Source organism: Zingiber officinale, chromosome 5A (genome assembly GCF_018446385.1).
Source record: "Zingiber officinale cultivar Zhangliang chromosome 5A, Zo_v1.1, whole genome shotgun sequence".
Lineage (NCBI taxonomy): Eukaryota > Viridiplantae > Streptophyta > Magnoliopsida > Zingiberales > Zingiberaceae > Zingiber > Zingiber officinale.
In genome coordinates, this window is record NC_055994.1 from 76,255,431 (window position 1) to 76,327,519 (window position 72,089).

Genomic DNA, 72,089 nt, shown 5'->3' on the forward strand with positions numbered 1-72,089 from the left:
GTCCTGGTCCAGAGCAGGCACTCAGGCCTCTGCAGCTCGAGTCCGAGAATGAGCACCGAGTTCTCCTGACCTTCTCGGGCTAGGGGCCTACCGAGGCCTCCTCTCGTCCGTCCGGAGCCCCGAGAACCGAGCCACCGAGCCCTCTCCGACCTTCGTCCGCAGGTCAGCAGAGACCAGTCCGAGAGCACTGCTACCGAGCCCTCTCCGACTTTACATGCCAGGTATCCATACTTGGACTTTTCTTCTCCACATGATCAATCTTGATCATTAATCAGTCTGAGTTTAATTAATATCTGATACAAATTTAAATCAGTGTCAACATCAAAACAACAGCCAGGTCAGACTGTATCAACAATCTCCCCCTTTTTGTTGTTTGACAACACGATTTAAGTTTAGATCAGAAATGTTCATATTTCCATAATTTTAGGGGAATCAAGATCCTCCCCCTAAGACAGATACAACACCATGTAAGGATAGGAGAATCAAGGTCCTCCCCCTTTCCCTAATTTTAGGGGAATCAAGATCCTCCCCTAAGACAGATACAACACCATGTAAGGATAGGAGAATCAAGGTCCTCCCCCTAAAACCAAACTTTCATTTATCTCTAAACTTAGTTATCTTCTCCCTCTTTGTCAAACACCGAAAAGGTACGAAATAGGTAAGAAAACGTTAAAGGACTCCCCCTTAATCCATACTGTCTTTTTCTTAATCCTCCTAGAATGCCCTCTAAGTGTATTATAAGACAGTAATAAAGAAATAAGAGACATACAAGACATGACATATGAACAGCATGTTAATAATAGATAAGAAGTGAAACATAAAGAAAAATAAGAAAATGAGCAACATAAATATATGAAGTCGACAAATATCCAGGTCAGACATAAATATCCAACAAACAACATAGACAGTCAAAATGACATCAAAGAACAATGTGTATCAATCAGCCTCCTCATCATGAGGAGCATCAGCATCATCAATGGGAGGAATGGGTCCCTGAGGTGGCATGCCGCTGCTCGAGGATGGATAACCCGGGAAATCCTGCGGAGGTGGGTATCTAGCCATCCAATCCATAATCGCCTGATGTGTCGCCAGCTGCTGACTGCGTAAATCATCGTAGCACTGGTCAATCCGGACGCGCAGCCCGTGAAGCTCAGCAACCAGCAGCTCATCGTGCCGATCAAAGCGACTTTCCAGCTCGGCGATATGCCAGCGCAGATCAGGATCGGCCTCTCCATCGTCAGCAGCAGGAGGAGCAGCAACAGGAGCAGCTGCAACCTGTCGTGGAGGTCCCCGTGGTAACTCACCTAGAGCTCTCCCATCCTTCCACCGAACATCCCCATTTTGTCCTATGATGCCAGACTTGGAAAATGCCCGTTTCCCAAGTCTGCAATCCTGTCTGACCATCTTGACTATTCTACCCTTGGAGACATCAATCTGAAGGGTTTCGAGCCAATCTGTAATTATATGCCCATAAGGCATATAAACAGTGAAGCTGCTTGGCTCACTATAGGAAATGATCGAAGAGTAGATGCTAGACATGATGTCAAAGTCGAGACGCCGACGCAATCCATAAAGCATCAGGCAATGATATGGTCGGATCTCAGACAATGGTTTAGATGTGATAGGCAGAAGGCAGTTCGTGACAATTTTAAAAAGAATGTAATCTTGAGGAGATAATCTCAAGGCTGCAAAAGTAAGAAAATCAACATCTAATTCATCTAGCCCACCCGGTCTAGGATGTCTGAAGAAGTACTCATAAATAGAGTCAGGTGTGACATCAAAAGGTGAAGGTAAGGGATCTGGTAAGTCATGATATATTGAAAAGACATTTCCGGAACATCTCCGGCAACCTAGATAGTCAAAGAAAGCTGAGAAACTGAAATCAATAGTCTGCTTAGCAACTTTTGTTTTATAACTTACATCATTAGTTTGATGAAGATTGTTATAAAACTCAGATACTAAGTCATAGTTGATATCTCGTTCTAAATAAACAAGTGAATCAAGTTTGTAGTAGGCAATGATTTCTGACACGGTTGGACAAAATTCGTCCATGAATTTACGATCCACAGACCTACAAGGGAGTAATTTAAAAGTTCTTTGTTTAAAGGCTTCCTCGAAATGATGGTTTGGAAATCTCCCGGAGACAGATGGTTGAGGTCGGGAGGGAGCCTTAGACTTAGACTTCTCAGGTGTCTTAGAGGTCCCCTCACCCACTTATTTCTTCCTAAGGTGTAACAATGTGATATAATGGGGCAAGTAAGTGAGCACCGGAGCCACCAACCCCCGAAACAAAAAGCACACATATATGGTGAGAAATGAAACCGAAATGCCAAGTTCTAGAGAAGTATGGAGTTACCTTGGTGCCATTGAAGTGTCTTTTGGCTAGGGCTTTGGCTAGGGTTCCGGCGTGCAAAGAGAAGAGAAGAGGTGAGGTGTAGGAAAGAGTCGGCTAGGGCTTCCGCGTGAAAGAAGAAAAGAAAGGATCGGGAAGCTTTAAGCGAGATGGGTGTACAGATGATGAAATGATCGGACGGCTGTCCGATCAGGAGGTATCAGGAATCTCCTGATTGGTCCCTGGACCGATCCAGGGACACCCTGATCGGTCTGTAGACCGATCAGGAGACGATCAGCAGTCGCTGATCGGTCCCTAGACCGATCAGGGAACCTTCTGATCGGTCTGTAGACCGATCAGAAGGCGATCAGTAGCCCTCTGCGCACCAGATTGACCTGATCGGTCCCTGGACCGATCAGGGAACTTCCTGATCAGTCTGCAGACCGATCAGGAAATGATCAGTAGCGGGCTCTGCGTGCCAGGCTGACCTGATCGGTCCCCGGACCGATCAGATAACTCTTCCTAGCGTACAAAACGAACCTGACCAGTCGCTGGACCGATCAGATTATACACAGAGGGGTGGAGAGATCGGTCCGTAGACCGATTAGTGTCTGATACTTAAATTTCCAGGAGTTTCAGTAAATGAGATTCATAGAAGTTTTTCAGTAAAACTTCCAAGTCCAATACCTAGACCCTGAAGAATCTATAAGCATAATTGTTTCCTAAAGATTATGGTCTGAGATTGTTTATAGCCCGAGAGTTTCATACATTTTGAAAAACAGACAACTCAAGGCTTGAGAATTGAAATTTTCCAACCTTGTTATGTACAGTTTCAAATTTGTCAAAATATATTCAAATTGCTATTATTACTTCAATAGCTTGTCTTATTTTTCATTCAAAATCATGAACGATATCGAACAACTATATCAAACAACACATTAACCAAAATTAAATAAGATCTAGGTAAAGGCCCAACCAAGTTTCCTTGGTTGGAATATATGAGTAAGATCTAGGAACCAAATACACATGAATTATGTATTGGTCTTCCCTATACTCAATTTATGTCTCTTCAACCTAATTATTCAAGGGATGCATGATACATTTTGAATAATTCGGCTGATCCTAGCATCTCACCCCATTTCTAGCAAACAAAAATAATTTGTTAATCCTATAGTTTGTGTGAGATGTTCCCAAGTTGCCCAAATTAATTTCCCTATTTCTCTTGTTGTTTTAATTATCCTTATTGATCATGATGAGGTCCTAATGACCTATTGAGCCAAACACATTCCCAATTCTCTCCTCAAATGACTAAATTCATTTTTCAGAAGAGGTTTGGTGAAAATATCGGCTAGGTTTGACTTTGACTCAACATATGTGAGTGCAATATCTCCCCTAGCTACGTGATCTCTAATGAAGTGATGACGCACTTCAATGTGTTTGGTCCTTGAATGATGGACTGGGTTTTTCGTTAGGTTTATTGTGCTGATGTTATCACACAACACTTGCACTCCCTTATACGAAAGTCCATAATCTTCTAGGGTGTGGATCATCTACAACAATTGTGATACACTCTCTCCCATGGCAATGTATTCAGCCTCGGTTGTGGAGACAGCAACGCAATGTTGCTTTCGACTTGACCAACTAACCAACGATGAACCTAAAAATTGGCAACCCCCACTAGTGCTTTTCCGATCTAATTTGCACCCAGCATAATCGGAGTCGGTATAACCTATCAAATCAAAAGACTTAGTACGAGGGTACCAGAGACCTACACTAATTGTGCCCTTAAGATATCTCAGAATCCTCTTAACTGCAATTAAATGAGATTCCTTGGCACATACTTGATATCTAGCGCACATGCCCACAGCAAAAAGTATGTCCGATCGACTAGCTGTGAGATATAGAAGACTACCAATCATGCTTCTATATTGCGTTAGATCAACTGGTTTTCCATTCTCATCATTGTCAAGGCGAGTGTTAGTCGCCATTGGAGTGGATACTTCCTTAGAGCCACTTATTTTGAATTTCTTGAGCATCTCTTGAGTGTATTTTGTTTGATGGACATAAATGTCATCTCGAGTTTGTTTGATTTCAAGTTCAAGGAAGAATGTCAATTCTCCCACTAGACTCATCTCAAACTCACTTTCCATGTGAGTGATAAATTCATTCAAATAGCCCTTGTTATTTGAACCACAAATTATGTCATCGACATACACCTGAGCTACAAATATGTTTTCACCATCTCTACGCAGAAATAGTGTTGGGTCTATTTGACCTCTTACAAAACCCTTTTCTAATAAGTAAGTTGACAACCTTTCGTACCATGCTCGAGGTGCTTGTTTAAGCCCATAAAGAGCTTTCTTGAGCTTATACACGTGGTTTGGAGCTTCGGTATTCACAAACCCCGGTGGTTGTTCAACATATACCTCTTCTTTAATGAAACCATTTAAGAAGGCTGATTTGACGTCCATTTGATAGAGCTTGAAGCCTCTATGTGCTGCAAAAGCTAGCATTAAACGAATGGACTCTAATCGTGCCACGGGAGTATAAGTCTCATCATAATCGAGGCCTTCGACTTGACTATAGCCCTTGGCTACAAGTCTCTCCTTGTTTCTTACTACTTCTCCCTTTTGGTTTAACTTATTTTTGAAGACCCATTTGGTTCAATAATGGTGGTCTTCTTAGGTCTAGGAACTAAGTCCCACACTTGGCTCCTTTCAAATTGACCTAACTCATCTTGCATAGCTATGATCCAATCAGGATCGTGCAATGCCTCATCAACTAATTTTGGTTCGATTTCTGAGATCAAAGCGACCTCATTAGACTCATTTCTAAAGAATGATCTAGTCTTAACCCCTTGTTGAATGTCTCCCACAATCTGGTCTTGGGGATGACTAGAGGCTATCCTAGATTATCTTGGTGTTGGCGGTGCCTCATGAGTGATCTCACTAGACACATGCAAGGGCTCAGTATCAGGTAAAGGATCAGACTGAGCCCTCTCTTGCCTTTGCTCATCGTCATCGGAGTCAACTTCGACTCTTTCTATGTTCTGATCATTTAAACTTAGATTTCTAAGTTCAAATTGAATTTCTCCTACATCCCTTGATTGATCATTTGATTTAGGGATTTCTTCAAAAGCTACATCTGAGGACTCTTCAATCAATTTAGTCCTATTGTTGTAGACTCGATAGGCTTTGTTGGTGAGAGAATACCCGACTAGTATCCCTTCGTCAGCCTTAGCCGTGAACTTTCCAAGATGATCCTTGGTATTCAAGATAAACACCTTACAACCAAACACCCTAAGATGTTTAATTGTAGGGGGTTTCCCAAACCAAAGTTCATGGGGAGTCTTTCCTAAAAACCTATATATCAAGACTCGATTTTGCACATAGCAAGCGGTATTTACCGCTTCAACCCATAAGTAGCTTGGTAGTGAGTACTCATTGAGCATGCTTCGTGCAGCCTCTTGCAAGACTCGGTTCTTTCTCTCCACAACCCCATTTTGTTGTGGGGTCCTTCGAGTAGAGAACTCATGCCTATATCCTTTTTCTTGACAAAATTCTAAAAATCTATGGTTTTGAAATTCTCCATCATGATCACTTCTAATTGTTTTAATTGTTGTTGATTTTTCATTTTCAGTTCTTCTACAAAAGGAAACAAAAACATCTATGCTTTGATCATTATTTTTCAAAAAGAAAGTCCATGTATATCTAGTAAAATCATCAATGATCACTAAGCAGTATCTACTTCCATTCAATGAAATAACATTACTGCAATCAAACAAATCCATATGCAATAAATCTAAAGCAGTAGATGTACTTACAGCGCTTTTACCTTTATGGGCCGCTTTTGTTTGCTTACCCTTTTGACATGCATCACATAATTTTGTCTTTTGGTACTTGATGCTTGGTAAGTCACGCACTAATCCTTTGTTGGCCAGCTTTCGAATATTCTTCATGTTTACGTGGGCCAATCTTCTATGCCACAGCCATGATTCTTCTTCTTTTGACATGAAACACTTAGCAGAGGCATTAGTAGCACTTTTAAAGGATACTTGGTAAATGTTATCTACCCTTGTGCCTACTAGTACCGTGTCAAGTGTGTCAATGTGTTTGACCAGACATTGACTTGAATGAAACTCAATTGTGTAACCCGTATCACACAATTGGCTGACACTTAGGAGATTAAAAGTCATCCCCTTGACTAGAAGGACATTTTTGATTTGGAGACATTCAGATATTTGAATATCTCCAACTCCTATAACCTTAAGGCTACCATTATTACCAAAGGACACATTACCTCTATTTTTGTTTTGAAGGGTAGTAAAGAGTGACTTGTCCCCGGTCATGTACTTGGAGCATCCACTATCAACAAACCAAGTTGATAGATGCCCCCCCTTGACAAATGCCTACAAGACACGAAAGATAGATGTTTTAGGTACCCAAATCTTGGGACCTAATGCATCTACAATGAAAGACCTAGGAACTCATGCCTTGGTCACACCCTTCCTAGTCTCATGAACCCTAGAAGCATGTGATCTATGAAATTGGGTTCTAGACACTAAGGAAATGAAACTAGACTCCTTAGGTTGATATCCTAATCCAGCCTTGTTGTAGACCGCCCTTTGGGCATTTAGAATCATATCTAAGGTCTTAGAGCTAGTTGAGAATTTCTCAAGCATTTTCTTGAGTTTATCAACTTCACTCTTTAGAGCTTTGTTTTCATCCTCAAGAAGCTCTTGATGTAGGTCATCAACCTCATCTTCCCTAAGAGTTTTCAAGTGTTCTACTTCATCTTTTAATAATTTGATTTCAGTTTTTGACTTCTTAAGCAAAGTAGATAAATGTGCAATAGTTTTATAGCATTTTTCTAAGTGAGGGGAAGTTACCTCTTCATCATCCGAAGATGATGAAGTCGTGGTTGATGTATCACTTCCGGACTCCGATTCCTCCCTTGCCATGAGTGCTAATTGACGAGTGGTTTTCTCCTTCTCTTCCTCCGATGAGCTTGAGGAGGATTCATCCCAAGAAGCTTTGAGAGCTTTCTTCTTCTTGGCCCTTTCTTCCTTCTTCTTGAGTTTTGGACACTCGCTCCGATAGTGTCCTTTCTTGCTACACTCATAACACGTAACGTTAGCCTTATCAATATTTTGATCAATAGACTTACCTTTCCCTTTGTATCTTCGGCTCCTTCTCATGATTCTTCTCACGAAGTTGGCCATCTCGCTTGATGATGATCCACCTTCATCATCGGACTCGGAAGAGGATGAGGATGTAGAAATCTCTTTCTCCTTCTTCTTTTCTTTCTTCCTTCTTCCATCCTTGCTCTTTTCTCCTGCAACTAAAGCAATACCTTTCTCTTTTTGACCCTTGTTAGCGAGTTCATGAAGTTCCATTTCACAAAAGAATTCATCTAACTTAACAATTGAAAGGTCCTTGGAGACCTTGTAGGCATCTACCATAGATGACCACAAGGCATTCCTTGGAAAGGCTTTGAGAGCGTACCTTACGAGATCGTGATTTTCTACGCGTTCATCTACGGAATGAAGACCATTGATGATCTCTTTGAACCTTCCGTGTAGTTCACTTACCGTTTCGCTCTCCTTCATGGTGAGATTTTGTAGTTGGTTTAGGAACAAGTCTCTCTTGGCGATCCGAGAGTCTCGAGTTCCTTCTTGGAGCTCGATGAGCATATTCCACAAATCCTTTGCACTCACAAATGGACCTACCTTGACAAGTTGATCTTTGGCTATTTCACATTGTAGTGTGACCACCGCCTTGGCATCGGCTTGTCCTTTGCGAGTTTGCTCGGCGGACCACCTTGACGATTCTAGTTCCTTACCTTCTTCATCCTTCGGAGGTGTGAAACCTTCCTTGACCGAGAACCACATGGAGATGTCGGTGTTGAGATAATACTCCATACGGCTCTTCCAATATTGGAAGTCCGCTCCGTCGAAGTAGGGTGGGCGATTGGTACTAAAACCTTCCTTCATAGCCATCTTCTTGCTCTTTAGGGTGTTAATCCGGATGAAGAGCGCCTTGCTCTGATACCACTTGTTAGGACCTTCGGATGGCTAGAGAGGGGGGGTGTGAATAGCCTCCACTAAAAACTCAATCAATTTCCTCACAAAACTTTGTTAGCACAGCGGAAATAAACAAAACAAAAACTGATGCAAGGAAAGAAAACCAATCCACAGCTTACACAAGTATATACGAGGTTCGGGGATAACTTGCCCCTACTCCTCGGCGTGTCCGTAAGGTGGACGATCCCTTGATCTTTCGGTAGATCACACCCCGGACAAATTCCGGCTAAGTATTTCTCCTTCTCGGTGGAGTAACCTCTCCACAAAAGTCACAGAATAGATTTGAAAATAAAGCACAATGACTTACAGAGTTTAGTGGCTAAAGGATTGAGCAAATGAACTTATAGCCACGAAGTGAAAAATGCAAAGACAGAAGGAAGCTTCAGCCAAGAGCTCAACAACACAGCCTCTTGCTTGATCGACAGAGAGTTTTTCCAGAACCCTTGGCAAACCTCTCTTCTTCCTTCTTCTTATTCTGCTTTCTCACTGTCTTCAGCCAGAGCCGAATCACTGTCACCTGTATTGAATCACTGCAACCAACTCAAGCGTCGCCAATCACTCTTCCTCCTCATCTGGTTCTCTGAACTCACACCAATACCATCCATGGTCTTCACTGGTGTCTCTGAGCTCGAACCAATGAGCAAGAGTCAAGTTGTAGCCACTGATCGCCGCTAGTGAACGTTGATGCTCCAAATGCACCATTCGCAGCGGAACACAGCAGAAAGATCACTTGATCTTATTCTTCTGATGGAGCTTAATTTGAAATCAACCATTGGCACGACACCTGCAACCTGTAACTTAAAAATCTCACAGCAGATGATTTGATCAGGTGAATCAGAAGTGAATCAGAAATATCAGAAAAGCAGCAGAAACAAACGACATTGTGGTGGATCGGTCATCAGATCGATCCATATCCTTCCGGACCGATCAGGACACACCCTGATCGGTCTGGAATGATGTTGATCGGTCTGTGGACCGATCAGCCTATGGGTGGATCGGTCCACAGACCGATCCCCCCCTTCGCTTTGAGTCCCAGCGCATATCCCATCTCTTCTTACTGATCGGTCTGTAGACCGATCAGATAACCCACAGAATGCTTCTGTGTGGTTACTGATCGGTTACGAGACCGATCAGTTCACTTAAGGTATCACTGGATCGATCTGTCAACCGATCCAGTCAACCAAAGTATCACTGGATCGGTCAACAGACCGATCCAATGTCCTTGTGTTAGTTTTAGAGTCTCCCAGCCCTAAACCCTAACGTCTTCCTGGTCCAGAGAACGAGCTACCAAGCCCTCTCTAACCTAGTCCGGAGAACGAGCTACCGAGCCCTCTCCGACTTTGTTCGGTCAAGAGAACGAGCTACCGAGCCCTCTCTGACCTAGTCCGGAGAACGAGCTACCGAGCCCTCTCCGACTTTGTCCGGTCAGGAGAACGAGCTACCGAGCCCTCTCTGACCTAGTCCGGAGAACGAGCTACCGAGCCCTCTCCGACTTCGTCCGGTCCAGAGAACGAGCTACCGAGCCCTCTCTGACCTAGTCCGGAGAACGAGCTACCGAGCCCTCTCCGACTTCGTCCGGTCCAGAGAACGAGCTACCGAGCCTCTCTGACCTAGTCCGGAGAACGAGCTACCGAGCCCTCTCCGACTTTACGTGCCAGATATCCGTACTTGGACTTTTCTTCTCCACATGATCAACCTTGATCATTAATCAGTCTGAGTTTAATTAATATCTGATACAAACTTAAATCAGTGTCAACATCAAAACAACAGCCAGGTCAGACTGTATCAACAGGTTATGTCAAGTTGTATCTAAAGACATGATGTTCTCTCTTTAATAAAAGGTAGATCCGCTACCTTAATAGCCCCCTAGTGAATGTACGTACACAAACGTTAAGTGCATGGTAGGGTAAACTCAAAGTTGTCAGTTTTTAAGAATCGATCTCTAACCATTACGCTAGAGATATCATGCGTCCATTGTCTACATTACATATTAGGAAATAATTATTATAAGTAAATAATTATTTATTTTCTAGTTATTAGGGAATAATTATTATTAGAAAATAGTTATTTGTTTCCTAGTTATTAAAGAATAATTATTATTAGGAAATACTTAGGGAGCGTTTGGTTCAAATTTATCAATCGGAATGGTAATGGGTTTGATTATGGGGTCAATGGGAATGGGAATCAGGATTGCACTATTAGCGTTTGGTTCAAAATCTGGAATGGATATGATTATAATTGATAGTGTTTGTTTTGAATCAACATTAGTAATGAGAATCAAATAAATTTCCAGTTTTACCCTTATTAGTTAATGCATTAAAAATCATTAAAAAAATAATATCTCTATTTTTTTAAATAACATACATGTTATAATTATCACAAAAACATTTTAATTTTTTCATTTTAATTATTTATGTATTTAAATTTGATTCATTTTAATTTGAAATAGAAACACCCAATTTTAAAATGTAAAATATTGAACACCAACACGTAGTTGCTCAGGTTCTCATCTTCACAATTAGATGAAGAAAAATCTTTGAAAATAAATATGTGAGATTAGACCTAAGCAACATGGTTCAAATCAACTTCACCTCAAACCGAGTCTCTCTGCATGAGCATGAAATTGGCACCATTAAGGGACAAGGAGCACAAACACCCCTAGGAGAATATGCAGATCAGGATTAGATACAAAAGAGTATTTTTTTGGCAAGGCTAGGTACTTGGAATTGTAAACCATTAGCCATTTTTACACGACTTTGAGTCCAAGTTTTTTGAATAGACTAGTAATTTGTTACCAACTCTGAATAGACTAGTAATTTGTTACCAAAGAGTTGGCACAACTAGTTCATAGAAGTGTTTCACAGTCACAAGAAAGGATCATTTCTTGAAGGAAAAAACATCACAAGGTCTCTCTTTATTCAAAGAGTTGACTCCAGAAATATGAAATACTCCAGACTGAATTAAATTCCAGAACGAGCTCTAAGTTCATGCATACATCATCTATCCATTTTTCAAGTAACATATTCAAAATATCACCAAACCATTTTAAACAATTATCAAGTAACATATTCAAAATATCACCAAAAACAATATCAGTAATAATACTGCCCATAACCATTTTAAACATCATCTACTTGTTTAATACAAAATGAAATGTCTCAATGCAAAACCAACTATGAGAAGCAAAATATAAACCTATCCATAAACATTAACCTCAATAGTTGAGGATAACAATGCCAAAATCAGGATCTTAACCGACTTTAGTTATATTAAAGTGAGCACATATTCCCTCACTTCAGTGGAATCTAAACTGAATAACAAGTCAATATCTAAAGGATCTTGACAAATTATTTTAGAAGCCTTGTACTTATCTGAACCACTGAACCCATGCTTTTCTAGCAGTTCAAGAACTTGTGGCATTCTTGAGTTTGTACCTTGCATCCAAGTTGACATTGTGCTAAGGTGACCATCAAGACTCTTCATAAAACCCCGAATTTCATCATTAAATTTCTTATACTCAGTTTCAGCATTCTTCACAGGTGCAAACTTGGTCTTCTTTGAAGCTTTATGAACTTGATGAGGGCATTTTTTCTTGGCAGCACATGAACTGGAAGAATTAGATGGCAGTGACTCCATGGTAGATAAAAATTCAATTTCAGTGTTGGAATCACTCTCATCTGTCACAGTCAAAGTAACAGCAACATTTCCTAAATTCTGCTCAGCAGCAAGTGGATCTTCAGCTACATCTCCCGTTGCTCGATCCTTGCCATACACAATATCCAAATCTGTAAAGTAAGGGAATGAGACATTATATAAGCCCTTAACATCTTTGTGAATCTGTAAAAAAAATACAAAGCTAAAATTGTAATTAGATTCTACATAGAAAAACAACATAGCCTTTTAATTACAGATTCATGAAGGGTTCAAAAAGCATGGTAAAAAAAAGCATGATTCAAATACTTGTGAATTTGTGTAAAAAAAAAAAGGTACAACATCAAAGTAACATCAACATATTCCTCTAACAGACAATATTATAAAATTACAAATTAAAACACATGAATTGACATACCTTAATCCATTCGGTATACCATGAAAATGTTGGTTGCTACTAGGAAAACCTAGAGGTTCCACTGTACAAAAATTTTGTACAAAGGTCTGAATCTTTTCCTAGCTACCATGTGTTCTTTTAAATTAAATTTTGGATCGCCTGCGGAACATAACACGTTCGACCCAAATCACCTTAAGTTATTAATTCCATTAAATATTAATTTCCATAATCGGTTCCCAGTACTGACGTGGCGAGGCACACGACCTTCTTGGATATGGGAGCAACCACCACCGACTAGACAAAACCTTTTATAGAAATCTAATATTTAATTTCCTAAAATAACTTTAGGTTAACCGAAAAGAACAATCAAATCACAAGGAAAAGAAAAACAAAAGAACACAACATCGAAAAATATATTCGAAATTCTAGAATCATAAGCCTCTTGTATTTGGTATTATTTCCATAAATAACTAGTATGATGCGGAAAGAAAAATTACTAGTTATACCTTGTAGAAAAACCTCTTGATCTTCTACCGTATTCCTCTTCTAACCTCAGACGTTGTGTGGGTAACGATCTTCCGAGATGAGAAACCACCAAGCACCTTCTTCTCCTCCTAGCTAGGTTCGGCCAACACAAAGAAGCTTCACCAAGGACGAAGAACAAAACACCAACCAAGCTCCAAGGGATACAAGCTTTCTCTCCTTCTTCTTCTTCTTCTCCAAGTAGTATCCGGCCACCACAAGAGCTCCAAGCCAATAGAGAAAGGTTCGGCCACCACCAAGAGGAAGAGAGGAAGAGAGGTTGGCCGGCCACAACACCAAGGAAAAGAGGGAGAGAAATAATAGAGGTTGTTCTTTTTGAAGCCTTCTCTACCCCCTCTTTTATAATCCTTGGTCTTGGCAAATAAGGAAATTTAATTAAAAACTTCCTTAATTATTTTGCCATGAAAAAGAAAATTTTATTTAATTAAAAATAATTTCCTTTTTACAAATACAATGGCCGGCCACACCATTCCACAAATCAAGGAAATTTTAATTCACACAAGAATTAAAACTTCCTAATTTGCTTTCAGAAATTTATAAAAATTTCTCAAATAATTTTTCCCTTCATGGTGGTTAATTAAAAGGAAATTTTATAAATTAAAATATTTCTTTTAAACATGTGGATAAAAAGAAAGTTATCTCTAAAAATTAAAATCTCTTTTAATCTACAAATAAGGAAAGATATCAAATCTTTTCTTAATCTTTTGTAGAAACTTATAAAAGAGAATATTTAATTTTAAACTCTCTTTTAAATCATGAACATGATTAAAATTGAAAGTTTTCTTAAAATTTAAAATCCTCCTTTAATCAACAAATAAGGAAAGATTTCAAATTTTAAACTCTCTTTTAAACATGTAGATGATTTACAAATAAGGAAAATTTACCAAAAATTAAAACCATCCTTTAATCTACAAATAAGGAAAGAGATTAATCTCTTCTCTTAATCTTTTGTAGAAAGTTATAAAAGGAAATTTTTAATTTTTTAAACTCTCTTTTAAAATCATGATATCCACATAAGAAATAATTTTAATAAAATCCTTTTAATATTCTAGTGGTCGGCCACCTAAGCTTGGGACCCAAGCTTTGGCCGACCACCAACTGGCTCATCCACTTGGACTTGGCCGGCCCTAGCTTGGGTTCCAAGCTAGCTTGGCCGGCCCCATTGGATGGGTAAGAAGGTGGGTATGCGGTGGGTATAAATCTCTATATACTAGAGGCTACGATAGGGACCGAGAGGAGGAATTTGTTTTGGTCTCCCGATGAAATTAAGCATCCCGTGTTCGCCCCGAACACACAACTTAATTTCATCAATAATAATTCATTCCACTAAAGAACTATTATTGAACTACCGCACCAATCCCAAATTACATTTTGGGCTCCTTCTTATTATGAGTGTGTTAGTCTCCCTGTGTTTAAGATAACAAATGTCCACTAATTAAGTAAGTTACTGACAACTCACTTAATTAATATCTAGCTCCAAGAGTAGTACCACTCAACTTCATCGTCATGTCGGACTATGTCCACCTGCAGGGTTTAACATGACAATCCTTATGAGCTCCTCTTGGGGACATTCTCAACCTAGATCACTAGGACACAGTTTTCTTCTATAATCAACAACACACACTATAAGTGATATCATTTCCCAACTTATCGGGCTTATTGATTCATCGAACTAAATCTCACCCATTGATAAATTAAAGAAATAAATATCAAATATATGTGCTTATTATTATATTAGAATTAAGAGCACACACTTCCATAATAACTGAGGTCTTTGTTTCTTTATAAAGTCAGTATAAAAGAAACGACCTCTAATGGTCCTACTCAATACACTCCAAGTGTACTAGTGTAATTATATAGTTAAGATAAACTAATACCTAATTACACTACGACCTTCCAATGGTTTGTTCCTTTCCATTATGGTCGTGAGCTACTGTTTATAATTTATAAGGTACTGATAACATGATCCTCTGTGTGTGACACCACACACCATGTTATCTACAATATAAATTAATTGAACAACTTCATTTATCATAAATGTAGACATTTGACCAATGTGATTCTTATTTCTAGATAAATGTTTATACCAAAAGCTAGGCTTTTAGTATACACTCTAACAATCTCCCACTTATACTAAAAGACTAAGCTGCCATATCTGCTGCCATACATCTGATTCCCAACCCTTCAACATGTCCATCAAAAGCTCTCGCCTTAAGGACCTTAGTGAAAAGATCTATAGGTCATCATCTGATGCATTCTAGGCAGCAACAACTTCTCCTCGTTTATACAATTTCTCGTATTGGGTGGTACTTGCGCTCTATTGTGTTTACTTGCCTTTATAGACTTATGGTTTCTTCGAGTTTGCTACTGCACCAATATTATTACAATAAATTGTAATAATCTTTGGACAAACCAGAAATCATATCTAAGTCTATCTTGAGGTTATTGAGTCATTCAGCTTTTATGGCTACCTCAGAGGCTTGCCATATACTAAACTTCTATGGTGGAGTCTAAAAAAATACCTATGCTTATCACTCTTCCATAGTTATGACTTTACCTCCTAAAGTAAACACAAAACCCCGAGGTTGACTTATTATTGTCCCTATCCGATTGGAAGTCAAAATCCATGCAACCCACAAGGACCAAATTAACTGCCTTGTAAGCTAGCATATATTCTCTAGTGCTTCTAAGGTACTTCAATATATGCTTTACTGCAATCCACTGTCCTTGTCCAGGGTTACTTTGATATCTGCTAACTATGCCCTTGGCAAAACAGATTTCTGATCTCGTGCATAGCATACATTAGGCTTCCGACAGCCGAAGCATAAAGAACTGCCTTTATTTCCTTTATCTCCTTTGATGTCTATAGAGACATATCTTTAGATAAAGTTACTCCATCCTGAAAAGTAAGAAACCTTTCGAGGAGTTTTGCATGCTTAAAATGAGCAAGGATTTTTCGATGTATCAAGCTTGGGATAAGTAAAATATATTTTTCTTTCGATCTCTTATTATTTTGATCTCAAAAATATATACATTCTCCCAAGTCCTTTATATCGAATTATTTGGACAACCATACCCTTACTTCTGACAACATTTTGATATTGTTTCCAACTACCAAAAATGTTATCTACGTATAGTACAAGAAATACCACCACGCTTCCATCACACCTTTTGTATACACAAGACTTATCCAGTTACTAAATAAATCCATAGGTCTGGATTACTTTGATAAACCGGATGTTCCAAGACCTTGAAGCTTTGCCTCAGTCCATAGACTGATTGAGCTTACATAAGATGCTCTTAGCCCTTTGCAATGAACCCTTCTGGTTGCTTTATATGGATGCTTTCTTCAAGACTTCCATTAAAGAATGTTGTCTTGATATCCTCTTGCCAAATAGATAAAAGAATCCGGATAGACTTAAGCATGACTACCAGTGAAAAAGTTTCCTTTTTCATCAAGCCTTTCTTTGAAAGTTACTACCTTCCTGTCTATCCCTCTTTTCCTATTATAGACCTTTTTACACCCAACGGCTTTTACACCATTTGGTGATTCTACAAGCTTCTAGATTTTATTAGAATACATATATTCTAATTCTTTTATTCATTACTCTTTGCCAAAATGTTGCATCTTTATCTTGGAGTACTTCATCATATGACCGGAGATCAGGTTCATGCCCTCCAGGGATCGAGTCCAAAAACTCTCCCAAAACATGAACCTATTTAGGTTGCATAACAACCCTCCCACTACAACAAGACACTTTCTGTAATTGTGTATCAATTTGTGATACGTGTTGCAGTTTTCTTGTGGTATCTCATCTTGTACAGTTGGTACTAGGTTAGACATGTCCTTTATTATTTCCTTAAGAACAAATTTACTTATGAGCACGTGGTTCATTATATAGTCCTTTTCTAAAAAATCAGTCATTGATGCTAACAATGACCTTCTGATTTTTAAGACTATAAACCTACTTTTATTTATCTAGGATAACTTACAAACAAGTGAACTCCTATCCAACTTATCATTATCTCTCTTTAACATATGTGCTGGATTACCCGAATCCGAATATGCTTCAAAATAGGTTTTCACCTATTCAACAATTCTATATGAGTAGAGAGTTCTAACTTGGAAGGTACTATGTTCACTTTCGTTATCAGAGTTTATCCTTAAAACAAATTTGGTAATTTTCTAAATAACTCATCATCTATCTAATTATTTCATAAGAGTCCTTTACCTTCTTTCTACTACACCATTCTGTTGGGGTGTACCAGGTGAAATTAGTTGGGATTGAATCCCTACTTTTGATAAGTGACTCCTAAATTCTCCCAAGAGGTACTTGCCACTACGATCTTACCATAGTGACATTTACTTTAACATTTCTCCGCATCAGCCTTGTACTCTTTGAACTAATCAAAGTACTTAGTCTTGCGGTACATTAAGTAAATTTATTTGTATCTTGAATAGTTGTCTATAAAATAGATGAAATATTCAATACTACCTCTTGTTTGGATAGTCATAGGATCACACAAATCAGAATGAACCGATTTCAACATATCTTTGACTCCATACCCCTTGGACTTAAAAGCTTCTTGGTTATTTTCCTTCCAAGTAAGACTCGCAGGTTGGAAAGATTTCCACTACTAATGAACCCAAAAGTTCATCAGCTACCAATGAATCCTACTTAAGTTAATATAACCTAGCCTTAGATGTCAAAGATATAATTGGTTCATTTTTGAAGGTTGCTTTCTCTTAAGTTAGAAGATGTGTTATTAATTTCCATTTGTTGCATCATGGGAGTTATTGGATTATAAATTGTCAACCAATCATACCAGAATAGATAACTTGCCTATTTTTCTTGATAACAACTTTGTTATCAAAATAGACACAATATCTATTCTATAATAGTTTAGAAACTGAAATCAGGTTCTTTCTAAACTTAGTATGTAAAGACAATTCCTAATAATCCAAATTTTATTCCTATTAGAGAATAAACCTCTCCCACTGCAACAGCTGCTACTTTTGCAGTAGTGCCCATGTGGACGGTGTTTTTTATTTTCATTTAGTTGTCGGGTATCCTGGAACCCTGCAATGAATTGCAGACATGATCAGTGGCTCCCATATCTACACACCAGGTACCGGTAGATAACTCCACTAAACATGTATCAACTAATGAATAAAATACACCTATATTGTTCTTAGTTCTAAGAGGACAGTCTACCTTAATGTCCAAATCCTATTTCCAATCAATTATAATTGGGACCACTAAGTCTATCCTAAAGTATATCAGCTAGGGATTGACCATCTTCCTAAGAATCACAAAAATATTTGGTTAAGACCAACTCCTTAAAAATCCCCATGAATTTTGTATGCCACGTTAGTGTGGACGTATACAAATTCAAAGAGGAAATTTTATTTAATTTTATTATCTCGTCAACCTTACTTTATGACGAATAAAATTAATAGTTGGTCTATTTTTAATCAAATATTTGGTCAAGACTCTAAATTTAAAATAATATTGATTCCTCTAACAATACTATTTAAATTTACCAACACCTCAAAACACCGTGAATTTTGCATGTCACGTTAGTGTGGACGTATACAAAATCAACATTTGTAAGAGGAGGGTTTTACCCATTAACTATCTTGTCAACGTAACTTTATGACAAATAAAATTATCTCAAACACCGTTAATTTTGTATGCACGTTAGTGTGGACGTATACAAAATCAATCATTTGTAAGAGGGGTTTTAACCCTTTAATTTTATTATCTTGTCAACCTAGTTTTATGACAAATTAATAGTTGGTTTCATTTGGTCACACAAATAATAGCAGTGACTCCGATGGGGAGGATACTATTAGATGTATCTAAGTGTATACCATTACTTGACACTAAGTCCATTAATAAGATTATGCCCCTTCCGTTGGGGAAGATCACACGCTCTTAATTAACTTCCTATAGTCATCCAAAAATGGAAGTCTGTTCTAGTGATCCGCAAACAAGCTCATCCGTTATGGAGGAAGGCACTCAGAGCCAACGCGCAAGCTTGTTTGCATCACTTACAAACCAGTAATGGAGACCATGGGATTTACTTAAAAATACCTCTCCCACTTAGTTATTTATTAATGAGGAATTTTAACTATGCTAACCTACTAAACTTGTAAACTAACATGCACACACAGCACAATATAAAAGCAATAAATAGAAAATCTAATTTTCAACTATTATGGCTTTTATCTCTAGTTGTCCTCCGTGTGTTGTCATCCCAAGCTGCTGCCATATTTGGCCAACGCCACCGGGTCCATCTTGCTCCTTGTTCCGCTGCGCCTCTGGTCCTTAGAAGGTTTCACGCTTTGCAAGATTCGATCCGCGACATAAATAGAATTTTACAATTTTGATCCTATATTCCATAAAAGGAATGTACATGTATCTAGATCAAAAATAAAATCCTAATAAAACTAAATACAGCTCCTGCTGTATTTTATAATACAATCATGCACACACATATAAATGCCCTTGACATGTCCAAGGGTCCAATCACACACATAAAACTATAAGCCATAATAGTTGGATCCTGCATCCACAAAGTTAGCACATCCTATTATTATCCTGCCTAAATTATGTATGACATGTGCATAATTAAACTAATACCAAATACACAGAGGCAAAACCCTAGCTCTGATACCAATTGTTGGTTGCTACTCGGAAAACCTAGAGGTTCCACTGTACAAAAATTTTGTACAAAGGTCTGAACCTTTTCCTAGCTACCATGTGTTTTTTTAAATTAAATTTTGGATCGTCTGCGGAACTTAACACGTTCGACCCAAATCACCTTAAGTTATTAATTTCATTAAATATTAATTTCCATAATCGGTTCCCAGTACTGACGTGGCGAGGCACACGGCCTTCTTGGATATGGGAGCAACCACCACCGACTAGACAAAACCTTTTATAGAAATCTAATATTTAATTTCCTAAAATAACTTTAGGTTAACCGAAAAGAACAATCAAATCACAAGGAAAAGAAAAACAAAAGAACACAACATCGAAAAACATATTCGAAATTCTAGAATCATAAGCCTCTTGTATTTGGTATTATTTCCATAAATAACTAGTATGATGCGGAAAGAAAAATTACTAGTTATACCTTGTAGAAAAACCTCTTGATCTTCTACCGTATTCCTCTTCTAACCTCGGACGTTGTGTGGGCAACGATCTTCCGAGATGAGAAACCACCAAGCACTCTCCTCCTAGCTAGGTTCGCCAACACAAAGAAGCTTCTCACACGGAGGACAACAAAACACCAACCAAGCTCAAGGGGATCAAGCTTTCTCTTCTTCTTCTTCTTATCCAAGTAGTATCGGCCACCACAAGAGCTCCAAGCCAATAGAGAAAGGTTCGGCCACCACCAAGAGGAAGAGAGGAAGAGGTCGGCCACAACACCAAGGAAAAGAAGGAGAGAAATAATAGAGGTTGTTCTTTTTGAAGCCTTCTCTACCCCTCTTTTATAATCCTTGGTCTTGGCAAATAAGGAAATTTAATTAAAACTTCCTTAATTATTTTGCCATGAAAAAGAAAATTTTATTTAATTAAAAATAATTTCCTTTTACAAATACAATGGCCGGCCACCATCCCATAAATCAAGGAAATTTTAATTCACACAAGAATTAAAACTTCCTAATTTGCTTTCGAAATTTATAAAAATTTCTCAAATAATTTTTCCCTTCATGGTGGTTAATAAAAGGAAATTTTATAAATTAAAATATTTCTTTTAAACATGTGGATAAAAAGAAAGTTATCTCTAAAAATTAAAATCTCTTTTAATCTACAAATAAGGAAAGATATCAAATCTTTTCTTAATCTTTTGTAGAAACTTATAAAAGAGAATATTTAATTTTAAACTCTCTTTAAATCATGAACATGATTAAAATTGAAAGTTTTCTTAAAATTTAAAATCCTCCTTTAATCAACAAATAAGGAAAGATTTCAAATTTTAAACTCTCTTTAAACATGTAGATGATTTACAAATAAGGAAAGTTTTTACCAAAAATTAAAACCATCCTTTAATCTACAAATAAGGAAAGAGATTAATCTCTTCTCTTAATCTTTTGTAGAAAGTTATAAAAGGAAATTTTTAATTTTTAAACTCTCTTTAAAATCATGATATCCACATAAGAAATAATTTTAATAAAAATCCTTTTAATATTCTAGTGGTCGACCACCTAAGCTTGGGACCCAAGCTTTGGCCGGCCACCTACAGCTCATCCACTTGGACTTGGCGGCCCTAGCTTGGGTTCCAAGCTAGCTTGGCCGGCCCCATTGGATGGGTAAGAAGGTGGGTATCGGTGGGTATAAATCTCTATATACTAGAGGCTACGATAGGGACCGAGAGGAGGAATTGGTTTTGGTCTCCCGATGAAATTACATCCCGTGTTCGCCCCGAACACACAACTTAATTTCATCAATAATAATTCATTCCACTAAAGAACTATTATTGAACTATCGCACCAATCCCAAATTACATTTTGGGCTCCTTTATTATGAGTGCGTTAGTCTTCCGTGTTTAAGATAACAAATGTCCACTAATTAAGTAAGTTACTGACAACTCACTTAATTAATATCTAGCTCCAAGAGTAGTACCACTCAACTTCATCGTCATGTCGGACTATGTCCACCTGCAGGGTTTAACATGACAATCCTTATGAGCTCCTCTTGGGGACATTCACAACATAGATCACTAGGACACAGTTTCCTTCTATAATCAACAACACACACTATAAGTGATATCATTTCCCAACTTATCGGGCTTATTGATTCATCGAACTAAATCTCACCCATTGATAAATTAAAGAAATAAATATCAAATATATGTGCTTGTTATTATATTAGGATTAAGAGCACACACTTCCATAATAACTGAGGTCTTTGTTTCTTTATAAAGTCAGTATAAAAGAAACGACCTCTAATGGTCCTACTCAATACACTCCAAGTGTACTAGTGTAATTATATAGTTAAGATAAACTAATACCTAATTACACTACGACCTTCCAATGATTTGTTCCTTTCCATTATGGTCGTGAGCTACTGTTTATAATTTATAAGGTACTGATAACATGATCCTCTGTGTGTGACACCACACACCATGTTATCTACAATATAAATTAATTGAACAACTTCATTTATCATAAATGTAGACATTTGACCAATGTGATTCTTATTTCTAGATAAATGTTTATACCAAAAGCTAGGCTTTTAGTATACACTCTAACAGAAAATTTACATGCAATCTTTTTTTTCAACATCATTCCAAGAACATCCACTCTGCTTGCACATTTCATTAATAGCATGGTACCTTCCCTTCAAGAACTTGATCCTAGAGTCAATGTGCTTCACTTCAATTATCAACTGGGATAACTTTTGCACCATTAATCTTCTTATCTCAAGTTGGGGTAATTGTTTGTATATATTCCACTTCATCATCATCATCGCTTTCCTCATCTTCGCTTTCTTCATCATCCTCTATAGATTCCTGAGGATCTGTACTAATAAATTTACGAATCAGATTATGGAATAGACAACAGGAAATAATAATACATACTTGGGTTTGTATTGGGAAAAAAGAAGGGAATGCTAGAATTTTCCAACGCCCCTTCAACAAACCAAAACACCTCTCAATTACATTTCTTGCTCGAGAATGCTTCATGTTAAAATATTCTTTCGGAGTCTTGGGTCGATGACCATCAAACTCATTAAGATGATACCTATGTCCACGATAAGGCGCAAGAAATCCAGAAGAATTACAATAACCAACATCCACCAAGTAGTAACAACCTTCGGCAATAAAACAATACTAAATGTAAGACTACAATAAACAACTTAATTTAGAAATTTAAAATTAAGGTAATTAGTTAATTCACAACTTTTTTATATATACCTTGAGGAACTTTAAGCCCAGTAGGCCTACTAATGGCATCATGAAGAACACGACCGTCGTGAGCATAACCTTCCCATCCAGGTAACACATATATAAATTACATATTTGGGGAATATACTCCAAACACATTTGTCGCTATACCTCCTTTCCTTGTGCGATAACGTTGTTTTTCTTCTTTAGGAGGTGTCACTGGAATAAAAATATCGTAGATAAGCAACCCTATATTATTCAAATGAATTAATAAGAAATACTACTAAAACATAATGACCCTAACATGTTACTAAATATTTATCATATATTATTACCTTAAATGGTTTCCATCTGTTATCTTCACAGTTTTCAGATATAGGTTCTGGTGTTTGGAGTAATATGTGGTGAAGCTTCAAAATTGCATGAAGACACTGATTGAAGTGACGGCTCACAGTCTCTTGACTTCGATGAAAAAGTAGACTAATTGTTCTATTTTTCTTGTGATGTGTCAGAACATAGATAAAAAATGCAACAATTTCATCAACGGACACATTTCTTGTGTCTTTTAATCTCCCAATGTCTCTTACCATATCACATAATATCTCAAAGGTTCGCCTATCCATACGGAGTTCACTAATACAAAATGCATCACTCTCTTTTGTAAGGCTAAATATCCATTGCATTCGCTTAATTCGTTTTTCTTCCTTATTTTTTATTCGGCAAATTTTAGTACATCGATATATTCGATATGAATGTTGATAGAATATGAGAACCATAACAGCCATAAGTATAATATGTGTAACCCACAATGTTCACATTAAATTTTGACTTTTGCTATTAAAAGGAGGTTGTGCCATATTTTTCTACAACAATACAAGTAAAAAAACATCAATGAAGGGATTGAAAAGTACAAAAAAAAATAGAAGAATTAAAAAAATGCATGATCAATGTAATAAAGATCAATTGATCTTAATATAAAGTGTTTCTACCTTGGATAAAATAAATTATGTTAACATCTAAAGTATGACCCATGCCTCTTGAACAAAGTTAAACACGATTAAGGCCAAGTATGGCCCTATTCCTTTCTGTTTTGGCACATTTGATTGCTTAATCATTCATCTACAGCACCGCCCCTTGAAATGAGATGATCTACACTTCTAGAAAAAGGAATTACCAACATGTAATTCATGTGTACATGCTTCCCACTTTCCATTTATATGATTATCAACATACTATTAATTTTCATATGTTGTGGGTTTCTATGTATATCTGAAGCGATTTCCTAAAAGGATAAAAAATTGTGATGGTCGAGGAAGAAATAGGCTTTAGTTCAAGTACAAATTTGCATTAGACATAATCTTGTAAGAGGATCTTTATAATACATACAAGAAGATTGTTATTTAAGTATCTTATCATTAATTAGGGTGATATGTAACAAACAGAAACTGATGCATAACTAATGAAGATATGTAACAAGGACACAAAGTTTAATAGTAAAAACAAAAAAAAAAATCATGTCTAGTTGAAAAGGTAATATATGAAACATTTGGTTGATTTCACGACTTACAGTATCATTTTTTTCTTTTCTCTTTCGTAAATCTGAACTATAGTTCCTTTTTAACGTTGTCGGACCTGGACTAAAGCCCATATTGACACCAACCATGAGACATGAGTTATGATATAAACATAAATATCTGGGAATTATTGTAAGGTCTTATATATATGCAATTGTTTATACCATTAGCATAGTAACAAACTCTAATGTTGTGATTACTATTTGTTTTAGTGAAATGATTATCTCCTAATTTACTGGTGGTAACTTTTTTTCATTAGTCATGCTTTGGTTGCTAAAGTAGCGTACCATGTCACAGCCAAAATGTGAATGTGAACGTTGGCAAAGCACTTAACTTCAACTTTAAAACAAGCAGGTTTTCAGTTTGTTTGTTATTTAGAAATTTCACACTCCACCGAAGAAGCCAATTAACGAATTTGTAACTGGAAACAAAAATCTCAGGTTTTGGGTATCATGTTTCATACTCAATTAACGGATTGAGTATCCTGTTTTGGGTGTTTATTTCACAGACCTTTCTAAACGATTGTAGAAGGGATTATGTTCGAGGACACAGATATCTTCGAATCGAGAGGAAAATACATTACATTCAAGGGTTACCTGGTGGTGAGCGTGGGGAGGAGATGCAGCGGTTCATGATCCGGTCGAAATACCTAGGCCACCGGTACGACGCTACTGGGAAGGTGGAGGCGTTCAGATTCGGGGAGGAAGGGGATCTTCGAATCCCCGGTGAGGTGGGGCGTTCGGCGAGGTGGTGGCGTTCGACGAGGTGGAGGCGTTCGGCGAGGTGGCAACATTCAGCGTCGGGCGAGGTGCGACGTTGGCGTCGTTTGAGAACAGGTTGCAAAGAGGAGAGGAGAGAAATGCGATGGAAAATATTAGGTTAAGGGTATTTTAGGAATTAATGAGAAATTTTGATTGTTGCAAATCCAGGAATAGGTGATTGAAGGGGCGGGAGACCGGAATAAGTCATTACCCACTAATAAAAAATCATTCCCTCATTTTTATTTCCATTGTTGTAATCCAAACATTAACATTGATTGTTATTCCCATTTCTTACTTTTATTCCCTTAAACCAAACACCCCCTTATTGTTTTCCTTATTTATGTAATTTTCTATTTTCACTTGTAATGGTATGCCATCATTAATAATATGTGTGAATTCTATCGTCAATATGGTATCAGAGCGTTAAGCTTAACATCAATCTTTTTTAAATTTTTTTCTTTCTTTTTCTCCTCTCTTCCGCGTTTCCTTTTCTCACGGTTCAAAAAAAAAAACCTTAGCTTTCTTCTCCTTTTTCTGCCGCTGACACCAATAGGATTCACCGCTATCGCGTCTTTTCTACTATTCACCTATTGCTGCGGCTAGAGGAGGTGTCGTTGTCCAAAGGCTGACAGCCCACCATCGGCCTTATCGTCATCAAAAAAAAAAAAGTTCTTGATGCCCCTCCGCCGCTAACGTCCTTGTATCACCAACCCCCTTTCCCTACAAATTTAGCGACTCCATCGCTTCCTTCGCTTTCTCCTTCACGGATTCAAGTCCATCCTGTGACACCTTCTTCATCGGTGTCGCCTTTTCTTGGACTTTCTGTCCGGTAGCTTCTGTGATCTCTTTAGCTTTCTTAGAATCTTCTTTCTCCCCTGTTTTCCTTTCTTATGTTTTTTTGTCCTAAAAAAATTCTCTTTTTTGACTTCTTCTTTTCCACCGTATAATAATTTTGTTTTCTTCTTTCAAAAAGTCCATTAATGGCGAGGTTCAATTCCTCCTCTTTTCTTTTTCTCTTCTTGTTTTTTCTCATATCAAGAGCAATATTATTATTTTTTTCTTAAGTTTAAAGATATCAAATTTCATCCTTCTCTTCCTCCTCTCCTTTATTTGTTTGTTTTTTTAAGCAGCAGTCACATTATAGCGGTCTTTCCTTCATGTTTTAGCCATCTTCTAATAGGCCAAATAGCAAGTTTTCTACATCTACTCCAACATATGCAGCCACCAAAATGCAGTCTTCTAAATCTGTTGTTCTTATTCCGATGACAAGTCATATTTCAGCCTTCAAACAACAACACCTCGTCTCCTTCTAGTTGTTGTCTTCTTTCATCAAAGGCAAAGTTCAACAAATCGTCGTTTCGTTGATCACACTGGTGGATTTTGCTCTAAAAAAATACTCATTGGTCGCCTTCTACAATGGTTGTCGCTGACGACATCACTCGCCGGGTATCTCTTACAAATACTCCTGATTCATCTTCCAAACAATGCACAGTTGCATGCTCTTCGATTGAGGTCAAATATCGCATCATTGCCTCTGCGGCATCTGAGATCCAATGGATTAAGTCATTTTTGACATATATGCTTCTTCCGATTACCATGCCTGTTGTGTTTTTCATTGATAATTTGGGCCTCCGAACTGCGTGTTACTTATATTTCTGCTGAGGATCATTTGGTTGATGCACTTACCAAATCGTTTTCTCGACCTCAGCTGTTTGCTATTTGTAACAAGATTGGTGTCATTTCTGGGGCACTATCTTGAGAGGGCGTATTAGGAAATAATTATTATAAGTAAATAGTTATTTATTTCCTAATTATTAGGGAATAATTATTATTAAAAAATAGTTATTTATTTCCTAATTATTAGAGAATAATTATTATATACTTATTGTTTTCTTAATTTATATATTTTCCTATTTTCACTTGTAATGATATTTACATATACCATATGTTATCATTAATAATATGTGTGAATTCTATCGTCAATATTACACATGAGGATATAATATTCTCTCTCTATGATGAATGCATATAGTTTGGCTAAAAAATAAAAATAAAATAAAATTATTTTATAAAAGATAATACAATATTATACCAATGGTATAGCTGTTACAGTAGTTGTAATAGCTAATATACGGTCTCCTCATGGCGGGGTGATGTCGTGCGATGGTTGAGGTATGAAGTGCTGTCACATAAAATCTTAGGGTTAGAATTCAACATGTTCGAACATACTTTCCCTGATATCTTGACCATCTATACTAATGACTAGTAATCATTCATAATTTACCTCATTCTTATTAGCCTAAAAATAGATTGACGAAAGTAAGTGAATTGTGTATTTTTTACCACATGTAATAGCTAATATACTATTATAGCGTAAATCCTCGGTCCCTGTGTAACTCACCCCACCTGTCACATGCTCACTTAGGATATTATAATTTACCTTCCTCGTGATGACCTTGGATCGGGTACGACGAAGGCACTGGGGGCGAGCAATTTCACCTTTGCCACATAATATACTATTATAGCAATTAAGTAACTGCTGTAAAATTTTTAAAGTGATTTTTGACTAAGTTAAATTGATTTTAATAGAGTTTAAATAATTTAGATAAATTGATAAATAATATTTTAATATAATAATATTTATACATAATAATTTTAATTAGAGTGAAATATCATACTGTACCACATTGTAATAGCTATAGGAATACTTTCAGAATAAAAAAAAGATAATGGAGTGTACATTTGATAATTTTTATATATAAAAAAAATACTCATTTGACCGATTCATTAAATGAAACACGCCATTTTTGCCCGTATATTATGAAACTCGACAATTTCCGACATTTCAGTCTAGATCAAGCTCCATGCGTAACTGCCTAGAACTTCCTTCTCCGTTCTGCCCGAGCATTTTGGTGCCAGCTGATCGCTTGCCTGACTGCATCGGCTTTCTTGTCATTCAGCTGTCGGAGTTCTTCTGGAGCGAAAGGCGGAGGTAATTTACATGGCTCCGAAACACCTGTTGATTTCTCCATCGACTCCAACATGAATTTCTTGACATTGTCTTGTGCAGGACAGGCCATGGATTCCAAGCATATCTCAGTGGCTTTCTCTGGCACGGTAGGCTTATATCTTAAAAGTTCGGCATAGTCGGTGAGCACGTGCAACATGTAATCGTAAACATAATCCATCTTCACTTCTTCTTCGAAGAATTTGAAGCTTGCTTTTCCCATAGCTTGTGCCTGTTAATTAATGCCAATGGCGATTAGGAAGCCACATGGATTTGTGCACTAGACATTGTGTTTTGCTCATACCTCCTTATGGTGCTTATTACCCCAGTCAACTGCAAATTTGATAGCTTTACACTTATCGTTCGCTGGTATAGGCCAGTAGTGATGCCCTGGCATGAGACCTCTTTGGAAAAACTCATACCAAGGTGTGTCGATAAACAATGTGGGCGAATCGCATGCCATTACATACTTCTGGCTCACTGACCATGCAAGACCATCTACATAAATTCTGTATCTGTTGACCACAATTGTTCCTAGGTAAGATGTTTGGTTTTCGAGATTGCGTATTCTTATGAAATCAGTAGCAATTTACCTATAGTTGCATTGTTTAGCCAAGTTTGAGCTCTGGTACCCTTGCTCTTCCTCGCGACTCCAATCCTTGGAAGGTAGAAACATGTTTTTCAGAGATGAAAGAGAAACAAGAACCGCACCAAATATCGGTTTCTTTATAGTGCAAGGGATTGCAAAGATTTATAGTTTTACTAGTCGAACTCAAATCTGAAATAAAGCTAATTCAAGCCGTACCTGAGTATAGATTCTACCATTCCAGTCCTGTTCCCTGGTGACATTACACTGTAGAAGCTCCTGCCTATTGGCACCCATAGTTGGATTACCCTTCCAAAAGGCATATGGCTCTCTATCTACCCACTTCATCTCTTCGTTTGCTTGCTTCATCTCCTCCATCAAAGGTGCCCATGGTTGTATATTGGTGTCGGGCCTTCCAATATTGTTGTAACCAGTTAAGCAAAAAACAGCTCAAAAAAGAATGAATGATAACGATAACAAGCAGAGCAACAAAACTACCAGGAGAAATTGAGTCATTACCAACCCCAGAAGGACCAGTCGGGGAAGAGAATATCCGATGTCTGATCATCCTTGCAATAATGAAAGACTGGTGGCAGAGTTGATGGGCTATACTGAGCAGACTTGACAGATGGTTGGTCCATGCAGTTGAACATGAGATCAAGATCAGGTACACGCCCAGGATATCTGTTAATGAGCTGGATGATACCCCAGAGGGTGAACACATTCCTTGCCATTGAATGTCCAAAGTATTCCTCAACATAAACTCGGCCGTCAAGAACCACCAAACGGAAGGTTGCTAAACTCTTAGCACTTTCAATTAATTCCTTTGTTATTCCATCATATTTCCAAGGGCGCAAGTCCTCGTGAATCCACCGAAAGTATTCAGGACAAGTAGGGGATAATTGGGGTGTTTTGAGGGAGAGAGTAGATGCTAGACTAGAAGATCTTTGGCAGACGGGTGCTGCTTCATTTGGACAGTTCAATTTAATAGGGACTGCTTGTGCTTTGGAAGGTTGTGTAGAAGGACTTGATTCTACTTCAGATGGTTCTGTAACAGCAGCAGCAGCAGTAGCAGTAGGAATTGATTGTGCCTCAGATGGTTGTGTTGTAACCGAAGGACTTGATTGTACTTCAGAGGGTTGTGTGATAGTAGTAGTAGGAACTGATTGTGCTTTAGAGTTCCGTTCTATGAGAGATTGTGAATCAACTCCTCGTTCACTCCGACTGAAGCTCTGCAAATTGGATGTCCAAACATGGGAAGAAAATTTAATCTATGTACATACCAATATGTTGTGATCTACCAACGTAACAATAGACAGGCAATGCGAAACTGTAGTAATAGATGCATACAGATACATTGGCACACCTCAAAAACCTTAAAAGAAGTCAATCTATGAAGACAAAATATGTTTAGCTGTGATAACATTTACTGAGAAGTCAGCTAGAATTTTTCATTTATAAGGCAAACTATGATTGTTTTCATTCACTGGATTTTGTTGGAGTTTCTCTTCCTTGTTTACTAAAGGGGTAAAGCAAGAACAACAAAAGCAGCTTGCTTCTGCTGCAATGACTGCAAATTAATGTGAAAAAAGATAGATATGTGATAAAAAATATCGAATGAAATACGGGCATTAATTCATATGAGGTCCATATGAGTATGATGCAGTCTTCTTTTGCAGTTGCTGGTTAAATGGATTCCATAAATGTGATGAGACTATGAGAAGCGAATCAAGTTGATGTAGTTGTTTATTTTGTCTGACAATTAAATGTGTAGTTGAATTGGCATGAAACAATGTACAGAAACAATGACAGTTTCAAGATCTAGCTACAATCGAATAAACAAGGATCCATTCGGTTATCCTTTAACCTATTCCAATCATGTAAACTCACTCTGGTTAAGAAGTTTGAAGCTTTATTGATGGAACTGCAAATTAGGTTAAAATAGGAAAGTGTTTAGGGTTCGTCACTTTCATGCAACTGAAGGATCGAAAAGGGGCATTACAACAGAAACAAGTAATCTGCGAGGGTAATTCCAGAAAACAAAAGCAGCAGATCGAGATCCAACGGAGGGAGAGGAACTCACCGTGCCGCTGGAGTAGAAGTAGACCAGCACAAATAGGGCAACCAAGACGGCGACGATCATCCTGATGGGGAAACGCTTCGGCCCGGGGCTGCCGCTCTTCCCCTTAGTCTCCGACGAAGTGTTTCTCTCCTCGGATCCGTCCCACAACCGCCCTAGCCTCGCCCTCATTGCCATTTTCCGCCCGCGACCGCGTCGGACTCTAGAAGCAGCTAGAGCAGAAGAACAAGAAAGGCGCGGTTTTGCCGCATCCAGGAGGAGCAATCAATTGCGGAAGTGAAATGGTGAATCGAGAGAGAGAAGGGGGAGGAAGTAGGCTGTAACAGCAGCTGATTGACGTCACCACCGCCATGTTCCTCACTGTAGATTTTTATTTTTAGATTTTTAATATTTTTTTAACAACTTTGAATAAGCAAAGATTCAACGACAATTATAAAACCACGTATCAATATTGTCACATATCCAAATAGTAAGTTCAAAATCGCTAAATCACGCACTTAATTTTACTTTTACCCCTCTGTATATTTGATTCATAATTAAAAAATTATTATTCTTAATATAAAATATAAAAATAATATTTTAATAAAAAGAATTAGTAATAAAATTATGCTAAATTTTCTATATCCATCAGTCACTTTTAATCCAATTTTAATCAAAATTAATTGATAAATTAGAAAACTTAAAATTATCTAGAATTAGATTTTATATTTTCATTTAATTCTTTTTATTATATTTATATCTACAAACATTATTTTTATATGTTAAATCGAGAATAATAATTTTCAATCAATTCCAAGTTGATTATCATCATTTTAATGCCCCCGACATTCTTTATCCGTATTATAGTTTCTTGAATCGATTGTACAGTATAACAATTGATGAGAAAGAAAAAATAAAATTAGATATATAATTTGATAATTTTAAAATTTATCTGTGTGATTCCGATATTTGACAACTTTAGCGAGATGGTTCGGCTCAGTGATTTGCCGAAGATTCAAATACAATTCATTTTTGTCCTAAATCTTATATCCAGTATAACAATTGATGAGAAAGAAAAAATAAAATTAGATATATAATTTGATAATTTTAAAATTTATCTGTGTGATTCCGATATTTGACAACTTTAGCGAGATGGTTCGGCTCAGTGATTTGCCGAAGATTCAAATACAATTCATTTTTGTCCTAAATCTTATATCATTTTTTTATAACATTAGAATATCTGTAACGCTGTGAAAAATGTTAATGTATATTTTTATTTTATTTTTTTAATGAATTTGTAACATTCAAAGATTTAAATGCGTTACGGTGTCCTAAAAAATGTCCACATTTAATGTGTGGATGCTCTTGCAATGCATCAATATGATTATAATCTTTTTAATTATAAATATATTTTTAATCTACGTAAAGTCATTCCTTCTTTTATTTTTTTATAATATTCCTATCAAATTAAAAAAAAAAGTTATCATCTGCTAATTTCGTTCTTATAGAAGCTCTTGAAATGAGGACAGATTTTTTGGATTGCTTTTTGCGATCTAAAAGATGATCTTTTAGTATAGATTGATGAAATGAATAATCTCCATTCATAAAATAAATAAACATCATTCATCTCACAAATTACGGACTAAAGATCGGCCCCCACATCAAGGCATCATTTCCTGAATAAAAACAGCCTTGAAACGGAATCACAACGACTTTCCTTTCCCGGATCTTTCAAGATTTTACAATTTTACTGCGGTTAAAATTCCACCCGTTATTTCTTCCCTGGATCGAGCTGGAAAGTCCTTATCCACTGCGCGAGGGAATACAGAAGCGGTTGGTCGCTTGGACCTTTCTTTCCTCCATGGATGGCATGCTCGCATTCATTTCATCGAGGGCGATGTTGAGCAGCTCCGACGCTTGCGCGGCTGGTTTCGATTCAGAAAACAAACGAGTGTTGAATGATCGGAGTAACAATTTGTTGCTCCTGCTCGAGCTAGTAGGTAAAAGTTTCGATTTTTACTGCGAAGTTTGTTCCTCGGATCGATCTCTAGGGCATAAAAGAAATCATTTTTCGCCCCCGTCGCCGTCGTCCACAAGGTTCTCTTTTATTCTTTTCACCCCTACAATTGAATCTATCTGGTCCTTTGTCTGGTTTCTCTAAGTCGCTTTCAATCTCCAAAACCCCAATTTCTCCCCCCTGAGATTGCAGAAAACCTAATTCCGCCTGCGTTTGTTTCCTTCCCAAATACTCCATCCTCGCCGTGTTCCTCAGGTATCTATAAACCCTAACTTTTTTTTTCCCGTTCAGAAAGCCGCCAGATCTAAAACCAGAGCAAAAATCCCACCTTTCTTCTTCATCTAGTTTCCTCCCGATTCAGCTACATGGCGATGGAAGTGGAGGGTTGTGGCTCGTCCTGGACCAGAGACCAGGAAAAAGCATTCGAGAATGCGATAGCAACCCACCCAGAGGGTTGCGGCGAGCGGTGGGAGAAAATCGCAGCTGATGTGCCTGGGAAAACCGTCGAAGATGTGAAGGACCACTATGACCTTCTAGTAGAGGATGTCAATCGCATCCAGTCCGGTAGAGTCCCTCTGCCTTTCTACCCGTCTCCGTCAGATGGTGCTGACCATGCCACTGACGCCGGTGGCGGCGGCGTCGGGCACAGTGGGAAAGTATCTCGGGCAGAACAAGAGCGCAGAAAGGGAATAGCTTGGACTGAAGATGAGCACAGGTTAGCTCACCTCAGTTCCTCCGTTTCGTATACATGTCTTCTTAATTACTTTGTGATGCTTAATAGATCTCCTGTTTATTGGAATCGTCCGAATGACGCCCCTCTTTCATTTATAATCAAAAGAGCGTCTCATCCCGCATCAGTACATTTTTGTTTCCGATACTACTCTTACTTTTGAAGCTGTTGTTGCATCTACGAGTTCGTAGCGCTACACAATTATAACAGCTACGATAAGTAACTGCTACACAATTGTAACAACTAGCTGCTACAACATAGATACTTCAACTCTAATCAACACTAATAACACTGTGTTTTAGCAATCGTGACTGTGACTATAGACACTTCGCCAAAAGTGATAAATATTATATTCTAGCAGCACTTTAACTTTTATCAATACTAATAACACTATGAGATGTAGCAATTACATAACTGTTACAATATGAGCAATTCATCTTTGGTAAACACCGATTAACGTTGGTCGACATTATGTTATAGTAGTTATAAATCGTATCTGATATTTTATTTATGATCAATAGTTCAATACCAATCAACATTGTGTTGTAGTGACTACGGTCTCGTAGTTGCTATAACTGCCCAGTTGTAATAGTTATAAAATCATAGTTATTATAATTGTGTATTTGTTGTGATTTAACTTTGGGAGTTCTCTGGGGAATTTTGAAGGTATTATTTCGAGTAAATAATCTGTCATTTGTAGATTTTCATCATGTAGTATAACTTTTATGTGTGAGTTTAATTTTTCGGAGTAGCGCGGGTTACTTATATCTTGTTCGCTTAACACTTACTGCAAGACAGTGCTATGACACTTAGTTATGGTTTGGTATGAGGTTAGAATTACAAAATTCTTTTTCTGAATGTCGGCAATGTCGATATCGGGTTGATAGTCTGTTATTATTGTGCCGGTACATCGACATTAGGATATTTTGGCTATGCTGAATTGAAACCATGTTATATTTGCGATATATCGAGGCGATACGAGCAGATTGGCACTGTTTGGAACACAAACCAGAGGTCAGATCCTTATTCTATTGATTGTAGAAAGCCTACCGAGCATAAATTTAGAAATCCTACCGAACACAATTCATTCTGTTTCTTATCTATTTAGTTAGTACCAGTGTCCTGTTTCCTCGCTTCCTATATGAGGTGGGGATGGGAAGCTAAATGCCCTTCGGCATTGTCATCTCTGTTGTCTACTTCCATTTGTAAATTGGAAATTATGACTCTATCTAATCATCAGAAGTACTAGCTGAATTCGTATTTGAAACATAAGTTAGTAGTTTTGTCGAGTTTATGTTGCTAGATGTGCTAACCGAACACTTTGTGGAAATTATGAAACTTTCAGATGTTCCATATTGTACTTTTATCGACTTTATGTCGCGAGAAGTGTTAACCAAGCACTTTGCGAGGATGATGAAACTTGCAAATGTTTACATCTTTGAAATTCTACAACTTCTGCATCATGAATCTGCTCCATTATGAGGGGAACTTGTATCGTGGTTCGCTTTGTCGCCTTGCAATTTTGGTTATTTCTATTGCTCGCTCCATATTTGTTCAACTACATCCTGCTAGTAGGCTTCTTATCGATGTCAGATTACTAGTCTGTGGTCTACTGATCTTGTATTGTACAATTGATTGTTTGTAGAATTCTTCACTAATATTTTGAATCTTCTACAGATTGTTTCTCCTCGGACTCGATAAATATGGGAAAGGTGATTGGAGGAGCATTTCCCGCAACTTTGTAATATCAAGAACACCGACCCAAGTCGCAAGCCACGCACAAAAATACTTCATTCGGCTGAACTCAGTGAACAAGGAGCGCCGAAGGACCAGCATTCACGACATTACAAGCATAGACAATGGAGATGTATCAGCAGCTCAAGGGGCAATCACCGGTCATGTTAGTGGGTTGGCTATGAATACACTGAAGCCCATCAAACAATCGTCTCAGCCGTCAGGCACACCTCCGGCCGTGAATGTGTATAGAGCAACCATCGGACAACCTGTTGCCGGCCTTCTCATTCCAGCAGTAGGCACGCCAGTTAACCTCCCCGTTTACGGCTTGCGAGCTCCGGTTTCTGCAAGTGTAGTGTCTGGCGCCCCAATGAACATTCCACCGGCAACACATAGATAGTATCAGCTGAAGGCAGGTTGTTCCTTGTAATGCATCTCGGTAGGTCGATTATTTCAAAATAAAGGGATATACGTCGTTTTCGGTTTTCTAGTACTCTCAAGAGTTCTTAAGTTGCTTAGTTACTGGTTGCTTTTCGTCGGCATCAAAATATAAAACATAGATCGATGTATAATTTGTAGAATCACGATCCTACACAGAATCGATTTAGGGTCAGGATTGGATCGGTCAGGATCGGATCGTAGAATCGTACAATCCTATCAAAAATTCTTAAAATCATATTATATATTATTAATAATTAGAAAAATACTTTAAAAAAATTCATTTACATATAAATAGATAACTAATTTTATATATATATACTATCATTTACATTCAACATTTCATATTACATTATTATTATATGTATAAATTTAAATTAACTAGTAATTTAACTATCATTCATATTTATATTTTCATATTAAAAAAATGAAAGAATATAAAATTTTTATTAAAATAATAATAATAATACATTCAATTTTCATATTAAAAAAATAAAAGAATATAAAATTTCTATTAAAATAATAATAATAACACATTCAATATCAAAAGTATTTTCTTGATTTAAAAGATGATTCAATTTAAAGGCTAATAAAGTATTTGACGTACATAACAAATCCTTTGATTCAAATATAAACGTCGGAAATAATCTTTTAAAGATTAGTTGATGTCACACAATATTAGATAATATGCATCTAAAAATTCATCATTTTTAGGTAAAGAAATGACAAAATATTATTGATAAAAAACTAACTCAAAAATAAATAAACATATATTTAAATAATTTAAAATTCTAACAAGAAGAAAAAAAAGATAATGAAAATAGATTAAATCTTCTGGGTATCTAAAAATAATTTAAATGATATTTTTTAGTTTTGAAATAGGATAGTTAATGATAAACTTTAAAATTTATTAAAATCTCTGAACAAGTTTTGATTTGATATATTATAGGTCCCGTAATTCAATCTCAGTTAAAAGTTATGATCTCTCAAAATTTTAATTGATCCTATTCCGATCCTGTTATGATTCTATTTCGATTCTACCGATCCTGTTGCCGTAATCCTATTATAAAATTCGATGCTACTTGATCCTGAATCGATTTTAAATTTTCAAATCGAAAAATCCTACGATCCGAATCATGATCCAAAGCTTATAACCCTGGTATTCTCGATACTTGTGCGATGAACCTCTCCTCTATCGCGTAACCCAAGTATTTTACACTCACAACAGTTACATTCTTGATGAGGAGATTGATAAAGGGTAAAGTTTTAGGGTTTAGGTCACAAAAACTCTGATTTAGCCGGAGGCCCGGAAGTGACAAGTGAGTCAGGTGACCTAAGTAAATTACCAAAAACACCTTGCAGTGCAGTGTACAGTGTGTACTCAGGGAGGAATAAAAATCTGTAGCCCTTCAACGTACTCAACCCCACACACGCGATGAGACCCTTCCGTACTGCCCGGGCTGTAGCGGCGCTACGTCGAACCCTAACAAACCCCTTTCTTCGCCGCCAGCTCTCCACTTCCTCCGGCAACGCCGCCTTGTGTTTCACCTCCACTCACGCTGGGAGGCTTTCCCCAGCTCCTCTGGCACCATCGGCCCTATGCCGAACCCTAACGATCCCCTTCCTTCACCTCCAGCTCTCCGCTTTCTCCGTTAAAGCCGCCTCCACCAATACCAAGTCCTCCAACGACGATGACAACGAAGACGGCGATCCCGTTGCCGCTGCAAAGTCCGCCATCCGATCCGAGTCTGACCCCGACCGCCTCGTCTCCCTCTTCGAGTCGTCCGCGCACCACCCCTCCTTCTACAGCGATCGCCAAATCTATAAAATTTCGGTCCATAAGCTCGTTCGCTATGGCCGCCCTGACCTCGTCGAGCGCATCCTCGAGGGCGCCAAGTCCGACGCCAACATCAAAAAGTCGGAGGGCTTCTTGATCCGTCTTATCTCCCTCTACTCCGACGCTGGAATGATCGACCACTCCGTGCGCATTTTCGAGGCCATACCTAGCCTCGGCTGCCAGCGTTCTGAGCGCTCGTTGTGCGCCCTGTTGTTGGCTTTTCTGGAGAATAAGAAGTTTGATCGCATACAGGAAGCCATCGACCGATATGCCAAAGAGTACAGCATCGTCCCAGGCATTGCATCTTACAATGTTCTCCTCAAAGCCCTCTGTTCTAGCTACAAGGTTGACGAGGCGTTTGCATTGCTTGATGAAATGCCTGCAAAAGGGGTCGAGCCTGACATCGTCTGCTATAACACCGTTTTGGACGGATATTTTAAGATGAGAGACGATTCTGGATTCGAAAAAGTTCTCAAGGAGATTGGCAAGAAAAAACTTCGCCAAACTATGAACACCTATAATTGTAGGATTGCAGCACTTTGTGCAAAAGGCAAGAGCTCTCAGGCTGAAGGATTGCTTGCTGTTATGCAATCAGATGGAGTCTATCCAAATACTGTCTGCTTCAATACCTTGATTGGTGGGTTTTGCAAAGAAGGGAATGTAGATTCCGCTATGAAGGTATATGAGAGCATGAAACGTACTGGTGTGTCACCTGATTTTAGCACATATGTTGCTCTACTGAACGGTTTTGTCAAGAAAGGAGAGTTTCAGAAGGCTTTGGGGATTTGCAAGCAGTGTTTGGACTCGAAATGGGCACCTCCATTTGCTATGGTAAAAGATTTGGTTGATGGATTGATGAAGAGTTCACAGCTAGATGAGGCAAAGGACATTATTGCAAGAATGAGGGGGAGGATAACTAAGGGTGATTCTAAAGATGCTTGGAGGAAAATTGAAAAAGGATTTGCCTTATGAAGTGTGTTGAGTTCATTAATGCCCGCGAATAATATCAGATTCATGAAGTTGGTGTAGTGAATAGTGAAGCATCCAAATGATATGGTTGTTACGGGGTTCTTTTGGTTTGGTTGCTGCATTTGTCTTTGGTCCCTGTTGTGATATCAAGAAACTTGAAATATATTGGGGCTGTGTAACTTTTTTGTTTTGTTATTGATCCAATGCTTTAACTTTTGATTATCCAGCTCTTCTGTGCAATTAAACATCTGCTTGCCTTCCTTCCAATAAGGAATACTTTTGTTGCTCTCATCTAATTATTGTTACATGTTATATGACTCATGATGCCAAAACTGTTATACACTCTGGGCACTGCCTAAATAGTTACAAAATTTCAAATGCAACTGCTTGTAGTTTATGTAATTGCAGGTCTTGCCCTTGTAGATTCAATATGCTTCCAGATTTGATATGATTGTGTGGAACAAGATCGCTTCAAGAACACAATCCGCTACAAACTTATCATTTTGCTCATTCTCTCCAGTTTTGTGGCTGCTTTAGTTTGTTTTAGATTCAGCAAGTTTGGCATGTTGTTAATACTGTATACTTAATTATTCAAATCCGTGATGTTTTTTGTGACTTAATGAGTCGATGACTACTTGTTTCCTCTAGATTAGATTGTGCTACCTGTTGCCAAATGTTGTGAAATAGACATCTACTATTGCTAATGGGGTAACACATTTTTGTTTCAACCTATCTGTAGAAATGTTAAATATTTTGTAACTAGTATGATTCTGCAACCTGTTGTCACATGGTTTGCAAAAACATCTAACAGTTCTCAAAATTATTACTTTATTGACTTCAGGCTTGAGTTATGCAAAGGATGTTATGTTGCTTGTTTTGGTTCGATTAGCATTAAGGAATCAATGCCATCTTATTCGGTTCCATCTTTTAGGTTTTGGCGATGTTTTAGTTTATGCTTCTTAAAGTTCTGTATAAGTAAACCAAGTGCATACTTTCAAGGGCATGTTCAGTCTTTAATCTACTTCAAGTAGCTGCTTATATAGAATTTCACTTGCACACTTTATTTGGTACAACCGAGCAGTAGAAGCAGGTGAAGCTCAATCCACCTCGTGAGCCGTCAGCAGTGAGCCTTGTAGGAGATCCACAGTGAGAGAGTTAACTGCTGATGGGCGGCAATGGTGGCATTGCTGATCCTTCCGGTGCCATCCCAGAGGCCACATCCATCACATGCTCGGCCGTGATCCTCCTCCTTGCCAACTCCACCACTTCCTCTGCTTCGTCGCATGCGGCCATGAACAGCTGCCATCTCTGCTTCAATTCCTCAAGTGCTCTACCAGGCTGACCACCGGACTTCTCAACCACCTCCACAGCCGCCGCCACAAGCTCCTCGTACTCCCTGCTCATTACTTCGATGGCGCTGTCCATGGCACAGGTATGGCAAGCCTATTCCTTGATCTATTCTCTTTATAGGCGCAACACATGCAAATGCAAATTTCTCGGCTTAACTTGTGCATTGGAAGAAAAAGTTCACTGATGTCTACTCGAGAGCTGGGTAGCTTGGGTAGGCTCTGCGTTGGTGGAGGCCAGTGAGATTCTTTAGGTAAGGTTGTGAACTTGTGATTGATGTGGCCAAGGATCAAACAGTGGAGCGAAACTGGGAACTGACGATCAATTGATAGTGACTGGTCCAATCCTCCGGTCCAGATTCGTAGTCACTAGCCCTGCTGACTGCCTTCCAAGGGATGTTCGCTCGCTTGCTCGTTGAGTCGTTGATTTCAAGCAACAAACATCACATTAGGTTAAAAGAGTGGCGACGTTAGGAAAGTTAAGCTGTTTTATGGTAGAAAGGATAAGTTCACGAGCATTGCGAGGGCATTGTGAATAATTATAGGTTTATATTATTATTTTGACACTTTGATCAAATAATTTAATGATTTTTTCATTGTCAAATAACAAAAAGAAACTAATATTAGATTTATATTTCCTTTATGGTGGGTGTGGTGCAGTGGTATAGTATTTATAGAAACAAACAAGGGGATCAGAGTTTGAATCTTATGTAGGGACGAATGTTTTGGAGATAGATTTTTAAATATGCGTGAGTTATACTCTGGATTTATTCAGTAGATTGTGGCAAAGGTAAATACGTTCGCCTCAGCACCCCCGTCAATCCGTCCCAAGGTCAATACGGAGGAGATAAATTACGGGCGGTTACTAGCCTTTGGAATAGTGACTAACGCATAAGTGATGTATTTATCTCGGCTTTGTCGAGATTCGAACTTCAAACCTCATTGTGACAACATTTCATGCGCTAGCCACTAGACCCATCTGAGAGGACAAATTATATGGGTAAACTTTTTATAGTGATCGACACCACCGTCGAAACGACCCTTTATCAGAAACCCCCGAAGGGATTTTTGGATGAACGGTACCACTTAATTGATAAAAACCTGTACAAGAAGGGTGCTCTAACCTGGCACCTCAGTCAAATGGTATAACGTCATTACCAGAACACTTCTGGTACAATTGTGAATTTATTCGGTAGATGAATTAGGGGGAAGTGTGTTTAATTTTTCAGATTAGTGTGGGGATTTTAAGTGTGCTATTTTGGTTTCTGGAATCTCTGGCTAAAGTGCAATCCTGTTATTGCTTCTGCATCTTAGTAAAATAACTTATCAGGTTACTTATATCTTGTTTGCTTAAGACTTACTACAAGATAGTGCGATGATACTTAGGATGTATTTGATTTTAGTTATTATGTATAATTTTGATTATGTGATTATCAGATAATTATATAATTAAAATTATAGGAAATAAAATATAACCAAATGTTGTTTGATTCAACCTAGATAATACAATAAAAATTTATTTGTTTAAAAATTTTAATGAATAACTTAGTTTAATATTTTATTGTATTACTCTCAGTTACAAAATCAAACTTACATATTATTTTTTTATATTTTTTTATATTTTTTTAACTTTTTAACACTTTTTTATGTGTTTTTAATGTTTTTTACGTTTTTTTTATTTTTTTACGCTTTTTATGTTTTTTATTTTTAAAATTTTTACATATTTTTATGTCTTTTTCCTTTTTTTTAGTTTATTTTTATTTTTTTTATATTTTTCATGTTTTTCTTTTATTCGAGGATATTTTTGGTAAAAAAGTTCATTAACTCTAGAATCAAGAAAAATCTCAATTTTATGAGGTTTTCCGATTCCGGATTGTATGTCCCTTTTGCTGACGTATTGGGCATAGAATATTACTTGGGAATCATTGATTGCCTAAAGGTGTGTTTGATTCAAGTTATCATATATAATCTTAGTTATGTGATTATCAATTGATCACATAACCAAGGTTATGAGAACATAACCAAATATTGTTTGGTTAAACTTAGATAATACAACAAAAACTTGTTTGTTTAAAGATTTTAATGAATAACCTAATTTAATATTTTATTATATTACACTTAGTTATAAGACCAACCTTATTATTATTATTATTATTATTATTATTATTATTATTATTTAAACTCTACGTTTTTTTTTCTTTTTCACTTTTTCTTTATTTTTATGAGTATTTTTATTTTTTTTTAATTTTTTTTTCCATTTTTTGTTGTTTACATTTTTTATTTTTATATATATTTTATTTTTTTATTTTTAATATATATATTTTTACATTTTTTGACATTTTTAAAATTTTTTTTTAAGATTTTACATTTTTTTTTCTATTTTTATGTTTTTTTCCATGGTTTTATTATTTTTTAATTTTTTTAATGTTTTTTTCTATTTTTTAATTTTTAAAAAAATGTTAATGTTTTTCACAAATTTTTATTTTATTTTTTCTTTTATATATTTTTTTATCTTATTTTTCTCTTATTCGAAGGTATTTTGGATAAAAAAAATTTAATTAATTCCAGAATCAAGAAAATCCTTAGTTTTCTGAAGTTTTCCGATTCTGGGTTGCATGTCTCTTACTAACGTGTCGGACATAAAACATTATTCGGAAATCATCGATTATCTAAACCAAATAGAATTTTCATTGATAACCTTGGGGATGAGCATTTGGTTAATTTGGTATTAATTATATATATATAATAAATTTGATTAATTTAGTGTTAATTAAAATAATTAATTTTTAATTTAATTCGATTTTAGTAAAATTTTGATTTAGTCAATATTAAATAGATTTTTAATTAATTCAATTAATTACTCACCCTTATTTAAAATTTTACTTTTGCATCATAAATCTGCTCCATTATTTGCAGAACTTGTACCGTGGTCATCTATTTTCGTCGACTTTCTGGATTTGTTTATCAAGAGGTAAACGAATGGTTTGTTGCTTGTTATATGAGATCACAGGTTCCATAAGGAAAAAAGAAATGCAGCAGGCCTCGATCTTTTTTTTCCCTTCTATCTCAATTAATAGAATATTAGTTATGTCCCAAAGGCTGGTGTGGTGTAGTTTGTGCACACGACCGTACGTCGTTGGGAAACAACAGATGGTTTTCTTTGTCGCCTTGCAATTCTGGTTATTTCTGTTACTCGCTCCATATTCCATCCTAATTAATAGTAGGCTTCTTATCGATATCAGATTACTAGCCTATTGTCTACTGATCTCGTATTTCACAGTTGGTTGTTTGCTTTCCTGCTCTTCTCCTCTTCCTGAATTGCTAACTGTGTCGAATTCTTCACGAACATTTTGAATCTTCAACGTATTGTTCCTCCTTGGACTTGGACTTGGACTTGGACTTGAGATATATATGGGAAGTGCGATTGGAGGAGCATTTTCCGGAACTTTGTAATATCAAGAGACCACCAACACAGGTCGCAAGCCACGAATAGAAAGACTTCATTCGGCTGAATTAGATGAATAAGGAGCGCTGAAGGATCAACGTTCATTTTTTTAGTTACTATCCAGTATCCAAGCCTTGAGTCCGATTAATTTTAGGATGACTGGTTTAGTCCATGAGAATTTTTAACTAGTTATTATGATAAATTAGGGAAGTATATGTGGAGACTTATCTTGACAGTTAGTATTCTCGGATTCATTATCCATAAAGAAGAAAATCGGATCCGTTACCCATAAAGAAGAAAATCAGGTCCGCTATCCATGATAAATAGGGGAAGTATATACGAACCTGCTATGCTTTTATATTTAGTATTTATGTATTTCATTACAATACTGTTTATATACTTCATATACTTTTGCAGATATTGGCTTGACCTTCAGAGTGGAAGACCGAGACAATCCGAACTCTCTCTAACGCTTCGTCTATTTTTCCCTACCTTCTGGGAGCTTTGCAAGCATCATTGACAGGAGATTTTCTGGCATTTTAGTCTCCTCTTCTTGGTCTTTCTTAGAGGTCCAGCGATTCAGTCAACCTAGAAGATAACTTATCACCCCCTTCTCCCTCTGGGGCATGGTGACTTAGTTCATATTCTAGCCACCTCACTAGCAGTCCACTCTTCGTCGCTTCCAGATGGGAGCAATTTTGGCACCGTCTGATAAAACCTCTTCGCTTGATCTGGAACGTGAAGATGGATGACGTTGGAAAACTCTATGCCATCATCATAATCCTGGAGGATTTCAACATACAGAGCACCATCACAGTGTAGGAGCAAGACATTAGAGTTTCTTAAACATCGTTCTTGCTTGACTGTTGTGCTAGAAGCTCACGGATCTTCATCCTAGTAGGATCCTTACTCTCCGGATCTCCGGTCAGCAGATTTATTTTATATTACATTCTCAACCCGACTCTGTGGACTTTGGGAGTTACGAATTGAGTACTACGGTACCATTGCAGTTGCCTGCTCAGTGCGACCATCGTAGCCGTCCGCTCGGCGTGATCGCTGTTGGTTGATACTCGGAATATCGTACCGGTTCCCCTGTACAAAAATTTTGTACAAGTCCTGAATCATTCCTAACAACCTATTGTGTTCTTTAGAAATTAAATTAGGAATCGCAAGCGGAACTTAACATTATTGATAGGGCTGTAAATGAACCAAGCGTTCGTGAACAAGCTTGGTGTTCGGCTTGGTAAGAGCTTGTTTATGTTCGTTCAATATACATAGGATTAATTAAACAAACAAGTTTGAACAGCTTGTTAAGCTAAACAAAAAAGCTTGAACACATATGTGTTCAGCTCGTTAACATTCATGAACAACGTTGGTGAACAATGTTCACGAACCATATTTATTAATAAAACTCTTTTCAATATCCTAAATAAATAATTAAATAAAATAAAATAAATAAATAAATTTAAATTATCAATCTTAATAACCAATCAAACAATTAAAAGTTTCAAACAACCAAACAAGCTTGAGTTGAGAGCTTGATAACATCTAAACGAACCAAGCTCAAGCCAAGCTCAAACCAAGCTCAAGCCAAGCTTGAATTGAGAGCTTGATAACATCTAAACGAACCAAGCTCAAGCTAAGCTTCAAACAAGCTCAAGCTCATAAAAAATAAACCCAGCCAAGCTTGAACACTCATTTCAAAAGCTTGTTCATTTTAAGCTCGGCTCGGCTCGGCTCGGCTCGGTTATCTTATCAAACAAGCTTGAACACCCCAAAGCTCGGCTCGGCTCGGCTCGTTTACAGCCCTAATTATTGATTCCAAATTTAACTTATCTGTTCTTAGAGGTTTAGACTTGGATCGCAAACGATGCTTAACATTATTAATCCAAGTTCACCCATGTTACAAAGTTGATTAAATATTTATTTCTAAAATTAGCTTCCAGGTTAAACATGGTGAGGCACTAGGCCTCCTTGGTTATGGGATCATCCACCACTTCCTTGACAAAGTCTTTTAAAGAAATTCAATATTCAATCTCCTTATAGTAACCCTAGGTTTAACCAATAAGAACAATCGAAACACAAGATCGAAAAAGAAAAAAAAAGAACACAAACTCGAATCACAAATTCGAAACCTAGAATAATATGTCTCTTGTGTTTGGTATTTCAAAATATATACAAAGAAAACTAGTATGATGCGGAATAGAATTACTAGTTATACCTTTCTTTGTAAGCAACAACCTCTTGATCTTCTATCGTATTCCTCTTCTTATCTTGGACGTCGTGTAGGTGACGATCTACCAAAATGAGAATCCACCCAAGCTACCTTCCTCTCCAAGCAAGATTCGGCCACCTCAATAACTCCAAGAAAGGATGAGGTTCGGCCACCACCACCAAGCTCCAAGGGATGCTAGAAACAAAATCTCCTTTCTCTCCTTCTCCAAGCAAAATCCAGCCACCACAAGAGCTCCAAGAGATGATGTGGTTGTTGGTTGGTCCTAGGAAGATCGTACCGGTTCCACTGTACAAAAATTTTGTACAAGTGTCGAACATTTCCTAAACAACCTATTGTGTTCTTTAGAAGTTAAATTAGGAATCGCAAACGGAACTTTACATTATTGATTCCAAATTTAACTTATCTGTTCTTAATGGTTTAGATTTGGATCGCAAGCGGAACTTAACACTATTGATCCAAATCAACCTATGTTATAAATTCAATTAAATATTAATTTTCAAAATTGGCTTCCAGAACTGCATGGCGAGGCACATGACCTTCTTGGGTATGGGAGCATCCACCACCGCCTAGACAAAGCCTTTTAAGGAAAGTTAATATTTAATTTCCTTATATAACTCTAGGTTTAACCAAAAAGAATAATCGAATCACAAATTCGAAAAACAAAAAGAAAACACAAACTCGAATTACAATTCGAAAAACTAGAATCTAATGTCTCTTGTGTTTGGAATTCTTACAAAGAAAAATAACTAACAAGATGCGGAAAACAATTACTAGTTATACCTTTTTCCTTATATGCTAATAACCTCGAGATCTTCTGCCGTATTCCTCGCCTCGTCTTGAACGTCGAGTGGGCGACGATCTTCCAAGATGAACACCACCCAAAAGCTCCTCCTCCTTCTCTAGAATTCGGCCACAACCACCACCAAGGAACAAAAGAGCAAAGGGAAAGGGAAGAGGAGAGATCCGGCCACAAGGGAGAGCACAATCAATGGAATAAGAATAGATGCATACCCTACTTCTCCTCTTCTTCCCCTTTTCTTTGTATCCGGCCACACTAAGCAACCACAAGAGGTGACCGGCCCTAGCATGAAGAAAAGCAAGGGTCGACCCTTAGGAGAAGACTTGAAAAGAAGAGAGAAAAGAATAGAATTCTTACATGAGGCCTCTCCTCCCCTTCTTTTATAATAATTGCCCAAGGCAAATAAGGAAAGACTTTTTACAAATATTAAAATCTTCCTCTTGTTTTTCCTTTTCCCCTTTTATTTTTTCCTTTTCTTTCCTCTTGATTGAATCAATCACCAAATCATAGATTGACTTGATTGGTCGGCCCCTTGCTTGGGCACCAAGCAAGGGTGGCCGGCCCTAAGAGGAAAAGAAAAATAATTTCGTAAAAATTTACAAGCAAAAAAGGAATGCTCTTATAAAATTTTACAAGCTCTCTTTCAATTTCCTAAAGTGGATGTTAAAAAGGAAAGTTTTAAAAAATTAAAACCAAGTTTTAAAATTTAAAACATCTCTTCTAAAATTTCCTTTTTTAACATGGTTATAGAAAATTTCAATTTTAAAACTTCTCTTCCTTTATTTTTTTCTAAAAACCATGAGGATGGTTAAAAAAGGAAAGTTTTAAAACTTTTTAAATTTTCTTTTAAACCATGTGGCCTAATTCAAATAAGGAAAGTTTTATATTTTAAAATCTCTCTTTTAAAACTTGTAGATATCTACAAAGAGAAGATTTTAAAAATTCAAAACACCCCCTTATAATTTGAATATTGTGGCCGGCCCCTTCTTGCTTGGGCACCAAGCAAGGGGCCGGCCCCCATTGAGGAAGAAGTGGCCGACCACATGGCTTGGTCACCAAGCCATGAGTCGACCCTCTCTTGGACACCAAGATGAGCTTTTCCATGAGTGGATTAGAGGCATTAATGAGGCTACAACAGGAACCTAGAGGAGAAATTGATTTTGGCCTTCCGATGAGCTTGAGTATCCCGTGTTCGCCCCGAACACGCAACTCAAGTTTATCAATAATAACTCATTCTACTAGAGAGTTATCATTGCACTACCGCACCAATCCCAAATAATATTATGGGCTCCTTCTTATCATGAGTGTGTTAGTCTCCCTGTGTTTAAGATAACGAATGTCCACTAATTAAGTAAGTTACTAACAACTCAATTAATTAATATCTAAGTCCAAGAGTAGTACCACTCAACCTCATTGTCATGTTGGACTAAGTCCACCTGCAAGGTTTAACATGACAATCCTTATGAGCTCCTCTTGGGGGCATTCTCAACCTAGATAACTAGGACACAGTTTCCTTCTCTAATCAACAACACACACTATAAGCAATATCATTTTCCAACTTATCGGGCCTATTGATTTATCGAGCTAAATCTCACCCTTTGATAAGTTAAAGAAATAAATACTAAATATATGTGCTTGTTATTATATTAGGATTAAGAGCACGCACTTCCATAATAACTAAGGTCTAGTTCTTTTATTAAGTCAGTATAAAAAGAACTTACCTAAAATGATCCTACTCAATACACTTAGAGTGTATTAGTGTAATTTATTAATCAAGATAAACTAATATATAATTACACTACGACTATTCCAATGGTTTATTCCTTTCCATCTTAGTCGTGAGCAACTGTTTATAATTTATAAGGAATTGCTAACATAATCTTCTGTGTGTAACACCACACACTATATTATCTATAATATAAATCAATTGAACAACTACACTTAATATATAAATGTAGATATTGACCAATGTGATTCTTTTATTTCAAATATAAATGTTTACAAAAAGTTAGGCTTTTAGTACACACTCTAACAGTGGTTCGGCCACAAGAAGAAGAAAGGAGAAGAGGAATAGGGCCAGTCACACCAAAGAAGAAAAGAGAGAGGAATAATAGAGGATATGTTATGTGGTGAGGCACCTCTACCCTCTCTTTTATATTCCTTAGTCTTTGGTAAATAAGGAAAGTTTTATAAATAAAAACTTCCTTATATTCCTTGCCATTGTTTTAGAAGGAAAATTTAATGAAAATCTCCTTATTAAACCTCTAATGGCCAGTCACCTTAATCCCTCCAAACAATGAAAGTTTTAAACACAAAATTAAAACTTCTTAATTTGTTTCTGGAAATTTTTAAATAAAATTTTCTCTTTTGAAAATTCCCTTCATGGTTGGTCATATAAGGAAACTTTTATAAATTAAAATCTCTCTATTAAAACATGTGGATGATTTCCAAAAAGGAACATTTTCTTTAAAATTAAAATTTTCCTCTCAATCTATAAATAAGGAAAGATATCAAATCTTTTCTTAATCTTTTATAGAAACTATAATAGGAAAGATTTAATTTTAAAACTCTCTTTTAAATCATGAAGATGGTTACAAAAAAAGAAAGTTTTATCAAAAATTAAAAATTTCCTTTTAACTACAAATAAGGAAAGATATCAAACTTTTCTCTTAATATTTTGTAGAAAGCTATAAAAGGAAAGATTTAAATTTTAAACTCTTTTTTAAATCATGGCTTCCACATAAAAAAAAATTAAAAATAAAATCCCTTATATTTTATTTTGGTCGGCCACCTAAGCTTGGGTTCAAGCTAGGGTCGGCCACTCAATGGAACCAACTCACCTTGGTTTGGTCGGCCCTAGCTTAAGCTCCAAGCTAGGCTTGGCCGACCACCTTAAGATGGGTAAGAAGATGGGTATGAGTGGGTATAATACTTTATAAATAAGAGGCTACGAAAGGGACCGAGAGGAGGAATTGGTTTTGGTCTCCCGATGAAATTAAGCTTCCCGTGTTCGCCCCGAACACCCAACTTAATTTCATCAATAATAATTCATACCACTAAAGAATTATTATTGAACTACCGCACCAATCCCAAATTATATTTTGGGCTCCTTCTTATCATGAGTGTGTTAGTCTCCCTGTGTTTAAGATATAGAATGCCCACTAATTAAATGAGTTACTGACAACTCACTTAATTAATATTTAGCTCCAAGAGTAGTATCACTCAACCTTATCATCATGTCGGACTAAATCAACCTGCAGGGTTTACATGACAATCCTTATGATCTCCTCTTGGGGACATCATCAACATAGATTACTAAGACACAGTTTCCTTCTATAATCAACAACATACACTATAAATAATATCATTTCCCAACTTATCGGGCCTATTGATTTATCAAACTAAATCACACCCTTTAATAAGTCAAAGAAATAAATATTAGATATATGTGCTTATTATTATATCAGGATTAAGAACACACACTTCCACAATAATAAAGGTCTTGTTCTTTTATTCAGTCAGTATAAAAAGAACTTACCTTAAATGGTCCTACTCAATACACTCAGAGTGTACTAGTATAATTCTATAGTTAAGATAAACTAATACCAAATTACACTATGACTATTCCAATGGTTTGTTCCTTTCCATCTTAGTCGTGAGATACTGTTTATAATTTATAAGGAATTGATAACATGATCTTCTGTGTGTAACACCACACACCATGTTATCTATAATATAAATTAATTAAACAACTACACTTAGCATATAAATGTAGACATTTAACCAATGTGATTCTTTATTTATAAAATAAATGTTTATACAAAAGCTAGACTTTTAGTATACACTCTAACAATCTCCCACTTATACTAAAAGACTATACTACCATAAATACTGCCATACATTTGATTCTCATCCCTTCATCATGCTCATCAAAAGCTCTTGCCTTAAGGGCCTTAGAAAAAGGATCTTTCGATTATCATCTGATGCAATCTATGCGACAACAACTTCTCCTCGTTATACGATATCTTGTATTGGGTGGTACTTGCGCTCTATGTGTTTACGTGCTTTATGGGCTCGTGGTTCCTTCGAGTTTGCTACTGCACCATTTATTATTACAATACACTGTAATAATTTTGGGCAAACCAGGAATCACATCTAAGTCCATCATGAAGTTTCTGAGCCATACAACTTTTATGACTGCCTCAGAGGCTGCCACATACTTAGCTTCTATGGTGGAGTCCGAAAAAGCATCTCTGCTTAACACTCCTTCATTGTTATGGCTCTACCTCCTAAAGTAAACACAAACTCCGAGGTTGACCTACTATTTGTCCCTATCTGATTGGAAGTCAGAATCCGTGTAACCTACAGGGAGCAAGTCATCTGCTTGGTAAACCAACATATAATCTCTAGTCCTTCTCTGGTACTTCAATATATGCTTTACAGCAGTCCAATGTCCTTGTCCAGGGTTACTTTGATATTTGCTAACCATGCCCAAGACAAAACAAATATCCAGTCTCATGCATAACATACATTAGGCTTCTTACAGCTGAAGCATAAGGAACTGCCTTTATGCCCTCTATCTCTTTCGATGTCTTCGAAGACATCTCTTTAGATAAAGCTACTCCATGTCTAAAAGGTAGAAAACCTTTCTTGGAATCTTGCATGCTAAAACGAGTTAGGATTGTATCGATATATGAAGCTCGAGATAAGCACAACATTCTTTTCTTGTGATCCATTATTACTTTGATCCCAAGAATATGTGTGCATTCTCCTAAGTCCTTCATATCGAATTGTTTGGACAACCATACCCTTACTTCCGACAACACTTTGATATTATTTCCAACTAACAAAATATCATCTACGTATAGTACAAGAAATATCACCATGTTTCCATCACACTTCTTGTATACACAAGACTCATCCGGACACTGAATAAATCCATATGATTAGATTACTTCATTAAATCAGATATTCTAAGATCTTGAAGCTTGCTTTAGTCCATAAATAGACTGATTTAGCTTGCACACTAGATGCTCTTTGCCTTTTTCAATGAACCCCTCTGGTTGCTTCATATGGATATTTTCTTCAAGACTTCCGTTAAGGAAAGCTGTCTTGACATCCATTTGTCAAACCTCATAATCCATATGAGCGGCAATGGATAAGAGTATCCGGATAGACTTAAGCATGGTCACCGGCGAAAAAGTTTTCTCATAATCGATTCCCTCTTTCTGAGTGTACCCTTTCGCAACAAGTCTTGCTTTGAAGGTTTCCACCTTTCCATCTGTCTCTTTTTTTCTTTTGTAGATCCACTTACATCCAACGACTTTTACACCATTTGGTGGTTCTACAAGCTCCCAGACCTTATTAAAATACATACATTTTATTTCAGAGTTCATCGCTCTTTGCCAAGATACTGTATCTTTATCTTGGAGTGCTTCGTCATATATGCTGGGATCAGGTTCATGTTTACCTGGGACCAAGTCCGACGACTCTCCCAAAAACATGAATATTTCAGGTTGTCTAACAACCCTCCCACTATGACAAGGTACTGTCTGTTGTTGTGTATCATATGTGATACGTGTTGCAGTTTCTTGTGATATTTCATCTTGCACTGTTGGTACTAAATTAGACGTGCCCTCTCTAATTTCTTCTAGAATAATTTCACTCATGAGCTTATGGTTCATTACATAATCTTCTTCTAAAAATCGAGCATTGGTGCTTACAATGATCTTCTGATTTTTAGGATTATAAAACAAACCACCTTTCGTTCCCTTAGGATATCCCACAAACAGACAAACTTCTGTACGTGATTCCAACTTGTCAGTATCTCCCTTCAGCACATGTGCTAGACTACCCCATATCTGAATATAACTCAGACTAGGCTTATGCCCATTCCACAATTCCATGGGAGTAGAGGGTACTATTTTAGAAGGTACCATATTCAGAATGTATACTGCTGTTTCCAAAGCATATCCCCAAAATGAATTTGATAATTTTGAATAACTCATCATCGATCTAACCATTTCCATAAGAGCACGTTCTGTCACACCATTCTATTAGGGTGTACCAGGTACAGACAATTGGGATTGAATCCCAGCCTCTGATAAGTAATTCCTAAATTTTCCAAAGAGATATTCGCCACCACGATCAGACCGTAGTATCTGATAAGTAATTCCTGGTCCAGTCATTCGAACTTGCAGCCTTCTTCGATTAGATTTATGGGGGAGGATTGTGATGCAGTGATAGAGAGGGGCCCACCTGACACAGGTCAACTATCGAGGTGGAGGTCAAAATCAAGGTGGTCAACTCCAAGGTGTCAAAAGGCTCACCTACGGTGGTCGTGTTAGAGTGTATACTAAAAGCCTAGCTTTTGTAAATATTTATTTTTGAAATAAAAGAATCACATTGGTCAAATGTGTATATTTTATTTGTTAAGTGTAGTTGTTCAATTAATTTATATTGTAGATAACATGATGTGTGGTGTCACACACAGAAGATCATGTTATCAGTTCTTTATAAATTATAAACAGTTGCTCACGACTAAGATGGAAAGGAACAAACCATTGGAATAGTCATAGTGTAATTAGGTATTAGTTTATCTTGACTAATAAATTACACTAGTACACTCTAACTGTATTGAGTATGATCATTTTAGGTAAGTTCTTTTTATACTGACTTAATAAAAGAACTAGACCTTAGTTATTATGGAAGTGTGTGCTCTTAATCCTAATATAATAACAAGCACATATATTTAGTATTTATTTCTTTAACTTATCAAAGGGTGAGATTTAGCTCGATAAATCAATAGGCCCGATAAGTTGGGAAATGATATTACTTGTAGTATATGTTGTTGATTATAGAAGAAAACTGTGTCCTAGTTATCTAGGTCGAGAATGTCCCCAAGAGGAGCTCATAAATATTATCATGTTAAACCCTGTAAGTGGACTTAGTCCGACATGACAATGAGATTGAGTGGTACTACTCTTGGACTAAGACATTAACTAAAATGAGTTGTCAGTAACTCAATTAAATTAATGGACATTCGTTATCTTAAACACAGGGAGACTAACACACTCATGATAAGAAGGAGCCCATAATATAATTTGAGATTGGTGCAGTAGTGCAATGATAACTCTCTAGTAGAATGAGTTATTATTGATGAACTTGAGTTGTGTGTTCGGGGCGAACACGGGATACTCAAGCTCATCGGAAGGCCAAAATAAATTTCTCCTCTAGGTCCCTGTCGTAGCCTCATTAATGCCTTAAATCCACTCATGGAAAAGCTCATCTTGGTGTCCAAGAGAGGGTCGACCCATGGCTTGGTGACCAAGCCATGTGGTCGGCCACTTCCTCCTCAATGGAGGTCGGCCCCTTGCTTTGTGCCCAAGCAAGAAGGGGTCGTCCACAATATTCAAATAATAATGGGGTGTTTTGAATTTTTAAAATCTTCTCTTTATAGATATCTACAAGTTTTAAAAGAGAGTTTTTAAAATATAAAACTTTCCTTATTTGAATTAGGCCATATGGTTTAAAAGAAAATTTAAAAAGTTTTAAAACTTTCCTTTTTTAACCATCCTCATGGTTTTAAGGAAAAAGGAAGAGAAGTTTTAAAATTGTAAATTTTCTATTTTTGTAACCATGTTAAAAAAGAAAATTTTAGAAGAGAAGTTTTAAATTTTAAAACTTGATTTTAATTTTTAAAACTTTCCTTTTTTAACATCCACATTGGGAAATTAAAAAAAGAGCTTGTAAAATTTTATAAGAGCTTTTCTTCTTTGCTTATAAAATTTTTACAAAAGTATTTCCTTCCTTTTAAGTGGTCGGCCACCCTTGCTTGGTGCCCAAGCAAGGGGTCGACCAATCAATAGATCATCCAATCATTGATTTGATGATTGAATCAATCAAGAGGAAAGAAAAGGAAAAATAAAAGGGAATAGGAAAAACAAGAGGAATATTTTATTTTTTTGTAAAAAGTCTTTCCTTATTTGCCTTGGGCAAGTAATATAAAAGAAGGGGAGGAGAGGCTTTATGAGATAACAATTCTTATTCTCTTGTTGGTGATCCTCTTGTGGTCGACCCTCTCTCCCTCTCTTTTTCCTTTGCTCTCTTTTGCTCCTTGGTGATGATGGTGGCCGAAACTTAGAGAAGGAGGAGAAGCTCTTTGGGTGGTGTTCATCTTGGAAGATCGTCGCTCACACGACGTCCAAGAGAAGACGAGGAATACGACAAAAGATCTCGAGGTTATTAGTTTACGAAGAAGAGGTATAACTAGTAATTTTCTTCCGCATCATGCTAGTTATTTTTCTTTGTAAGAATTCCAAACACAAGAGACATTAGATTCTAGTTTTTCGAATTGTAATTCGAGTTTGTGTTTTCTTTTTGTTTTTCGAATTTGTGATTCGATTGTTCATTTTGGTTAAACCTAGAGTTATATAAGGAAATTAAATATTAGCTTTCCTTAAAAGGCTTTGTCTAGGAAGTGGTGGTTGCTCCCATATCCAAGAAGGCCTAGTGCCTTGCCATGTTTAACCTGGAAGTCAATTTTGAAACTTAATATTTAATTGAATTTATAACATAGGTGGATTTGGATCAATAGTGTTAAGTTCCGCTTGCGATCCAAGTCTAAACCATTAAGAACAGATAAGTTAAATTTGAAATCAATAATGTTAAGTTTCGTTTGTGATTCCTAATTTAACTTCTAAAGAACATAATAGGCTATTAGGAAAGGTTCGACACTTGTACAAAATTTTTATACAGTGGAACCGGTACGATCTTCCTAGGACTAACCAACAGGTCGAGCGGAGGTCGACTACAACGGTTGGTCGGGGCAATCTAGGGTTCAATCGACAAGAGACTACAAAGGTTGGTCGAGTAATAAATGTTTGAGCGGGCCAACGTCTAGTTCGGATAATACGGTAAGATAGCCAGACGCTTAGTGTGGAGCAGTAGGATGCTAAGGAGACAGAAGAACTTGCTCGAATGGAATGGGCATGCTACTACACTCAGTCACTACAGGGAAGAGCAACTGAGGTCGACAGAGAGGAGGGATCCGGCCAAGCGGCTACCCCGCTCGGCCAAGCAACGAGACCCTTGTCATCTCTCTAAAGCCAACGGAGTGGAGGAGTCCCCGCCTAGCGGCTATCCCGCTTGGCCAAGCAGCGGGACCTGACTATCAACAGAGCGGAGGAGTCCCGGTCGAGTGGCAACTCCGCTCGACCAAGCAGCAAGACCATTGTTGTATCTCTCGATATCCTTTTGGGAGATAGTGTCGCTAGTACGAGGCATGGTCGACAGACGGATCACACGGTAGAAGTTTCTACTATCTTGTCAGGGATATGCATGTCCTGTTAAGGTATAGTGTTAGAGGTACTTTCTGATAGTTCCCTTCGTAGGAAATATTGAAGAATGTACCCATGCCTCGAGGAGCATGCACACCATCCACCAGGGCTCTATATAAAGGGGGTCCATCACCGACGGAGGAACGTGTTATTATTGTTTGCGCTTGCGTTATTGTTACTCCACTTCCTTCTACACTTCCAGTGACTGACTTGAATGTCGAAGGATTAATGGCGAGGACTCCTTCCCTAGCTCGACACTAATGTTATTTGTTTTACAAAGCGAAGCACATTCCACAACCAATCAGGATAGTAGACACATCCCTAGCTTTCCACTCGCCCATTTTCGGACAGGACCAGTCGTGATTTTTTCGAGGAATGCTATTCACCCTCCCAGCGTCTTTCTGGTCCTACAAAAGGACTCGATCTGACTTTATCTCTTTTGAATAACACACAAAGCAAAACACTTTATCCTTCTCCATTCGACAAAGGTCGCTTTTTTACTTTTTCATAAATAATAAATAATACACAGCAAAAAAGAAAAAAGAAAAACAAGGTTAACACTTTTCTTTTACTTGATTTGGAGCCTTTGACGACTCCTACTCTAAGACTCGTACTCGTTAAGTACTTTTATTGGATAGTTTATTATAACCTTATAGGATTACAAAAGATACCGACAACTTGAAGAATGTAGTAACTCGAATGTCGACTGTCGGAGTAGTGTTTTAGCATCGTAGAGCGAGTTTCAGAGCAGCATATGAGTATGAAGTCATTTGAAAATAATGTTTTGAAGATGCTGGTCGAAGCTACTTTTATAGGTATTTCTAATCGCCTGGACCATTGCTAGGCACCTCCATTAGAGCTTATCCGATCCTGCTTCGACGCTGAGTTATCCAACTCCAGACGTCTGGACCACCCACGAGTGCCTAGAATGCTGACATGGTTGTACCTCAACGAAACTCTATACAATAGCCTCTATCTACTCCCGAGAACCTGGACCAACCCTCGGTGCATGGACGTTGACGTGTGATAGCCAATCGAAGTGCGCCAAGTCATCTGCATGAGTAGACAGGTACGAGACCATCCAGGTGTTTGGACCCACTTGGGGCGCCCGGACCTCTGGGCGTCTGGACCCTTCCCGAGCACTTAAAATCCTTTTTCCAGCTTTCGATTTCCTGCACCACAGAGTTAGCACAATAAACATAATATATATAAAAAATAAATACTTTGACATACATAGGATTTTCCCGTCCTGATTTTGGATTTTGCTAAAATCATAGGTCAGACTGGTGTTTACTGTTCTCTCAACTAGGAATGTGTCATCACCGAATTACTCTCCTTAAGTGCTTACCTTACTTATCATTTGTGGACTTACTCAACTCTTAACTCACCAGGTCTTCATACCAGATGCCTCATTTGGACTTTAACCAATTGTCAAGTTCCACTGACCCAACTAGACTTCTTGCCAGATATCAACCTATTTAGTCTTCCTATGTCTGTTATCAGGTCTTCCAAACCTAATTGGACATTAGTTTGGTTTCAGGTCATATCAAGTCTTTCAGTCCTACATACTTGGTAAATAGGTTAGAAAACATAAGTCTAACTTTAACCTTTCTCATATATCAAAATTTGAGTTTGATTATTAGTACAAACTGTACCAACAATGTCTATCATTGAAGCTTCTACCGTGGTCATTAATCGGATACCCGATATCCATAACTCTTTTTGAACCTCTCTCTATTAATAATAAATCAATCTTTCTTTAAGGCATATTATTCTCCCAATTTCCCAGATCAAATAAATTATCTAATTCTTCACAACTCATCTCTATATTATCATTTAAATTTTCAATATCATTTGCATCCCTCGTTCCATTATTATTATTTTCTTCAATTTCAGTCCCTTCATGATTATTATTTACTTGCATCTCATCATTCAAAAATATTCTCAGTCAAAATTTGATCAACAACTACATTATCAAGATTCAAAATTTGATCCAAATTTATAATAGTAGTCAAATCTTCAACTATGGAAACTATTTTATGTTTCTTTCTATGGACCTAGTGAGTGATTTTGTAAGAATCTCTTATCTTTCTTTTTTTTTTTCCTCTTCGATCTTCCATATTTGAATTTTCTTTTTCCCATCATAATTCACAATGCAAATTTAACAAAACAAAAACAAAATATAATTTAAATATTAACAGATATATCTAGGATTTTCAAATTAATGGATGATAGGATTAATTGCATTAAGCAGTTTTGATGCATAAAACATTCTGGATTATAACTTTAATAATTGTAATAAACATATTACTTTTAGAACACTAATTATTGATACATTGATCCATCCATTGAGCATTCTCAAATAATAATTAACCACAAGTCCACAATTAAGCATACTCAAAAACTGATTAACCAGAATTATATACGGCTGCACATCAATAAATTAATTCAAATTACTAATCCATATATTTTTTGTGTCAACTATTTAAATATTATTTTTATTTGCTATGAGGCTATAAAAGATGACAACCACTTAAAGTGTGCATTCTTCTTGTCCCATCGATGGCCTAAAGTGCTACTAGCACATATTTAATTTTTTTTTTTTTACCCTTTTCTAACAATTTCTAAATTTTTCAAAGGTCATCTTTTCAATAAATTTCAAAACTAAGTTAAAAAAAATAAATGATTTCAACGGAAACCAAAAAGAATGAGGTAAGTGCCGCAAGTTTACAACTTTCTTGAAACATACGAAAAAAAAAACTTAAAAACATTGAGAAAAAAATGAGAATCAAAATAGAAAAAGAGATTTATTTCTAGATTATCTGTTTTCTTCTATTTAAAAGTAGGATTAAGATAATGAAAAAAATTGATTGAATGGGAAAGAAGATAAAATAAACCAAAAGTAGGTATCATAACCCGCTCTGATACCAAATAAATTGGTATCAGATAAATCTCGAAAATTCAAAATACGAAACAAAAGATCGTAAAACTGTGCTCTGATACCACTAAATTGGTATCAGAATAAATCTCGAAAATCCAAAACACATAGCAAGTATCGTATACCTGCTCTGATACCACTAAATTGTCACGCCCCCCAGAGGAGACCCTGTCCGAGAAAATTTCGGCAGCATCTCCCCTGTACGGTGGACAATCTGAAACTTTTCTACATCTCATATACCTCAGCCACGGGCGGCTGGAATAATAACAAGAAATAAAAACAATCACCACGCAGTTTATATATATATTCAGCCTCTGGCTGTCACAACCACGCAGTATATAATAGTAAGCAACAATAGTACTCTGACTCGAAATCCACCCTACTCAACTACACTCGTAAAGCTCAAAACCGACGAACTCACCTCTTATGCCGTCCAGGCAGGCATGTAGTAGATTAAATCCAAAATCCAAAATCCATCGATATAATAAAATCTATACCATGTCCATAAGTAAATAAAGTAATATAACAAGTGCACATAGAAACGAAAAAGGAAACCAAACGAACCCAATCACATCCTCGAGGTCCGGGGACCAAAGAATCGAACTCTCTCCCTGACAAAGATCAACTCGAAAATATCAACAATGGGCGGGTGAGTCCAACACACTCCAGTACAATTGATATGCAAAGTAAAGAAGCAACACCTAACACTAATCATGCGGTCCTCACGATAAGAAAGATAAAAATGCATGCATCTCGTAAGTAGAAAATACCGATACCAGATCAGGTATCCCAAGTATAAGAACAAAAGAGTGGTATAGGAATCTGTATGCATGTCAAACATAATATCCAAACAATACAAGAATAAATGCAGCAACCACAAACACAGCAATAAATGCATCATGCATGATTGCCAATGATGTGCGCCCCTGGTCACCCCCGACGCGATCATCTCACACACATAGTGAGGCCGAGTGGGTAGGGGTGACAATGACTGCACTCGGCCGTCACTACTCCTCGATGAGTGACCGAGTGGACGGGATGCCGTGAGTACACCTATCCTCCTACCCCAAATCATAGATGGGGAGCGCAATGCTCTCAACTCCCGGTACCGATGACGGGAGGAATCCCTGCCGGATAACACGTTGTGTCACACTACCCATGAGCGGACCAACGGTGCCTAACAGAGTCCCCTACGCAACACACTCTGCACAATCGACCACTAACCCATGAGTGGTGGTGTGTGCAGATCCATGTAACTGGCGATGTGCTCAACAATAATGGAGCGGACTATCGCACAGCATGCAATCATGCAAATGATGCATGGCAATAACCATATAAACATCCTGACCTAATCCATATATATAGAAAAGTGCACCCTAGGTCAACGAATCATATCGAATCAAAGGTACACAGAAGGTATAAAAACCTAGGTCCTGAACATGGTGAAGCATGATATATTACTACCCCCTATAAGCATGTATAAACAGGTAAAATATACATGAGATGCAAAACAATCAATCAATCAAGCACGTACCAAGATTTGGGTAGTGATTAACCGAAACAGATAAGAAACACAATTGATGCAATATGTTAATTTCATTACTAAGCATATCAAAGACAAAAAGTCAAAAGTACCCGCCTCCGTAAATAGAAAGGTCCAATCTGACTCCGAGATACTCGTCTCGCGTCAAAATCCTGTATCCAATAAATATTCAGATTTAGCTAATTTTCATTATAAACAAAATTAGCTAAACTAAATCCTAATCCGATTAGGAAGCTAGAGTATCAATTCCATTTAACTCTAAGTCTATACTTAAATCTAGTGGCAATTCAGTCTTCAACTTACCACCAGACAACCCAACCATAAATAAACAACCAACCACAATATTCAATTTAATCCTTGATCTACAACTACACACAGTTAATCCACTAAACTCCCAATTCATCTTAATTCAATAATTTCACCTAAATTAGCACCTCTTATTAACATTAACGAACTCCAGATTCACATAACCCATCAACACATGATCCATTATATAACTACCACACGTAGCTAAAATTCCTACAACATACCTTAAAGTCACAACCCTGTTGGTTGCTAGAACAAGAGTGCTACTAGTTGAAATTTCTGCCGTAACCAAGAAAACCTCAGCAAGTCCTCCCTATTCCCCTTACCGCCTCTGCTGAATCAATTATCCCATACCATACAACATTAATTCACAGTAAACTAAATCAGAAATAAATTTCCAACCCTTACCCTAGTGCAATATTGTCCCTGTGAACACACGGCCAGGAGATACAGATGCTGAACAATGCTAGCCGGAAGACTTTGCTGCCACAAACCTGTTGTCGACCCTGAGATAGAGCCCCTCGTTCCCTCTGCCAGCAACAGGTAGACGAGCAAACAAAAATCGGCCCGATGATGAGTCTAAGTCACAGAAAGTGAGACTAGGGCTCGGCGGCAGTAATCGAAGGCGCTCGGTGGCTGGCGGCTAGGGCACAGGGAAGAGGCTCGGCTCCACAAAGAAGAGGAAGAAGAAGATAGCCGGCGCTAGGTTTCCCGTGCCCGGCGCTGCCTCGGAAAGGAGAGGGAAGGCCGACGCGAGGGCTGAGGAGCAACACCCGGCGATGTTAAGTCACAGGCGACGGCGGTCGGCGCTCGGAAGAGAGAAACCGCCGACCGGCGGTTAGGGCAGAGAGGAGGAGAAGGCTCGGGCGGCGTCGGGGAGAAAAGAGAGAACGGCGAGAATGAGAGGAAATAAAAGAAAATAAGATAATAAATAAGAAAAGGAAAAAAAGAGATAAATAAATAAATCTTTTCCTCTCTTAAATGGGTAACCCAAACAGGCTTTCTCGGGCCCCCGTTTTTATCCTCGTGAACTCGTCCATACGAGTTCCGAAAATTTTCCAAAAAATGTCCAAAAATTCTGAAAAATTCCCTTATTAATAATCGCCTATTTCCGGTATTTTACATTCTCCCCCACTAATAAAAATTTGGTCCCCAAATTTCGTTATCTACCATCAGCAAGTACTAACAACAGATATAGAGTATAAATGCTGAACGGTAAATAAATCACATACCTCATGTGAAAAGATGGGGATATCGAGCTCGGATCGTATCCTCGAGCTCCCAAGTAGCCTCCTCGTCCGAATGATGCTGCCATCCGACTTTAACCAGTCGGATAGTCTTGTTCCGCAACTAACGCTCTTTCCGGTCGAGAATTTGTATCGAAACCTCCTCATAAGTAATGTCAGGCTGAACTGGAACTGGAACTGGAATATCTGCCAGCACATGCGTCGGGTCGGGCACGTATCTCCTCAGCATCGATACGTGGAATACATCGCACGCCGATCAGGGAACGGTGGTAAGTGCCGGTTACGCTCCGATCCTCTCTAAGATCTCGAAAGGACCAATGTACTGGAGCTAGCTTACCTCCGAGGCCAAATCTCTTCACCCCTTTCGTGGGTGAAACTCAGAAATACATGGTCGCCAACAGAGAACTCTAGTGGTCCGCTCTCCGATCAAGATAACTCTTGGCGATCTCAAGCCTCGACATCCTCCGCTCGATAGTACGGACCAACTCATCTCTCCTGAACTCTATGAGGTCCCAACAACGGCCTCTCCAACCTCATCCTGGAGGGGTGTCCGCAAGGTCTACCTACAACCAAACGGTGCCATCCGGATAGCCGAATGGAGCTGCTTGTTGTAGGCAAACTCTACCAACGCAGATGGTCCTCCCAACCGCCTCCGAAATCCATAACACATGACCTCAGCAGTCCTCTAAAGTCCGAATGGTCCGCCCTCGCCCATCCGTCTGTGGATGGAAAGTGTCATCGAGCACGAGGTCGGCCCAAGGCGCGCGGACTACCGCTAGCAAACGCGTGAACCGAGATCTATCCGAAATGATACTCAACGGAACACCATGTAGTCGGATGATCTCTCGGCAATACAGATCCGCCAATCGATCCAGGGATCAGTCGTGCCGGATTTGGTTAATCGATCAACGATTACCCCAAATCGCGTCATTCGTGTCCTCGGCAACCCTACCACAAAGTCCATGGTAATGTGATCCCACTTCCACTCGTGAATAGGAATCCGTGAAGTAATCCTGCAGGTCTCTGGTCTTCACTTGCGACAAACAAGACATCTAGCTACGAAATCCGCGATGTCTTTCTTCATACCCTCCACCAATAGGAACGTCTCAAGTCTCAATACATACGGGTCCCACCGGATGGATCACAAATCGAGCGGTGTGCCCCTAAAGTAGCTCCCCGTGAAGACCGGATGAGATTGAGGATCGCATAATGCCTCAGTATATGATACCCTCCTCGTCTCGTAAACCTTGTCACGTCAAGCTATCTGCGCTAACAACCGCAAATGCCGATCATCGCCTCTCGGATCCTTGTCCCGATCGGTGAGCAACCATGGTAACAAGAATACCTTGCTCTGTCCCTCTCCTCAAGATCTAACTCAGAAACTCGAATCAAGTCCGTCGGAAGTCCTGGCAAGCCAAAGTCCTTTGGACTTCTCGCTAGGACGGCAACCACATTAGCTTTTCGGGTGGTAGCTAATGGTACAATCGTAGTCCTTCAGAACTCCATCCATCTCCTCTGTCGGAGATTAAGCTCCTTAGAAAATGTATTTGAAACTCTTATGATCAGAGAATCTCAAATGTGATACCATATAAATGATGAGCTTCAGAGCAAAGATGATGGCAGCTAACTCCAAGTCATGAGGGGTAGTTCTTTTCATGCTCCTTCGGTGACGAGAAGCATAAGAGACTACTACGCCATCTGCCGAGCATATGCCCAAACCCCAGGAGACGCTGCTGGTGTAAAGTACAAATTCATCCTCTCCGAAGGTAAAACCAAAACTTGAGCCGACACTAATCTCCGCTTCAAAGCCGATCTCGCAATCCTCGGACCATATGAACTTCACACCTTTCGGTAAGACGTGGTCAACGGTAGTATACATGAAAAGCCCTCGACAAAAGCGCGGTAATATCCGCCAATCCAAACCGCTGGATCTCCTCGAATCGACTTTATCCTAACAACTGACCCTCGATCTTCTCGAGGATCAATCAAATACCCTGCTAGAAACCACGTGTCCCGTAAACCGATCGAGGATAGCCGAATGCACACTTCTTGAACTCACCAGTGGTCGTCGAAGAATCTCCAAGATCGCGAAGATGCGCAGCATGCTCCTCCTAACGAGAGTAGACCAATATGTCATCAATGAAAACGATAACAAACTGATCCATACTCCAGAAAGATGCGGTTCATCAAGTCCATAAACATTGGAGCATTGGTAAGCCCAAATGGCATTACCAAAAACTCATAATGACCGATCCGTACTGGGAAGGTCCTCCGAATATCCGAGTCTCGACTCTCACCGATGATATCCGGATCGCAGATCAATCTTAGAATACAATGATGTACCTCGATCAAACAAATCCTCGATCCGTGGTAATGGATATTCATTTCTCACCGCATTCACTGTCTGTAGTCAATACACAACCTCATAGTACCATCCTTTTCTTGACAAACAGAATCGAGAACCCCATGGTGAAACACTAGGGCGAATAAATCCCCTATAAAGCTCCCGGAGTTGAACCTTCAGCTCGTTCAACTCTTTCGGTGCCATACGATATGGAGCTGATGTCGCTGCGGCGCGTAATCACCAATAGCGAACTCCACCGCCTTCTAGGAGGCAAACCCTGGCACTCCGAAATACATCGGGTACTCCCTGACTACAGAACGCGAGAGCTGCGAACTACTACATGATCAACGACAACAGAAACCATGGACCATGGAGCCGTGCAGAGCTCGAATCAAATAATCGAGATGCTGCCTCACATGAAACTCCACGAGGTTGGTTCGAGGCCGAAGGTGACCACCCTCCGGCAATCAACGTAGCATGATACTACCGGCCCAATCCATGCCAAGAATGACATCAAACTCGACCATCTCCAATACTAGAAGATCTACCGTAAGTATCATGTTGCCAAAGTCTAACGGCAACCTCTCGATCTCCGGTGGCCTAAAGTATCATCACGACGGAAGAGGTAATCGCCGACGCAACCTAACATAGGTAATCTACCAATCTCCGCATAAAGGTACGGGATATAAAAGTGCGAACTACGATCAATCAAATATCGCGGAAATGCATAAATGGAAATCGGACCATGCGAAAATCCGGATCACTGAGCATCCTCTCTCGTAATAGCATGAACACCCGGAGGAGGAGGTAGTATTCACGGCCACAGGTCGCGCGGGCGTGCTCGCCACCAGCAAGACTATCGACTCATCGAGGCGCATGGACCTGATATCAGCGTACTGCGGCGGAGAGGTCGTGCTCAGCCTGCAAGGTCTGAGCAAAACTCGGTGCTGTACTTGAGTACTCTGCCCAAGCATGCCAAATCGAGGGAGTCGCCACCCAGTGAAGATTGGGCGCCCTCCTCGATATGCCCGATCGACTAGACTGTCCCTCTCGACCTGACCCTCCTAGTGCCTCGACAGCTTCTCGGCTCAGTGTCCAGCGCTGTAACAAAGCAAATGTCCCAGAGGCGAGGTGAGGTGATCTCTCGGACCCACATCTCAAACAATGAGTATCACCGAAGGTGGTTGGTGCCGTAGAAACCGGAACGTCCCGAAGAAGAGCCTCATTCGACTTCGACGAGCCGTGGCTGTATGTACGACGCATACTGCCGACTAGGTGACTATTGCACGACCTGACCACGCCTCGACCGATACTTTCTTTTCCCGTCCGGATATGCCTTCGCCGAGCTAACTCTATCATCAAAGCTCAATTCAATGCATCGTAGTAAGATGAAACCTAATCCGCAAGTACATACGGATAACCATCCAATCACATATACGATCGCATGCGTAGTTCGTCCTCCGCACTAACTCGACAAAACCGAGCCAACCGGAATTTAGTATTATATCATCAGGCGATTATTCCCGCCTCGCACTCATAAAATCGCTGTCGAGACATCCGATAGGACATGGAAAGAAACGGCTCAAAGCCTCTCAACTCGGTCCATGTGACGTTGCGCTCACCACATAATAGAACACTGAGTAACCCACTGCATTAGCTTCATCCCAGTAAATGGTAGGTACCATGCTTTCTCACCCGAGCAAGCCATATAGAAGAAAGTTCGCCCATAGTCTCTATCCATGAGAGCCATACCTTGATCGAGATCTCCGCGAAAAGAGTGAAACGAGTCTTCATCGACTCGGCAAGCCGGAATCCTAGCTCGTATCAGGTGTCGTGCCGGAGAGCACTGGCGGGCGGTCGAATCGGACTGACACTGGTGATACTACAGGTGGTACGGAATAAACCTGAGGAGGAACTCCGATGCTACTGATATATACGGAGCATAAGCCGCCTGTGGTACCGCCTGGGAACAAAAGTGGTGGCAATCGAGCGTACGAGGTAATGGTATGGATATGGTGCAGCAAGTCAGAAAATCGAGGGCACAGCCTCGGGGTCACATCGGTAGGTCACCGTGGCGGTGGTGTACTAGGTGAGGTCGCTGCTGAGCAAATGTGCGCCAATGGTACACTGATGGTAAATACGGTGGGAGTGGATACTGCAGTGGCCAAAGTAGGTATCTACAGAGCTATCGGTTTGAGAGCCCGATGCTCCTCACGCCTTCCCGAGTCGTCCTGATGCGACGGATCATGTCATCATGGGCATCTCGCATATCCGAGATCCGGGTCCTCGACGCGGGTCGCCCAAACACCACGCCTCGCAAGAATACGAGTAGATCGCTCATATCTGCTTAATTAAATTACGATATCAATACCAATATAACAAACCTAAAATAACAACATACCTATTTGTCTGGAGATGTTCGTCTCACTCCCTAATTGACCTCAAAATTCGAACGCATATACACGGAAATCCAAATAAATCGAAACATAACCATATCGAAAATCCGATAATGCCCAGTTTGACTCGCAAACCGGCTAACCCAAATATCGAATACCAACAACTGTATCCGATAAATCTCGTAACACCAAAAGTGTATCATAATTAAATAAATTGAAGTATAAGATAAATCTCGAAAATCCAAAATACGAAACAAAAGATCGTAAAACTTTGCTCGATACCACTAAATTGGTATCGGAATAAATCTCAAAATCCAAAACACATAGCAAGTATCGACACGCCTCGATACCACTAAATTGTCACGCCCCAGAGGAGACCCCCGTCAGAAAATTTCAAGATCTCCCCTGTACAGTGGACAATATGAAACTTTTCTACATCTCATATACCTCAGCCACAGGCGGCTGGAATAATAACAAGAAATAAAAACAATCACCACGCAGTTTATATATATATATTCAACCTCTGGCTGTCACAACCACGCAGTATATAATAGTAAACAACAATAGTACTCTGACTCGAAATCCACCCTACTCAACTACACTCATAAGCTCAAAACCGACGAACTCACCTCTTATACCATCCAGGCAGGCATGTAGTAGGTTAAATCCAAAATCCAAATCCATCGATATAATAAAATCTATACCATGTCCATAAGTAAATAAATCCAGAACATAACAAGTGCAAACAGTCTAGAACAGAAAAGGAAACCAAACGAAAACCCAATCACATCCTCGAGGTCTGCAGGGACCAGCAACTGGAACTCTCTCCTGACAGCATCAACCTGATAATATCAACAATGGAGGCGGGGTGAGTCCAACACTCAGCAGGTACAATTGATATGCAAAGTAAAGAAACAACACCTAGCACTAATCATGCATGCCTCTCGATAAGAAAGATAAAATACATCCAGTAAGCAGGAGAATTGTACTAACCAGTCCCGAGTATAAGGTCAAACAGTCCGAGGTATAAGGAATCCTGATGCATGTCAAACATAGGTATCCAAACAATATGCAGCAGATAAATGCAACAACAAACACAAGCAATAAATGCATCATGCATATGATGCCAATGATGCGCCCTGGTCACCCCGACGCCACGATCATCTCACACACATAGTGAGGCCGAGTGGGTAGGGTAGGGGCAGACAACCTGCATCCGTCACACTACTCCGATGAGTGGACCGAGGAGTGGATGTCTTGAGTACACCTATCCTCCTACCCCAAATCATAGATGGGGAGCGATGCCTCAACTCCCCGGTACGATGACGGGAGGAATCCCCGGATAACACTGTGTCACACTACCCATGGAGCGACCTAACTGTTTCGAGTCCGCAACACACCGAATTCGACCACTAACCCATGAGTGGTGGTGTGCAGATCCATGTAATCGGCGATGTGCTCAACAATAATGGAGCTGACTATCGACAGATGCAATCATGCAAATGATGCATGGCAATAACCATATAAACATCCTGACCTAATCCATATATATAGAAAAGTGCACCCTAGGTCAACGAATCATATCGAATCAAAGGTACACAGAAGGTATAAAAACCTAGGTCCTGAACATGGTGAAGCATGATATATTACTACCCCCTATAATCATGTATAAACAGGTAAAATATACATGAAATGCAAAACAATCAATCAATCAAGCACGTACCAAGATTTGGGTAGTGATTAACCGAAACAGATAAGAAACACAATTGATGCAATATGTTAATTTCATTACTAAGCATATCAAAGGCAAAAAGTCAAAAGTACCCGCCTCCGTAAATAGAAAGGTCCAATATGACTCCGAGATACTCGTCTCGCGTCAAAATCCTGTATCCAATAGATATTCAGATTTAGCTAATTTTCATTATAAACAAAATTAGCTAAACTAAATCCTAATCCGATTAGGAAGCTAGAGTATCAATTCCATTTAACTCTAAGTCTATACTTAAATCTAGTGGCAATTCAGTCTTCAACTTACCACCAGACAACCCAACCATAAATAAACAACCAACCACAATATTCAATTTAATCCTTGATCTACAACTACACACAGTTAATCCACTAAACTCCCAATTCATCTTAATTCAATAATTTCACCTAAATTAGCACCTCTTATTAACATTAACGAACTCCAGATTCACATAACCCATCAACACATGATCCATTATATAACTACCACACGTAGCTAAAATTCCTACAACATACCTTAAAGTCACAACCCTGTTGGTTGCTGGAACAAGAGTGCTACTAGTTGAAATTTCTGCCGTAACCAAGAAAACCTCAGCAAGTCCTCCCTATTCCCCTTACCGCCTCTGCTGAATCAATTATCCCATACCATACAGCATTAATTCACAGTAAACTAAATCAGAAATAAATTTCCAACCCTTACCCTAGTGCAATATTGTCCCTGTGAACACACGGCCAGGAGATACAGATGCTGAACAATGCTAGCCGGAAGACTTTGCTGCCACAAACCTATTGTCGACCCTGAGATAGAGCCCCTCGTTCCCTCTGCCAGCAACAGGTAGACGAGCAAACAAAAATCGGCCCGATGATGAGTCTAAGGCACAGAAAGTGTGACTAGGGCTCGGCGGCAGTAATCGAAGGCGCTCGGTGGCTGGCGGCTAGGGCACAGGGAAGAGGCTCGGCTCCACAAAGAAGAGGAAGAAGAAGATAGCCGGCGCTAGGTTTCCCCAGCCGGCGGTTAGGGCCGGCGTCGGGCGCGAGAGGAGAAGAAAGGCTTTCGGTGAGGAAGAGAGAACGGCGAGAATGAGAGGAAATAAAAGAAAATAAGATAATAAATAAGAAAAGGAAAAAAGAGATAAATAAATAAATCTTTTCCTCTCTTAAATGGGTAACCCAAACAGGCTTTCTCGGGCCCCCGTTTTTATCCCCGTGAACTCATCCATACGAGTTCCGAAAAATTTCCAAAAAATGTCCAAAAATTCCGAAAAATTCCCTTATTAATAATCGCCTATTTCCGGTATTTTACAATAGGTGTGGCCGACCATTATAATTGTGAGAAGAAAAATTATTTTTAATTAAATAAATTTTTCCTTTTCATGGCAAAAGAATTAAGGAAGTTTTTATTAAAATTTCCTTATTTGCCAAAACCAAGGATTATAAAAGAGGAGGTAGAGGAGCCTTCAAGAGGAGAACTTCTATTCTTTTTCTTTCCTCTCCTCTTTGGTTTTGGTGGCCGGCCCTATTTCTCTCCTCTCCTCTTGTTGGCCGAAACTTATCTCTTGGTGGAGCTTTTGTTTGTGGCCGGATCAAGGAAGGAGAAGAAGGAGAGAAAACAAGCCTCGTATCTAGCATCCCTTGGAGCATTGGTGGTGGCCGAAATTCTTCATCCTTAGAGGAGTTTATTGTGGCCGAAATCTAGAAGAAAGAAGGAAGGTGGAAAGGTGGTTCTCATCTCGGAAGATCGTTGCCCACACAACGTCCGAGGTTAGAAGAGGAATACGAGGTCTTTCTAAAAGGTATAACTAGTAATTTTTCTTTCCGCATCATACTAGTTATTTTTGGAAATAATACTAAATACAATAGGCATACGATTCTAGAGTTTCGAATTTGTTTTCGATATAGTGTTCTTTTGTTTTTCTTTTCCTTGTGATTTGATTGTTCTTTTCGGTTAACCTAAAGTTATTTTAGGAAATTAAATATTAGCTTTCCATAAAAGGTTTTGTCTAGTCGGTGGTGGTTGCTCCCATATCCAAGAAGGTCATGTGCCTCGTCACGTCAGTACTGGGAACCAATTATGGAAATTAATATTTAATGGAATTAATAACTTAAGGTGACTTGGGTCAAACGTGTTAAGTTCCGCAGGAGATCCAAGTCAAAACCTAAAAGAACAAATAGATTATGTTTTGGATCAAACGTGTTAAGTTCCGCAGGCGATCCAAAATTTAATTTAAAAGAACACATGGTAGTTAGGAAAAGGTTCAGACCTTTGTACAAAATTTTTGTACAATGGAACCTCTAGGTTTTCCGAGTAGCAACCAACAATTGGTATCAGAGCTAGGGTTTTGCCTCTGTGTATTTGGTATTAGTTTAATTATGCACATGTCATACATAATTTAGGCAGGTTAATAGTAGGATGTGCTAACTTTGTGGATGCAGGATCCAACTATTATGGCTTATAGTTATTATGTGTGTAATTGGACCCTTGGACATGTCAAGGGTATTTTATTGTGTGTGCATGATTGTATTATAAAATACAGCAGGAGCTGTATTTAGTTTTATTAGGATTTTATTTTTTGATCTAGTTACATGTACATTCCTTTTATGGAATATAGGATCGATGGATGTAAATTTTATTTTATGTTCGATCTAGTTTACATGTACATTCCTTCGAGGAATATAGGATCAAAATGTAAAATTCTATTTATGTCGCGGATCGAATCTTGCAAAGCGTGGAACCTTTTAAGGACCAGAGGCTCAGTGGAACTAGGAGCAAGATGGATGCGACAGCTAGACCCGGTGGCAGTGGCCAAATATGGTAGCAGCTTGGGATGACAACACACCGAGGACAACTAGAGATAAAAGCCATAATAGTTGAAAATTAGATTTTCTATTTATTGCTTTTATATTGTGCTGTGTGTGAATGTTAGTTTACATATTTAGTAGGCTAGCATAGTTAAAATTCCTCATTTATAAATAACTAAGTGGGAGAGGGATTTTTAAGTAAATCCCATGGTCTCCATTACTAGTTTGTAAGTGATGCAAACAAGCTTGCGCGTTGGCTCTGAGTGCCTTCCTCCATAACGGATGAGCTTGTTTGTGGATCACTAGAACTTCCATTTTGGATGACTATAGGAAGTTAATTAAGAGCGTGTGATCTTCCCCAACGGAAGAGGCATAATCTTATTAATGGACTTAGTGTCAAGTAATGGTATACACTTAGACACATCTAATAGTATCCTCCCCATCGGAGTCACTGCTATTATTTGTGTGACCAAATGATACCAACTATTAATTTTATTTGTCAAAAAGTTAGGTTGACAAGATAATAAAATTAATGGGTTAAAACCCTCCTTTTACAAATGTTGAATTTGTATACGTCCACACTAACGTGGCATGCAAAATTCATGGTGTTTGAGGTGTTGGAGAATTTAAATAATATTGTTTGAGGAATCAATATTTTATTTTATTCAAAAGTTTTGACTAAATATTTGATCAAAGACAGATCAACTATTAATTTTATTTCGTCATAAAGTAAAGTTGACGAGATAATAAAATTAATGAATAAAATCTCCTCTTCGATTTTGTATACGTCCACACTATCGTGGCATACAAAATTCATGGGGATTTTTAAGGAGTTGATCTTGACCAAATATTTTTGTGATTCTTAGGATTTAAAATGTTTGTCAATTCCCTAGTGGTCATACTATAGAAAAGACTTAGTAATCCTAATTGTAATGATTGGAAATAGGACTTGGACATTAAGGTAAACTGTCTTCTTAGAACTAAGAACA

General features: G+C 38.3%; 4 protein-coding genes across 7 annotated transcripts; 2 read left to right on the top strand and 2 right to left on the bottom strand.

Moving 5' to 3' along the window:
* Nucleotides 1-27,932: 27,932 nt before the first annotated feature.
* On the bottom strand, nucleotides 27,933-31,235 carry LOC121980632 (O-glucosyltransferase rumi-like). Its single transcript, XM_042532745.1, has 6 exons — nucleotides 30,917-31,235; nucleotides 29,353-30,065; nucleotides 29,053-29,245; nucleotides 28,841-28,905; nucleotides 28,552-28,762; nucleotides 27,933-28,479 (listed from the first exon to the last, which is right to left on the bottom strand). The coding sequence occupies exons 1-6, from the start codon at nucleotides 31,088-31,090 to the stop codon at nucleotides 28,117-28,119; spliced, it is 1,719 nt and encodes a 572-aa protein (XP_042388679.1). The 5' UTR covers nucleotides 31,091-31,235; the 3' UTR covers nucleotides 27,933-28,116.
* A 1,462-nt stretch (nucleotides 31,236-32,697) lies between these two features.
* LOC121980633 (transcription factor SRM1-like) lies at nucleotides 32,698-35,866 on the top strand. Of its 4 annotated transcripts, none has more exons than XM_042532748.1 (3): nucleotides 32,698-33,164; nucleotides 33,255-33,624; nucleotides 35,317-35,866. In XM_042532748.1, exons 2-3 carry the CDS (start codon nucleotides 33,275-33,277, stop codon nucleotides 35,771-35,773), a joined length of 807 nt encoding a protein of 268 aa, XP_042388682.1. In that variant the 5' UTR covers nucleotides 32,698-33,164; nucleotides 33,255-33,274; the 3' UTR covers nucleotides 35,774-35,866. The 4 variants fall into 4 exon arrangements, with proteins under 4 accessions (XP_042388682.1, XP_042388683.1, XP_042388681.1 ...); XM_042532749.1 differs by having other exon boundaries at nucleotides 32,699-32,989; nucleotides 33,201-33,624; XM_042532747.1 differs by having other exon boundaries at nucleotides 32,699-32,892; nucleotides 33,201-33,624.
* A 1,345-nt stretch (nucleotides 35,867-37,211) lies between these two features.
* On the top strand, nucleotides 37,212-38,843 carry LOC121980635 (pentatricopeptide repeat-containing protein At1g61870, mitochondrial-like). The gene has a single exon (XM_042532750.1). It carries the CDS (start codon nucleotides 37,247-37,249, stop codon nucleotides 38,618-38,620), a length of 1,374 nt encoding a protein of 457 aa, XP_042388684.1. The 5' UTR covers nucleotides 37,212-37,246; the 3' UTR covers nucleotides 38,621-38,843.
* An 801-nt stretch (nucleotides 38,844-39,644) lies between these two features.
* On the bottom strand, nucleotides 39,645-40,085 carry LOC121982915 (mediator of RNA polymerase II transcription subunit 32-like). Its single transcript, XM_042535921.1, has one exon. The coding sequence runs from the start codon at nucleotides 40,040-40,042 to the stop codon at nucleotides 39,773-39,775; it is 270 nt and encodes an 89-aa protein (XP_042391855.1). The 5' UTR covers nucleotides 40,043-40,085; the 3' UTR covers nucleotides 39,645-39,772.
* Between the last annotated feature and the right edge of the window lie 32,004 nt (nucleotides 40,086-72,089).

Coding starts and splice junctions, on each gene's coding strand:
- LOC121980632 (XM_042532745.1), bottom strand. CDS start 31,090: ATGGCAATGAGGGCGAGGCTAGGGCGGTTGTGGGACGGATCCGAGGAG. Junction 28,906..29,052: donor ATGGTAGAATCTATACTCAG/GTACGGCTTGAA, acceptor CTACCTTCCAAG/GATTGGAGTCGCGAGGAAGA. Junction 28,763..28,840: donor GCTAAACAATGCAACTATAG/GTAAATTGCTAC, acceptor TGTGGTCAACAG/ATACAGAATTTATGTAGATG.
- LOC121980635 (XM_042532750.1), top strand. CDS start 37,247: ATGAGACCCTTCCGTACTGCCCGGGCTGTAGCGGCGCTACGTCGAACC.
- LOC121982915 (XM_042535921.1), bottom strand. CDS start 40,042: ATGGACAGCGCCATCGAAGTAATGAGCAGGGAGTACGAGGAGCTTGTG.
- LOC121980633 (XM_042532748.1), top strand. CDS start 33,275: ATGGCGATGGAAGTGGAGGGTTGTGGCTCGTCCTGGACCAGAGACCAG. Junction 33,625..35,316: donor TGGACTGAAGATGAGCACAG/GTTAGCTCACCT, acceptor AATCTTCTACAG/ATTGTTTCTCCTCGGACTCG.